Source organism: Zootermopsis nevadensis, unplaced genomic scaffold, assembly GCF_977971745.1.
Source record: "Zootermopsis nevadensis isolate Lab colony 2312 unplaced genomic scaffold, Znev_1.0 Znev_ptg000030l, whole genome shotgun sequence".
Classification (NCBI taxonomy): domain Eukaryota; kingdom Metazoa; phylum Arthropoda; class Insecta; order Blattodea; family Termopsidae; genus Zootermopsis; species Zootermopsis nevadensis.
Window position 1 is genome coordinate 15,263,781 of NW_028259162.1, and position 72,089 is coordinate 15,335,869.

General features: G+C 37.2%; 1 protein-coding gene across 3 annotated transcripts; it reads left to right on the top strand.

Annotated features, from left to right (window-relative positions):
• The first annotated feature begins 9,541 nt into the window (after positions 1–9,541).
• elB (zinc finger protein elbow B) lies at positions 9,542–41,937 on the top strand. 3 transcript variants are annotated; one of them, XR_015537767.1, is made up of 3 exons: positions 9,542–9,939; positions 36,938–40,795; positions 40,961–41,937. XR_015537767.1 is itself a non-coding variant. In XM_087358429.1 (2 exons), the coding sequence occupies exons 1-2, from the start codon at positions 9,877–9,879 to the stop codon at positions 38,396–38,398; spliced, it is 1,524 nt and encodes a 507-aa protein (XP_087214555.1). In that variant the 5' UTR covers positions 9,542–9,876; the 3' UTR covers positions 38,399–41,937. The 3 variants fall into 3 exon arrangements, 2 of the variants coding, with proteins under 2 accessions (XP_087214555.1, XP_087214556.1); XM_087358429.1 differs by having other exon boundaries at positions 36,938–41,937; XM_087358430.1 differs by lacking the exon at positions 9,542–9,939 and adding an exon at positions 11,771–11,884 and having other exon boundaries at positions 36,938–41,937.
• The last annotated feature ends 30,152 nt before the right edge of the window (positions 41,938–72,089 follow it).

The following is a 72,089-nucleotide window of genomic DNA, read 5'->3' on the forward strand; positions in this document are numbered from 1 at the left end:
CGAACTCTCGGGCTTAAATAGAACGGGATAAGTTTGGCGGGTCATGTGAAAAAAATGGGGGACACGAGGTGACATGAGGACATGAGAAATGGGCACGAAAGTTGGTTGAGAAACTAGGACAAAAGAGAGCCCAATTCAAAGACGCTGGTCTAGAAAGTATAATATTAAAATGCATTTTAAAATAGAAAGATTTGTGTGTATGATAGGATAAGGACCGAAGGCGGGGTCTTAAAAATACGATACTGAACTTTCGCGTTTCACATTTATAAATTTCTTGACCTGCTGAGAGACTAAAAACTTTTCCAGAAACGCCTACCGTCATGGAAGAAGTTATTATATTTAAAACAACATTTCTAGTTTACTGATCCAGAAGAATAAAAACACAATCATGAAAATAAATTTAAGTGAATGAATGTTATAAAGAAACAGAGTTGGTCCACTTAGTGCAAATGTTTGAATCCCAGTGAGGTGCCATTACAGAGTCCACGTTTCAGTATGATATTTTAAGTACCAACGTCCTCGTAAGTCACCATATTTTGAGTTGTAGTCTTCTTGGTCTGACATTCGTCGAATAGTACTCGTCTGGGTTGTTGTCTCATTACAGCACAATTCTATTAGTTGAGTCAAGGAATGGGCGATTGCCGAAGACAGATGGCGTGACAACAACGGAAGACTGGAAGAAACCGTTAGCAAGTCTGTTAATTTTACATGTAATATATTACATGTAATTAAAAGTGTGCGTAACGTAAGAATTAATTTTATTTCCCTTCATGAAACGAAGCCAAGATATTTTAAAAGGTTATAAAAGTAAATTCACTATTGGGTACTGAAAATAAAAGTTGAGGTACGGTATGCATTTGTAATGATCATCATTATAAGATTACATTCGTACCTTTGTCGTTCTTCTTGGAAGAAACATTTGGCAAGATGACTTTGTAACACAGGGGTGTCAAACTTATTATTCACTTTAAATTCCTAAAATAATCTTACATTTCTCAAAATTAATCAAACAAGATACAAGTGTTTGCAATTATGTCGCGATATATATAGATTCGTTGGATACTGGAAGCACATGCTACATGAAAGTAAGGTTATAAATTAATAGCAGTGAAATTAAATAGCTTTACTCTTATTAAAGGATGATGAGTCAAAGAAAGAGATGGATTTGGCATATAATGGAAATGAGAGACACGAGAAATCTATATGAAATTTTAGCAGGAAATCTGAAAGGAAGATACCATTTGTGAGACTTATTCATAAGTTGGAAGATAATATTAAAATGAAAGTGGATGGGAGTTATCTAGCTCAGGCTAGGAACCAGTAGAGAACGTGTGTGAAAATGATAATAAACCATTGTTTCTATAAAAGTTAAAGAGTTTCTAAACTAGCTGGTTGAAGTTTTTCTTGTAAAGATCTCTGATATGAAGAGTTAGTTGTTGGGTTGATTATTTAAACAAAAGGATATACTTTATGTGTTCCAAGACCTACTAAATTTGGCGGTACAGTCAATGAACCAAAAACTAACTAACTTTTAAAAAATCTCAAATGTTTTAATGGATCTCATTTTGGCATGGCCGAATTTGATAACTAGAAATACATGGAGTGGAGTGAGTCCTGATATTATGGACCTGAATTCAAATTACACTAAAGTTTATTATTGTTAAAACATTTATATGCTCACATATAAAACTAAAGCGAGAACAGTCTTCTTTGAAAAGCTGATAGTCACTTAGTTACACATTAAATATTCTGCCTTATATGACCCGAAGTTTCATTATCGTCTTCACAAGAAGCCGCCACTAGTTCCTACTCTGTACCATACGAATACATTTACACCTTCTCAGACCTTATTTCTTTGGATCCAATTTAATGTTAACATTTAATTTACGCCCGAGTACTCCAACTGGTCTTTTTCCTTCAGAATTACGAACAGAGTTTTGTATTTATCTTGCATCTCTCACATGGGCGCTAATGTTCTGCCCAGTGTATCCCCTTTTATTTGATCTTTACAGAAATTATCGATAAAGAATGAACATTATTCCTTTCTTACATGAAGTTGGAATATTGTAGAAGTTTGCAGTGTATATTTAAGGGATGAGTTAGATAGAAAAAAATGAAGCGTATGTGATGTGAAAAAGGACGCAATTGTACAATGACAGAATTGTTAGTCATGCATCTATTTGCCGATAGTTGATATTGAAAATGGTGACAAAAACGATATAGTACTGAATGAACAAATAATAAATAGCGTTGCAACGCTTTTAACTGCTATTACGCACTGCAATAAAAATAGATAGCCTTTATATTTGCTCCAGGTTTGCGATCACGCCTAAAAATAATAGGAATATTTTGTAGGTCATGATGTAACTTGTAAACTGTTTATTGGCCACCCCTAAAATGTTACAACCATTAGTCGTGTCACTTCAAAAGAATTTTTCTTCAACAAGGTAGCCACCATGGCCGACTTGAGCATGCGAGCCATGTTTTCTACTGGTTGTGAATGAGAGACGCGCGTTTGTCCATCTGTCTTTCTTTCCTCTTCTGCTCCACATTGCATTGCATGGCGGGCAGCAAAGGTTGAAATAAATCAGCCTTGATTGGCGTGGTTGACATGCCATGATGTATGACTGGAAGGTGTTCCCGCAACTGGCGTCCTGCCAGTGAAGAAGATGATTTTGGTTGCGTCCCGACGTCTAGACTTCTTCCCTCTACCAGCAAAAGATGCTTGAACGATTCTGAGCAGCTGCGTAAAAACCAAATCTTCTGTTCAGTCATATTTCTCTTTCATGGCATACCAGTTTCAAAAACTTTCCTTTATTTTATTTGTTTCTTTATGGTTTATTTAACGAGGGATGAGAAGGGAGGGACATATATTTCACATTGGAGAAATTAGAAATGCTTACAAAGTCTGGTTGGAAAACCTGAAGGGAAAAAGCCATTCAAAGACCTAGGCGTAGATGGGAGATAATATTAAAATGGATCCTGGGTTAACGGTTGTGAATCGGATTCATGTTACGCAGGAAAGAGACCGGTGGCGGGATGTTGTGAAAATAGTAATGAACCTTCCGGTTACATAAAAACTGGCGAATTTATTGAGTAGCTTCTCAAGAAGGACGTCGCTCTACGGAGTTACTTATTTAACATCGCTGTCAGTGGATCAGATTATTTTGTAACATAGAATGAGAGAATAGTCAATGCACAATGGAGTGGAAAGGACAAAGTGTGGTTTCGCAGCTTCTAATAGAGTCTAAGACTACAAACAAAAAGGATGTAATGTTAAGAAAGTGTTGTCTTTAAAACTGGGTTATTTAAAATTAAACGCACTACGTAAGTATTCAGCTGCTTGCACACAGGATTTTTTAAAATAATTACCGTGTTATTTATTATATGGCTCTCTGAAATCGGTTAAACTCACTAGAAGTTCTTGTTGAAACGCTTTGAGTGCTGGTACATTCTGAAACCACGTATTTTTCTTTTTCTAAAACCATTATTCCCACTTACAAATGTTTTCGGTGCTTTCGAAATGGATACATCCTGCTGAGACTTTCTCGCTTGTTTTGACAATAATTTTGGTGGCTAAAGAATTTATAAGAGGAACAGAAACACGCGTGAACATAATACTCCTGTGTTGCAGCCGTACAGAGAGAAAGAATAAGACGGAGAAAAGATGAATGTGTGAGAGCAAAGCAAGGAAGTGAGCTTATCCTCTGTGTTTAGAAGAGAAGGTGTAAGTGAACAAAGTTAACAGGAAAGCGAGCAAGAGAGAAGAAGACAGGAGAAAAAAGTAAAGACAAAAGTGCAAAAGTGTCTGTGTCTAAGTGAGGGCTAAAACAATAACTCAGCTCCCGGAACCTGGAAGCATTATTCGTCTTTCAGCACCGAAACACCGCACCGCCATTATGTAACATGAAGGGGAGGAGGAAAAACTTGAGTTTCTTGCTTCTTTTCGTGTTTTCATCTTAGTTTTTGCTTGTCTATCTCTCTTTTATCCACATTTCTTTGTGTTATCGTTTCCTTTTCCCGTTACCGCGAATGCTTGCTAACGTTTCCTGTCTTTCATGGTAGCTTTTCAGAAGGAACAAGACCAAGAAAACTGACTTTTCGCTAAGGAGGAGAAGAACTAACGCTTAACGAGTTTCGCCACCTCTGTGGTTTTCCAAAGTTATTTTCATCTCGGTAATTTAAACACATTCTTTTAAAACATATATATATGTATATTACAAGATTTCCGTCTTCTGGGTTGTTGCGCTGTGCAGTCTGGCCGATGTTTACCAACGTTTCGGAGGTCATACTGCCTCCATCATCAGGGCGATGCGTATGAAGATTTCCGTCTTCTGGGTTGTTGCGCTGTGAAGTCTGGCCGATGTTTACCAACGTTTCGGAGGTCATACTGCCTCCATCATCAGGGCGATGAGTATGAAGATTTCCGTCTTCTGGGTTGTTGCGCTGTGCAGTCTGGCCGATGTTTACCAACGTTTCGGAGGTCATACTGCCTCCATCATTAGGGCGATGAGTATGAAGATTTCCGTCTTCCGGGTTGTTGCGCTGTGCAGTCTGGCCGATGTTTACCAACGTTTCAGAGGTTATACTACCTCCGTCATCAGGGCGATGAGTATGAAGATTTCTGTCTTCTGGGTTGTTGCGCTGTGCAGACTGGCCGATGTTTACCAACGTTTCAGAGGTCATACTGCCTCCATCATTAGGGCGATGAGTATGAAGATTTCTGTCTTCTGGGTTGTTGCGCTGTGTAGTCTGGTCGATGTTACCAACGTTTCAGAGGTCATACTGCCTCCGTCATCAGGGCGATGAATATGCATGCAACAATGTAATAGGCCGATAAAAATTTAATAAAATTCGACAATCTCAGATACGTCAAGATGGGTGAAAATTTGCTTCTTAAAGGTGTTCAGAAACAGAGTTTATTACTGAGAAGGACGTTGAGGAATAATAGCATTAAATTATACATGTGTTACGTATGCGTCAGATTGTTTATACTTCATCACACGAACATATCTTCATAGTGGTTATAATTACCAAGGTCTCTTGAGTAACAACATTCAAAATCTTCTCTTTATTTCCAACATCCTGAAAATAATTACGATCAATGAAAGACTATAATGAGACATTTTACATCAGGAATGCATTATCCGTTTGTTAGAACCTTGTGCGTGTGTGTTTTCAAACACTTGTAATTAATGTTCTTTACTCAAAGTAAGAGACCATCTTTAACATATAAAGTAAGTAATTGTAAACATTGTTTTATATCCTCATCTTACGTGTTTTGAAAAATTAGACTATTTATATTTTATAAACTGAATAACAAACAATTTCACAATTTATTATTTCTTTAACTGTGTCAGGGATGTCAATAAATGAAGCTCTGTTTTCCAGATATTCCTACTTAAATTTTTAAACATTTACAAGTGACTTATTACATGTACATTATATTTTTGCTGTCGATTTTGTTTCCATGTAGTTGTGGTAATATATGTAGAAATCCACATCCATGTCTAGGTTTTTTTTTCAGTGGGCGAAAAACATTTTGGCCTTTGAAGAAGCTAGCGGATTTGGTGGACGAACATTCTCCTTGTCAAGTGAGGTGCAAGGAACTCTATTTGTATTGTTTCGTCCTTCAATCCGAGAAGGTTTTCTGTACAGAACATTTCCATAAGGGTACTGTCAGTGGATAATAACAAGTGGCCTATTGTCAAATGAGCGGTTTGAGTTTGAAGTCAAGTTATTTATGCCACAGATACATTCAAAATTGTATTCCTCGGAGTAAAGTGGGCAGACGCATTTAAGAGTTCTGAATGGACACAGTTTCTTGGAGAAGGAAGCGCTGGGGGCAAGTGCCCGAACATTAGCCTACAGAAGCCCCGTTGAAAGTGCTGAAGATGACGGAAGATCCTACTAAAGTTTCCAAACGACCGGCAATTAGGAGAACTTCGGAGAACAGAAAAAGCGTGAGAGCGTAGAACTTTATTCAGCTCGCCAGACAAGACGTACGAAGTGTGAAATGGACATACAGGTTGCTAATAAGTGTGTCATTCTACTCACAGTTCATGAATTTTGTGTGCTAGTAGAAAAAACATTCGTAACTATCTCAAAACTACTTCCGAAACTGAATGATAGGATTAATTTTAAACGCAGTGGCACATTGTGTACGAGCGTGGTTTTCGGCAGAAGATGATGAGAAACAACAGGATGGTCCTGATCGGAAAATTCGACGTAAGATGTTTGAAAGCCATCGTTCTCCATGCGAGAAGCAATCTTGGTTTCTTTCCCAACGCACTAGTTATCTTCAGTTGTGATTATTATAATCAAAAACTGACTATTTTTCTGTTTAAGAAATTGCTTGTGAAGATTATCAGCACCTACTACTGAAGTATGCATCACATCAAGTTTTCTTTGCACAAACTGTACTGCTGGCAGACGATGAAAAATTATTTTTTCTTTCTTACAAGTGATTCGCTCCAAGCCTTCCGTTTGAAAATTTCACCGGCCATTGTGTTGTCCTGTAGGAACATTTTTGCTTTATTCCTTTAGCAGAAATATTTATATTTTGTACCAAATTAACTTTACAGTATAAATAAATACCTGATTTAGGCCAGTCAGTTATAACCCTGAAGCATGTCGTTTCTATAGTTCACTGTGAAACGGAAAATCTTTTGCTAAATGTATAGGCCTGCTTGCATGAACCTTATAGACACTAATGATTTCACTCTTTCCAGTTGATTTGAGGGTTTTCGGAATTCCGTTAAAATCGTGTACAGTCCTTTACAAACTTTATCTTGGTTTGCAAGATTTGAGGATCACACAATGGTGAAGAGGTCGATGTTGTTACAACGCGTTTTAACGCTGTGTGGACTTAAAAATACAAACTTTTCTGGGAAACAAACTGTATTAATCTTCAGCACCGAAGATGGAAACGTTGGTATCTAGTTACAAGTCCACAAGGCTTTATAAACCACAAATCGATCATCGACACCTAATCGCAGATTTTCTTAAAATGAAATGATGTGCCGATCCATTACGTTTCGACATTTTATGACTTAATTCACGATAACGATCACCAATAATTTTGTGCAGAAATTGTCGTAACACCAAACGAATATAATATAAAATTTTGTTTAAAATTGATAAAAGGGAAATTACTGCTGTCATTTTTTTATCCTGATTCTCAAACATACAAATATATTTTTCTGAGTATTAATTTTTTTATTACGCAAACAGAGAATATTTCGGAAGCTGGCTCTGCTACTATTCTCAGATGGATGAAGCTAATTGTAATCATTTAAAAACAATTTTTTGTTAGAAGACACACTTGTTGACTTGCATGAGTTTAATGATGTGAAAAACTTGTGGAAATGTAACTAACAATTGTTGTTAGACTGTACACAAATCATGAATGCAGAGTTAACATTTTGGGATAAATTTCTTTATGTAATAATTTTGAACGGTTAACCGTACTCAAGTAGAATTCTTACATATTTTGTAAGTGCGTCCAGTGCGATTTTACATACTTAATTTAATTATACTTTAATGTTCATTTATTGAAATCAAATATGTTTAAAATCATAACGACAGTCAGCTCAGTGGAAAACATGTGATTTTGTCTTTGTTAATGCATAAAAAACGTGGTGGGCCTATGTAGAAGGCAAATAATGTTGTACCTGGTGCTTTAACCAAACACCACGTTGTGCACACGTGTGGCATGTAAGTGTAGCTTCGCTGACTCTTAACCTCGGCAATGGATGAGTGGTTAGCTTGACCCCGTCGCCTTTTCCCTCAACAAAAGAGCACCGGTGCTCTTTCGATAGGAGGCTGGGTTGGCCCCATGGACAGTCTGGACCATTAAGTGAAGAGAAACATGTTGCCCGGCTGATACTGTATAAAGTAAGAACTATGTTTTATGCAGTAGTCTACGCACATACAGTTTATTTGTGCAAAGAGCCTTTGTGTTTCAAATTAATAAATTGTGATTTACATTACAGAAAAATAAGTGTTATGTTGGAACGACAAGCACAGAAACATTTCAGGCCTACTTATGTTATTTTGCTTTACTTCAATACAACTGACACAATTACAGTTTAGCAATTACGGTTTTGTGGTACATATTTTTCTCTTGAACGTTATATTTTTTGTACACTCATTCACTGCATAAGCAAGTTGGATTACCTTAATATCTTTAAATTGTGAATAAGAAATTTACGAAAATATATAATACTTTTTATGCAAAAAGTAAAGGTTAAGAACAACTGATCTAGAACACTGAATTCTTCTGTCGGTTTATCGTTGATGAAAATTCTTCAGTGTTACTTTACGTACGCTACGTGATAACATCTATCACTAATTCCGGTACGCATATTTTTTCATACATTACTTAATTCAGAATTGTTTATACAAGACTGTGACATGATACTGGAAATAAAGAGCTATCGTTTTGTAAGGACAATGTATAGAAATCACTGTCTTTGAGAAAAGCACGAGGCACCTTTATTTCAAATGTGGACTTTACCATCTCTGTTTGGAATTAATATCATGTCTACAGATAGAGATCAAGCTGTGTGTTTCAACACATGTCGTATTCTTAACTGGTTCTGGTCTGCACCGTTAAAAAATAATCCTTTAAAGATAATGTATAATCCGTCTTCTTTAACGCTTGTAAACTAGAATGTAATATTTTTACAGACGGTAAGTATAATGTTGTTTATTAAACAGCATAAAATTTAGAATGCCGTGTGTTGGTTCCCATTTGTACGAAATTCAAACAATTTCAATAATTGCATAAACCAAGAATAAAATACAGTTATGGAAGTCATCATTCAAATTCAATAGTATTTCAATAATTTATTAAAAACGATTATAAAAATAAATTTATTTAGTGGTTCTGTTTTGTTGAGAGATGAAGACTGAACGTTTAACACAGACTCTCATAGATTTTTAACGAAAGAAAACGAAGAGCTTCTTTCAGAGTTAAAGTTGATTATTGTATAGGCTATAGACTACTTGTTAAGGGAGTCGAGTTCAGAAAACCAGGTTTTATTCCCTTCTGCAGTCCAAAGCATTTTACAATCCACACGTTTATAGATTTTATTCAAATGTTCGTCTCGGGTTGCTACTGGCGTTTGCAGAATTTATTATTGTCAGCTATAATACACTTTCCCGCAAATTAATCAGCCATATTCATCTTTTTGTTGGACTCATGACCTACGATTTTTAACCGTTTGTACTTCCCACCAAAGAAGTTATCTTAAGTTTGAAAATATTTGTGTTGTGTCTCTTAAAATTCTTAATTTTCACATAAATTTACCAGCATTAAATTCATTTTGTCGGCAAGCACTTATGGAAAACTGTCCAGTTACCCCACAGTCCCTTATGGAGTGTTTCCGAGATGTAGCGATGCAAGGGGGTTGAAAATGCAGTGTGGTATTATATGAATCGGCTACGGAGAGCGGGACGTTATGTGACGTCACGTTCCTACTACTAGGAGGAGTGCACTCCCTTCCTCCATCGTTGGAAGGGTGGGAGGGCGGCGGAACAGTGGTGACGGTATCCTTTGCGGTGTGTGGCAGTGAATCCGCGACCACGGCGGAAGGCGGTAGTCTTGTGTTTTTCGTGCTTCTGTAAGTCCCCGCACGTGCGCCACTAGTGTGTTTGTGTCTGTGTGTGTCGGTTGAAGCATAGGAACACACAATGATTGGAGTGGTTCAGAGTGGTATGCGATAAAATCTACACGAAGCAGATATTTTGTAAAGAGGACGTTTGAATTTTGTTAATTTTTTTGTTTTGTGAGGCGAGAGACGAAAGTTGAGTTTGGAAGAAGTTCTGAATGGCGTGTTAAAACAAGTGCCGAACGGTGGTTCCACTGTCATTATGCTTACTTCTAGTGCCAACCAATACCTGCGCCCGGAGTATCTGACGCCGTTGCCCACCACGGTGAGTATCTGAGCACAAAACCATATCTTCTTTACTCTTACGGCAACACAGTGTGCAGATTGATTAATGCAGTGCGTTCGGTGATACCAGAACGACATTGACACAAGGACAGTTTTCAGAGCGATACTTGACTGGTATCGCTAAAATCTTGTATAGCTTGGCGGTGAGTCATGCAGTTCCTGCCGCGAGCCGGGAAGTGACAATTGCGTATAGATTAATCAGTGAAATTCGTTTAATAACATCAGTCCGTTCCAGAAAATGCTAAGCATTCTGACTCAGTGGAAGTTAAAAATACATTATCACTTATTCTTTTATTTACAACTTTGCATCTGTTCGGAATATTTCGATTGAATCACGCAATCAAATTTTGCCGCACTTGAATTCGCCGACAGTGGTTAACTATATTTCTTCAGATGCTCTGTTTTGTCAGTAGACGATACTGTTGTGTTGAAATTCATGTTCTTTGAAAATAAATTGTTTTATAGTGCTTTTGCTTAAAAACAGCAGCATGGATGCCACACAAGACGAAACTGGTTTTATTAACATTTGTACTCCAAACACTTAGTCTTGTGAAACGCAGATGTTTAGGACGTACAATAAAATTTTCAGTTCACTGAACTTCTGAAATTATCCGGGAATATATTTATAGATAATGACATTATTAAGACAGTCATTGCTAGTAATATAACAATGCTTGTGCAAACAAATGTGACACTGGAAAAAAGCTAGAATTACAACGCGTGTGTTTCGCTTGAGCCGCAGTGAAGGCATACGTCCAAAATTGAGGAGAAACAGTTCCGAGTTTCATGTCGTGTACAGTATGAAGCATAATTATTTGAAATTGTTGAATGTTATTAGGCAGTTCAGGAGCATGGTTCTGTAATGGCCTCTGGCGGCAAATGAGTCGTACAAAAATATTGTCATCCATTGCCCGTTATCTGGGGTATATTTGCTATAAACGACGTTTCGGGAGTTGGCACTTCGCGCTTCTTGAGTTGATACTTATTATACTGACAGATTTTTATTCGTTTTCTCTTTTAATATAGATTATGATTAGGGCAAACCCGGAATATCGTATGTATTTTGAAATAAACCCCAGATTGTGGACTTCCAACAAAATATCGGCGTAAGATATCAGTCATTGGACACAGAAACGCTTTTAAACACTAGTCAAATCGGGAGCTACGTAGAACCAAAGACATCGACCTCAGATCGTAAGACTGTGTTGATTTACCGTGTCAGTGTCGGTTAGGATTAGAGCATGTTCGTCGAATTGTGCATGAATATGGTTTTATTTTATTGGGAGTCCAATAGGCTATATGCCCGCGTCAAGTTTTCGCCTTCTCCATTGTGCCTTTGTTAGTCACGTAACTTTTCACTGACCACAGTACTCGTCGTGAGCTCGTCGTGTTCACAGCTGTCGTCGCGAACAGTGCAGAAGAAAATCGGGGCCGGATGAAATCTGATAGGCCCAAAATCAAAATTTGAAAAATACAAGTTATTAGTAAATATTCACGATTTACACTTAATGGCATTGGCAGATTCTTTCATAACGGGGAATCAACTTAAATGAAACACGTACATTCAACCGTTGTTGCTGATGACGACGCACTGTTATTTTTATCCGAAGTTGTGTTTTAGGTTGAATGAAACATTTCGACTTATGGGGTTTCTCAAATATTTTACTGGTATTTCCAAAGTTCTTGTTGTTTCGACTTACGTCAGATGGTGAGACCGTAAACTGTGTCTTATTTGGCTTGTACGCAATCCGTCGTAGAAACGAACGTATCAAGGGATCTGATTATAAACAGGAACTTATAATTTGAAGCCTGAAATTAAAAACTTGCAATAAGTTTTCTGGACAGCGCGGCCGTGGATCGAACTAACGCGTTATGAGTCGGTGCTCTCGTACTCCGTTGCTGTAAATCCCGCTACTATGCCACGAGTAAGTAACAATGCGATGTAGCGTATTAAAGAGAAGAATCCGAATTAATTATGGTGCTTACAGTTCTAATTTATGTGCTAGCAAATGTTTTAGATCTGAGAAATCAGAAATTCAGATATTTGCCACACTAATCGAACGACTTCATGTATTCATGTCAGTACAGACATTAGGAAAAGAAATTGTGAGTTAATCGTTTGATTATATTATATTAAAATAAAAGTCGAAATAAAATCGTCATGAAGATTGAGTTATTTCAAGTTCTTGGCAAAAGGAGTGTTACTCTTTTGTTAGTTCTTTTGTTTTACTGAATTAATTTTAAATTAAAATATTTTATTAACCGTTACTTTTGACAAGTTACGAAATATGTTTACGTAATACTTCATATGTAATTATAATTTTAGTATCGCGACTGGTTCGAATTAAAACAACAAATAGTTTATTGCACAGACACCTCTGATTCTAACAAAAATGGATACTCACTTAAAAGTTTATAGTCTTTGACATCGGAGCAACCTTCAAGATTTCGTATTACGTATTCTTTAAAAAAAAATCTTCCTACAGAAAATGTAAGAGTTCGGTTCGTCTCTTCGGACCAAATTAGGTAAAATTTATTACCTGTGTTGTTAATGTAAATGAATTGCGCACATTGAGAAATTATTGGACGTTTTGTTGAAAGCAGAATTGTTTGCGTATGAATATTTATTTTTGAAGAGAAAATAGAAATAATTTTCAAATTCAGTCTGAACAAGTCTCATGTGGTGGTTATGAAGAAGGATGTGGCGAAACAGATGTCATGGTTAGTGGAATAAGAGTCCTCAGGCTGGGTGTTTAATTAATAAAAAGCATGTGTTTATTTTATATAAATTATGCCATCCACAACTCATTTAATTAATTTCTATAACTTCACCTCTGCTAATGCAACAACAGATCAGCCGCGATCGGAACTTTGGCACTTGCAATTTTATTCCATACAAGCTAGCAATAAATAAAATTATTCTGAAAAATACATAATTCAAGAAACTTCACAAATGAAATTTTCAGGCCCTGTTTGGCCTTGAGGCTTGAATTAATATTATTCAGTCGCTCGGTGTTGACTTAAAACCATTTAATAGATGTGACGTAATACTCATAAAAGCAATTTATCGCTACCTAACCAGCATCGCTAATCGTGTGGCTGCAACATACACGTGTACAATTTTACTATGTGCAGTCTTGCTTGAAAACTACCAGGGAGTAATAATAACAGATATAATCAAATTTAATGAAATTTATCATGAAATAAGTTTAATTATAAGTTCTGGAAATGATTGTCATATTTTTCAATTCGATTAGTATCATCCTGTGAAATTCGAAAAAGCTGGTCAGGATATAGAAAAAATAATTTTGATAGGTATTTTGTATGAGTATGAAACGTGGTCTCTTCCGCGAAGAAGACAAACTAAAAGGAACTGAATAAATGTGCTCGGATGAAGCAAATGGGCGTTGTACAATATTAAATAACAAGGAAATAGAAAGTAATTTAGACGTCGACAGGTCTTCTAATGCAGTTTCGTTAGGTCAGTGAATGCTAGAGGATTGCGTTGGGCCAGGCATTTGTCTGTTTTGGGGGAGACATTGAATGCATACAAAATTTTGGTGAGGGGAAACGTTTTGGAAAATGTTTACTTGAAAGACGAAGGATGAGATGTGTTAATGGCATGTATCTTAGGAATATTGGTTATGAGGTTGGGGGATATGTTTATTATTTATAGATAAATTGTCAAGTAACGTATTTACGGGCCGAGAGACAAGGACCTACCAGGTCAGAATACCATTCTAGAGTTATACTTCCAAATACTATTTGAATTTAAAGTAGGTACAGGTTTCTTGTTAAAAGTTGTTTGTTCATGGTCTACCAGTTTTCCAAGCATTTGACAATAGAGCTTGTAGATGAATGACCATGGGTTCTTTGCCAAACATGGCTGTCATGCATAAAAGTGGATGGAACTATAAATTAATATTATCTAGAATTCTGAAAAATATTCTTCTTCATACTGACGTAATTTGACTGCTTGATATACGAAAAATATTTGGATGCAGAAGTTATTACCCACATTTCTGTATACAGCAATATTTATTTGAGTTTTTTGCTTTATAGTCGTACTTTAGCTTATGACATACACTAATTACAGATATTCATAGCTTTTAGTGAAATAAAGTTGAATACAGAGTGTAATAAATGCGTTTGTCAAAAATGAATAAATTGAAGGCCTCCTAGTTTATTGTAAGGAAATAGTAAGTTGACGGCCAAATGATGATTACATTTTCGCTTGTATCATCAAGCCATGGTCAAATTAAAATTAAACCATAAGAGTTATTAACATTGCACCGATCCGGTTATGAGGTCCAACATTCAGAATCCCAATATTTTAAACCGTACTCCTGTAAAATGAATTTTCAGGAAATGTTTTTAACAAACTTAGTCCTCCATTAATTAAAATTATTGAACGAAATGAGGCCTATTCTTTCTCATAATCCATGGTTACTAAATATACTTTCGTAGTAGAAGCTCAAACCAGTTTTGTGATTGGATAAATGTGTGACATGAAGATGGCTGTCTTCTGGGTTGTCGCGCCGTGTAGAAGTTTACGTCTACCGTACTACACGGCGCAACAGCCCAGAAGACCCATCTTCAGACTCACCGCCCTGAAAACCTCAAATCCTGCAGTGTGACATGACTTTACCTTTTTCTGGTTATCGCGTAGTAGAAACTTCCTGGTATCCATAGCACAGCGCTGGCAAACCTTTTCTCTTCATTGTGTAATAGAGTATCGTAATTTTCAATGGGATAGGCCTATTGGTTACGAGGACAGGGCGCTGAGGAGGACTTTTGACCACGGATGAGAAAGGAAAAGAGAATTGTATAATGTATAAGGGTGATCTTCCCTCTGCTCTTTACGAAGTATTATGGCGACCAAATAAAGCTTAGTCATACGGGCGGGGAATGTAGCACGCATAAGAGAGATGAGAAATGGATACATGTTTTTGGAGCAGACAAATGGTTGCTATTTGTGAACACTCTCACCGTGGCCCAGTGTACCACTCCTTCCCACCCGGAAGGGGTGGAGGGGGGGGGGGTCCACTCAGACAAAAATAAGAATGAGTGTTACAGTAACAAGAAACAGTGGATACTATTGTTCTTTTAAGGAGGTGCGGATATCAAAGATGCCATGACATGAGTTTCAGTTGTCAATATACTGTAGCTGTTGGTGTGGTTCAAGGCAGAATTTTACTACATTTGGTATCAGAGTGCAAGGGCCAAAAGAAATAAATAGGTAATAAATAAACACGAATAAAATTGAAATAAAGCTACTCCGCAGGGGAGGAGAGGTAATAGATCTTGCTACTTTTCAACCTCGGCACTACATGGGGGTGAGTGGTTAGCTTCACGCCCCGGCCGCTCTTTACCCCTGAGGAAAAGATCACCGGTACCCATTGGACAGGAGACCAGAGCCGGTCTGGATGCAGAGGCTGAAAGAAAAATCCTCTGCCCATGTCGAGGATCGAACCCTGATCGTCCAGTCCGTAGGCAGTCAGCTACCCGGCTCGTAAATAAACACGATTTAATTTATAAATAGACGTATGATCGGAGGAACCGGCCAAACAAATACATAAACAGTGACTTTTCCCGGAGGTGGGCTAAACAGGCCGGAAGGGAATTGAAGCACAGCAAATAGAGTTTGTCTATGATAAAACCCACTTTTCGTGTAACACAGATCGAACACTGTTCGGTCTCGTTTCCTACACTGGTCCGATGCAACCGCTTTGGGGCGGCGTCGATGGGAGGATAATATTAAAGTGTGTCTTTTAGAAGTAGGATGGACTGGATTAATTTGGCTAAGGGCAGGGACCAGTTAAGGTGAACACAGTAATGAACCTTTGGGTTACATAAAGGGTTTAAAACATTTTGGCCATTTGAACGATTATTTGCTTCCGAAGGACTCTGCTATCTGTAGTTAGTGCACTAGCATGGTATTACCTGTCTGAACAGGGAGTGTGCTTTTCCTTAAGGGCGCTAGTGTTTCTTGTTTATCTTTAATTGGGCTCGTGAGTGGAGTTGGCAAGGAGAAGCCGTATGTGCTAGTTAGTATCTTACGTCTCCTGGCAACAAATAATTAGTTCGTGCATCCATGACATGCTTTACTTCGTTAGACTAGTTATGGTGTATGACAGTATTGCAAATATCAGAGATCATTCTATCTGTTAGTGTGTACGTATATTCTGTGGTGTACACATATCCACACTACCACTGGAAATTAAAGAAATGAATGAGATTGAAAAAATATGATACGATGAAATATTTTAATTCTAAATAAACATTTTTTGCACAGTGGAGTCTTACATTTTATTTCTATTATTTTAAATTTTATTTTCTACTTTTTTTAAATAAGCTTAGAATTCGATACATATTTGAACCCGCCATCTCGAGTCAATTACAAAAGTTTTCTAGGGTTGCAGGAGAAATTTGTGTAATTCTACAAAGCACGTGGCGTTAATATCGTAATTCATCAGCGTTAGGTAAAACCGTTCGTCCAACCTACCTCAACACTGACGATACTCGCTGCAGGCATTACGTCAGCTAGTCTTGTAGGAATGCAATGAGCACAGAAAGTTGCAACAGCATCAAATCAGACGTATAACGAATGATTATGCAAAATGATGCCAGAGATTTAATTTTCCTTGTGACGTAATGATGCGGAAATAACTTGATTTCAAACACATTTGTGTGAAGGTACTTGGTCAAACCCCGGGAAACCTCAATCAAGAATAGCCAATCGCCGAATTACAGTTGAGAGCGGAAATGTCCCAAATATGAAGCAGGAATGCTATTCACTCAGTGGCAACAGTAACTGAAAGATGCGGATTCGAAGATAAATAAGATTAATGTGGGGTAAAAATAAAAATATAACTAACAAATAGAAAAATAATTAAGAACTGTAGTACAAGAGTAGGATGCTCACAGGCCTGTTTTCCAGATGTGTTCTTAATAATCGCACTATCTTTCCAGGGCTCGGTTTGTTGCAAGCACAAATGTGCCGGCGAGAATCTAATCAACAGTAAAGACACAGTGTCATTAAATTGTTGTTGACAAAAGTAATGAACACGAGGCCTACCAGTTGTTTTAACGATGATCCCGTTTTGAGACTGTTGATAAAGAAATGACTGACCTTAATGAAGGATTTTTAGGTTTTCGCGGCAGTGAGTCTGAAGATGGCTGTCTTCTGGGTTATTGCGCCCTGATGATGGAGGCAGCAAGGACCTCTGAAACGTCGGTAAACCTTTACCAGGCTACACGGTGCAACAACCCAGAAAACAGCCATCTTAAACTGACTTTAATGTAAGACAGGAATTATGGTGAATCGATAACTACAAAAACAGAAAATTTTTTCTTCATGTTTTCTGACAGAAGTGTGCCATTAATCTGTTGCATATGCTTGGACTTTTTCCTTCGTCTGTTAATTTACAAAATTTAAAAGCTTTTAAGATCAATGATGTCTTGAAATTTTTCTCTGTGTCTGCCACCAAGTGAAACCATACAAGTTGATGAAAAGATCTAAACTCAATCTTCGGTGACTAAGACTAGTTTTTGCCAATGGACGAACTGATTAGGTTTTACCTGATGATGGGATTAGAACCGATTCCCAAAACGTCTTGTAATCTTACAATTTCTAAATTAAAACAGAAGTGAAATATCTAAGAATGTGCATCAGTTTAAAATACAGGAAGCCTAATAATTTCCAATAAAGATCCCTAATAGAGAATTTAATCGGAATTTGTTGAGTTGCTGCAGAGAAGAACCAAAGAATTGATAGACAAAACGCTCACGTAATATGGTCATTCTATGCATTTCATGCTCTAAATCGTGTTTTAAATATGAACATGCAAGTGACTTTCGGTGCCTACGAACAGAACAGCGTTTCTCTTCTCGCTTCCACAACTTGATTGACTTTCTTTATATACAGAACACATTTTTAAATTTCTGAATTAACATTGTCATAATGTTGACAGATTTAATAACTGCTTTTGTAGAAGAGTGTATACTTAATGAAATAACATATTCAAAGTATTTAGACCTGTATTTTGATGATTCTGAAGTCATGGATTATAATGGGGATAAAACTTCAGACACTTGAAAACACAATGCAATAAATTCCTTTGCATAACGACTGTCAAACACTGACCCAAGACCTTCAGTTTGCCCTCCAAACTACACAATGGTGTAATATTAATTTAATGTAATTTTAATGAGTCTCCAAGTAGTATAGCTGCATTGTTCAGCCTCTCCTGAGACAATGACAGCCCACAATGTTTTCACTTATATTAACGTAATGAAACACTTTGAAGCTACGTTCGTTTTTACACGCGTAGTACATGCACACAGACATAGCTGTGCCTGTGGATGACATCGCATGAATGAGGACATAAAATGAATGCGCAAGATGCTTGTACTTATTTCCTTGTGGTGAGTACCGTCCAAGAAACATTTGTCAGTGTTTCATGCACTCTTAATTTATGCTTTGAATGAAGCAGAAAAAATAAATAGTCGATAGTACTAGGACTGTACACATGTAAGTGCATTATTGGCTACGGGCTTTTTGTTTATAAACTTGAAACTATCGCGAGAGGCACAGCTAGGTTGGACGCAGTGTACGTAGGCTATACAGAAAATGTTAAGCCTCGTCGTCATATTCAAACACCACCTATTAATTTTAACAAAATTATTTTCCGTCGTTTTATTATTTTGCTGTAGTTGTATGGTTATGTCTTTGATGTGTGAGTTAGAACGTGTCAAAATTTTGAGAACTACAGGTGTATTGATGTTACATGTCAGGACATCTATCATACGATAAGATTGCGGGTCATTTTGAATATGTGTTACCAAATTAAACAATATGTAAGCTGCATTTACTTTGCGAATTCTGAATCTGTAGTATCCAATCAGTACTTGTTGTTTATACTTAAATCTTCCGCTAAGTGTTTGAAGGAAATAAATACATTACCATGAAAAGTCAGTTGTCTTTTAATTTATTCGTATTATTTTCTGTGGGTGCATTTCTTTCAGTCTTCCCCACATCTTCTGCGCGAAGAAAAGAAGTAGGCCTAAATAGGATTCATATCACTGCCTAATTTTAGGTGCCGCGAAAGAAATATGTCCGAGTAATGTAATACAACATCGCAGTTACGAAAACTCGGTTCGAAGAATCTGTACTGCCGCGTGGATATGAAAACTGTAATAAAGTGTTTTCTTCTCCATTGAAGTTTGTCATTTCTGTATGTTATAAGATCGTTTCGTCACCCGTGGAAGGTGAAAGTAGTAAGAACATAAGAAGACTGTAGTGTTTTATATTTTACTAGGTGCCCATTTCGAACCAGTTTATGGTAGAGGGCAAGAAAAACATTTATATGTACTTCAGTAGGAAGCATTAACATCTTATTTTATATGCTTCAGGTACGCGGGTAAATAATTCGCCGGTGAAATGGTAAAGGGGTATAAGTCCAGGAAAAGGAAAATTTCCAAGAAGTTTTTACAAAAATGTTTCAGTTAAGAAAGTTATAAATATGACTATATAATTTATAGATGCACTTAAGGCTTAAGTGATATTTAGTTAATATGGATTGTAGGATGTGAAGTTGCAATCATACGTCGGTTGTAAGTTTTTTTATTTTTTACGCTGGAACTGGAAAATTGATGTTTCTTTCACGATATGCCCCAATAACTTTGTAAATTGACTAAGAAAAGTGTATATTGTTAAATTACAAAGCAAACTCTACCAATTATATTGGAAACCTATGCTTTTAGCACACATTTCTTCCTGTTCCATGTGTTTAAAATATTTTACTTTTTTATCTACTGTCCATTATTTAAAGTTAATTTTCTGTCGCAAAGTATTTTGAAGTTTTCTGCTTTGTATTTACCTTTCAAGAGTCTTGAACTGATAATTATTTCTCGATTGCACCTGATAGTTTGCAGGTAAAAACGTAGAGTTCAAAGACATTATGTCTTATCTGTATATACGATAAACATCGAAACTGCTGTGTGTGTTTGTGCAAATTTCGAGTAAGTTTCATTTGCTCGGAGTGCCAGTGCACGCCAATATATTAAATTAAATATGATAAAGAAACTATAGAATTGAACGTAGAAAACCGAAAATAGTTCAGGTACAATTATGTCCGATGTGTATGTTACAAGATCAAAAGTTCTGTTGCACACTAACCACAATTGTGGCGTAAATCATAAAATAAAATCCTTTCCCGGTTATACCAGATATGGAGGTATTTCTTCTGCAGGGAATATCTCGAAGGAAAGAAACAGATTTGTTTGGTTTTGTAATTTTTATTCTAAGTGATCAAGGTTTAAATGCAAATGTTGCTGGAATTTTAATTCATCTTCAGTCAGTTGTCCCAGTGGTGAAATATTGGTTCTTGGCTACATGAATTACTTGAAGTAGAACATTTTGGTAGAGGGACTTACGAAACATAATTTGCAAACAAGTGTTTCTAGTCTGTTGTTCATATTTGAAATGTGCACACACTTAAACAATTCGCCGGTTTTGGTAGAGGTAGTGATTGTCAGTTCTACATTTTCAACCAGAAATTATACATCTTTTGATTTATCTGGTGTGTAGTATTTTGGTAGAACAGGGGACGGGTTTTCTTACAAGTAAAATTATATCAGAATATGCAGATTACATGGAAACACATTGTACATAGTTTGTAATTTACATTTCTGTATTCTCGTTCTGAAGGGGGGGAGAAATTCATACAATTTTTAAATAGGAAACCTGAAGACAAGAGATGGTTGGATGGCGATCAGATTGAAACTGATCTCGCGGGTACTTGTGAAAACGACAGGACCCGTGATGCCATCCAATTAGCTGTTTAGTTAGCTTCAGGGCGATCAGAAATATTAATGCTTGGACTTTTTTTTATCATTTCCCCATAACAAACAGTATTGATTAAAACCAGTAGCATATGTGTTATCGACTACATACCAGATAACTTGCCGTTACATTGCTTAAGGCCATCTGATTTTGTCTTCATTATTACATTTTGTGTACCCGTATTACTCCATGTTTACGCACACCGAATACTCCCACCATATTCGATTGGAATATCGATGTGGAGCACGTGTACGAGCCTACATATACAACGAGTCGTATTTATTTTGTTTACAGGCGAAAGGAACGCAGCAGCATTATGTTGTCATGTTTTCTTGAAGTAATCTATTCAGTTAATCGATTATGGACATGTATCACTGACATGCTGTATTTTACTTCCAATTAAATCCAGTGAATTTTAATTTATTGGCCTAGAATAACGCAATGTTGTCTCTTGCAGCAACTTTTACATTCTCAATATGTCAGCTGGCTATCAGATTTTGTTATTCTCGAATCAGTGGTTATGAAATTTTATGCCATTAGCCATACATTTTAATTTGTGGTTAATTGAGATTTATAATTCTTGAAGCTACGCTTTTCAAGGTAACATGTATTGTCTGTCTGAACGGAGAACTGATTCCACCTTCAGACGGAAGTGCTCATCTGCGCAGGCGCACAGCCATTCTAATACACCGAATAGAAACATCAACTCATTTTCAGTTCTCCATTAATTTTGTAGCTTTCTAGTGTTTTCTCTACATTTATGTTTTTTTTTTCAAAAATTATGTAGAATTAATATTTATCAGGTCACCGGTAAAGCCCATCTTATCAAATACCATGCAGATTGCTTCTACAGAGGGTACAGTGTTTTTATTAGAGTATTCAGAATGACGTCACCGCTTCAAGGCCAAGTCCCTGCTTAGACAGACAGTATGTTTATCAGGAGTGAACGAGAATTTCTCAGGAATAACGTTGATAAAATTAAACGATGACGTTAAAGTTATTCAAGGTGCCATGAGGGCAAATGGAAAATGTGGATGGAAGGTTCTTCGCTATAGTATTCATACAGTTAAAATTGTATGATTAGCCTCACGCTCCAGCCTCCTTTATCTGTGTGGAAGAAGCTACCACATTTACCCGGTGTGTAAAAGGCTGTTTGGGTCCAAAAACAAATGTCAGTTAATACGGAGAAATACGTCCGACTCCTATTCCGGGATTCGAACTCATGCGGTTCAGTAACCTATGAATATTGAATATCACCGTAACGTTAACATAATAATAATATAATTTTAATAATAATTAAATTAAATTCAATAATAATAATAAGAAGAATATATAATAAATAAAATGAACAGACAATTATAAAAATTGTTTGAAAACTGACAAAAATAAATAAACACAATCAACGTAAGAAAATTTCTCTTGCTGAGAAAGTTTCCTCAAAGTAAACGTTTTTGCCAAAATAGTTAAAAGTCTGCATATGTCATGTGCAGCAATGATGCATCTAACTGAAGGAATGTGTCCTAGACAGCAGTGACCTCTGAAACGTCGGTAAACTTCTACCAGACCACACGGCGCTATAACTCAGAAGACAGCCATGTTCTTAGTGCGTTGTTTACGCGGAAAGTAGAAAATTATCTTATTTGCCTTGTAGGCACACGAATGCCAGGGAGTATATTTTGCCCTTTGTAACATTTACAAGCAAAATAATAATAAAAAATGCTAAAAAAAAATAAACACAACGTATATTTCTGAAGTAACGCATAAATGACACCAGGGCAATTGAAATAAAGTGTCAAGAACCATTCACCACCGTCTGAGATTTATTTACTCATTGGCCAGCAAAATCATTGGGTTACGTAAGACTGTAGTTACCTGTATTGTCACTACAATTAGAAGATTTATTCATTAACAGGAAATATTTCTTACCAAAACATTTACTATAGGGTAACACTTGTTTCTTGCTACATACATACCTCATTCTACAATCCATAGCATGAATATAATTATTATTAAATAATAGTAATAGTATTATAAAATTTGAGTGGAATTATTTATATGCACGAAATTAAGCTTCAATAAGTAGGTTGTATCTGTAGGATTCTCAGAACTACTCAACTGACATCCATAAAATTTCATGGACGTTTAGGCATGTACCCTAACAATTCCCCTAAAGCCAGTTTGATTTATAATGCATACACCTTATATGAAACTCTTAACCAGCTTAACAGTTTTCTCAAAATAACGCATAACATAAAATATACATGTAACATTTATACAGTATCAGTATTTACATCATTAGTTCTGTGAAATGTAGCATTTATTGATTTGCAGTGTGAGCTCAACTGTTGATTGCTCCTATCAACAATAGATTTATATTTGCTATGAATACAAATGGCGAATGCATGATCACAAAAAAAAATCACTACTGTCAATATGTGTTCTGAAAATTGGAGAATAATTTTTTCAGTCTCACATACTGCAGCCCCGATATGAGTTTAAAAACTTACTTCGTAAACGCCGTTAAACTTTTCACAGAGTGAAAAAGCAGCAGTAGTGATGATAATGATGATGATGATGATGATGATGATGATAATGACAAGCAGAAGACTGGCAAGTTGTAGTCGTTGGAGAATACTGATGTTCCAAAGATGGTATCCACGCCAATTTGCGTATGTCATTGTTGTACTAATGACATCCTAGGTCACTGTTGCACAACAGCTTGTCCCATCAATGACATTAGGTTATTCTTGCACGAATATTGTAATCAAGATGGTGGAAGAATCCAGGCCTGGTGGCCAAGAGAGGAGAAGTGGCCCACAGGGCAAAGCCCCTGGAGCAAAAACCGCAGGGGGCCGCCAGGCCTAGACTGTAGGGGTCAAGTAATTGTGGTTTGGAGCAGGTGTTGAGGACATTACCTGGTGGGGCCCGAAGGGGGAAGTGTCCTAGCCCTGTGGATGGCAGAACCTTCGGGCTCACTCCCGTTTTCCTGAGGTGTGGATGATCAAATCTGCGATGGTAGAAGCAGAGGGGTGTCAACTCTTCAAGGGGAAGGGCGTGAAATAACAACAATATAAATAATAGTAGGAATGACAACAATAATTGTAATGACAATCGGAACAAGACGAAGCTCGAAACGTGCATTCCATACCAGAATAAACAGAATATCTTTATGCGTTCTTTGCATTTAAAGGTAAATTTGCCGCACATTTTAAAAGTCACAGCTTTTAAATTTTATTAACATAATTTAACCTAGACTAACCTAACCTAATCTCATCTAACCTAAGTTGGCCAGACAAAACCTGACCTAAATGAAACAAAATAATCTAAAATTTATTAACAGAAACTAAAAGAACCAAACGTAACTTAACGTAACAATTAAATGAACCTAACTTAACCTTAACTAACTTGACCTCGACTAACCTAACTTAGCTTTTGTTATCCTAAACTGAAGTGACTTAACCTACAGTAACCTAACCTATACTGAATTCAACTAATCTAACCTGCTCCCACAAAATTTACCACCCAACCACGTTTTCGGAAATATAGTTTAAACCTGAAGTCTATCAAAATTTCAAATTTGCATCAATTTCACACACACACATTTAAAAATTTAAAAATGTAGACCAAATTCCAAAAGTTAGGATCACAAATATCAGAATTTCCATATTCGAAACTCCAGCATTCAAATTTCATATTTAAAAGTCTATCTTAACCTAAACTTTCTTAAGTATAAGTAAAAAACCTACCCAACATAACACATTTACCTTAACCTAAACGTACCTGACTTAACCTAACCTATACGAACGTGTCGTAACCTGATCTAACCTAACCTTAACTAAGTAACTTATTGGTTGGCTTACAGAACCCGAAGGTTCATCACCGAATTCACCAAAGCCCTCCACTTAACCCTGTCCTGGGCCAACAAAATCCAGTCTTCTTCAACTCCTATCTCCCATAGATCCCGCCTGAGATCCTCCCATTTACGTCTAGGTCTCCCCAGCGGTCTCTTCCCCTCAGACAGTAACCCAAACATTCGAAGAACACATTACAGTCAACACCAATGTAACCATTGTGGACAAATAAAATCGATCATGTTCCGTAGTTCCCACTTTGACCACAAGATCACAGGATAATTTTTTCAGCCATCATTTTGTTTCATTCACTCGTAGGATATTCAGAAGTGCGATTCTGAGATCGTGCTGAATGTACACAACATCCATATCAGATTCTGTCCCAATCTGTCCTGTGGTTCTCAAATATAATCGAGTGAACGGACGGACAGACATGACAACCCATAACGCGTTCTCCCTCTGTATTTTGTGCAGAAAACGCATAACTATAGAGTTAACGTTAACAAGAGATTCTCAGTATTACGCGACAATTTCCCTCCGTTATGCACGTTGCGTGTCTCCTAAAGAAACTCGACAGACAGACAGATATGGTCAATCCCATAAGGTGTCCTTCCCCACAGCGTGAAAATGCCTAAAACCAACCCCCCATTGCGGAAGATATATAATGAGCCTTGATGATAATAGTAATAATAATAATTTAGTTATTTATTTTTAGTGTTCTGTATCAACAGCCAGAAGGCCAATTACACATATAGCACAAAAGAGGAACACAAGAACGCAATAATAAATACAGAATGGTAACAACAAAGATATTATCTAAAATTACTTGATTGTAGAGGACATTTATACACAAAGGCAACTTGCTACTAAGTACATATCAATGTAATAATAGTTCAAATAAATTATGTAATTTAGATTAACAAGAGAAGAAAATATGAAAAACATACAAAGTACTAGATCAGAAAATTTACATCATTAGAATGTCAACATCGAGTTGGCCAAAGGTGAGTAGCGGCGAAGAGAAAGGGACAAATTCTGTATTAATTTATTGAGAGTAATTAATATCTAATACACGGTAGCAGCACAATTATTGTAGTACGTGATTAAGGGAAACAATTATTCTTTCAAATATATCGATGTCCCTGCAGACATCAGCAGCTGGTTTTTTTATTATAAACAGCAATAATAACAATAACAACTACGGTCTTCAAAGTACTTGATACAGACAGAAGTGATAAAGTACAATTACAAGTACAACTGAAAGAATATCGGTAGTTCTTACTTGTATAACAATTGAATGTTATCCCAGGTTGCTAAACACTGTCTAAAGAGGTCTATCTACGCATGTGACACAATGTATGCCCCTGTATGATTTAACCAATCTATTAATGGAAAATAAAGACGGTGGCTATAATATACAATAAAACCCCGACACAAACTAGATATATTTGCTAGAAATATTTGATAGTGGTGCTTTATATTGTGCATGTAATTTGCTGTAATAACTTGGTGAACTAATTTCCTACGTAAGCTGTTTCTTTGAAACATGAAGTTCCAAAAATAATTTATGGTAATTGATTTGCTAAGGACGGGCGAAAGTGTATGCAGCAGTGAACGTAGTATCATGGAAACAAAATTGGCCTATCAGCAGATCATGCTCTGTTTGTCAGAGCTTGTTGGCTCGTCTCGCGTGTCGAGTACATACGATTAGGGACGCTCGAATTAAATCTCGTTAAGAATCCGGATCTCAACGCTGAAAGAGGTTACTGGTTTTCTCAGAAGAATGATGAAATATTGCCTGCCCACGGCAACAAGCACTTCCTACCACATCATAATCGCTCTGACACTAATCATCTCTACAATAAAGAAGGGCATGCTAACTAGTGTAAACATATGTAGGTTTTCTTCAACCATTATTTTCTTAGAGAGACTCAATTATGTCACAAGTGATTATAAAATACACTTCACTATCCATTTTTTAAGTCAATTGGCCATAGTTCTTTTCATCTTTAAACAACCAGTGCAACTTAAAATTCTTGCCCTCTGCAGGATTTCCGAGATTCTTTCTTTATTTATAGGTTCTTATTTCGATATAACCGTCTGTAGCTCGTCATACGCGCAATCTGTAATTCAGCAGTTTCCAAGAGCTTCGCAAGGTATCATGGGTAACTGTGTACAGAAGGCATAACGTTAAATCCGGCTTCAAATGTCCAAATTTTAATAAAATTTAATACTGCTTGTCTTCCCTATTTCTATTTGAATTAAAGTCGAAATGTGTGCCAGTGGAATTGAGATTTGTGTGTGCGTGTGGAAACCTTAAGCTTAGCTTGGAAATTGTAAATGTAGGCCTCATGATTTTCTCCACCCATATGATGGCTCTTTCACCCCCCCCCCCCCCCCCCCGGTCACCTATTTTTAAGTGGCTCATACCAGTCTATGAGTTTCATGTCTGGTGTAAATTGATTGTTACGAAAAAATTGTATATTTTGAAACTTGTTCTATCATCGTAAAGGAAGACACAGCAGAGACTGAGGAAAAATGGTACTTTAGCATCCTGTTGTGATATTTCAACAACGTAATTTACTAACAGGTTGGCCGCAGTGTTACTGCGGTGACATTTGAAAAATGCTTTCGTTTTATGCCAATCTATATTGTCCGAAAGCTTTATAAAAACCTGATGATTCGATACGTACCGCTGAATATATAGAGAAAATATTCATAACCAACATATTCACCGTTGCTCGAAACCCAGTACAGGATTCGTGTTTGTAGCCTTGTTAACTTTAATCTCATCGCTGTAATAAATTTTGCTTTAGCGCCGTTCTTCGAAACCTACTTAGTTTCCGAACTAATGAAAATATCCTTGTCTGTACTCAAACCCCGGGTAGTTTTTAGGAGTTGTGTTCTTTGTTTTTGTGATTTCCTCTTCGAAGCAGACGACTATGTTCTTTGCGCAATTCTTCTGACGTGCATCCGCCCTCACAGGAACTCGAACTTAGGATAATTTTTTCAGAGATTTAGAGTTCTTATGTTCTCTTCCTGGTGTCAATAAGGAAGAATGAGCATGCGAAGTTTGACCCAAATAGGTATGTACGTTCTCGAACTAGAAGAGAACATGCATGCATGCATACACACATATTCTTTAATTTATGCATACATAAATACATACAATTTCAAGCTTATGTATTTTAGTAACCGGCCCAGGACAGGGTCCGGTGGAGGGCTTTGGTTAATTCGGTGATGAACCTTCGGGTTCGGTAAGCCATCTAGTTAGTTAGTTAGTTAGTCAGTTCCACAACAAAATTTAATAATTTTTATGATTAACGTTGCGCGGTCAAGGTCATTAGCACATACACCACAGAAATATATTTCGGCTGTTAGCTGTTTATAGCTTAGACCTGTAACTTACTTCTGAAAAAGATGTTACATCGATGAAATGTTTGAATACAATTTTGTGTCATTAAATGTAGGTTGTTAAATGGAATTCTTTTGTCAAATGCCTAATACCAAGTATTCTATTGAATCATATTTGAATGTGAAATTAATAGTTTAATATTGATAAGTTAACGATTTAAAACCCAACGGTAACTAGATGCACCATCTTTTCTAGCTGTCGGTAAGTCTGTTAATATCACAGATCATATTTATGGGTTTCGTATTGTTCTCAAAGTAAACAGCGGCTATTTCGTTAAGTAGGATTAAACAGTTGTGTTTTCTTTGATGTAATAACTAAAGTTGTAAGTGGGCCATTGTTTGCCTCCAAGGGGTTAAAATTGACATTCAGATTGCAATCAGAATCATGTAAATTTTTTACATATGACAACGAAAGTTTTCATTTTGTTGCAATGATGTTATTCAGCATTGCTGAACATTTCCGTTTTTCTATTTGCCTGTTCAGAATAGATTAATTGTGGTCAAAGACGTATACACCAACCCCCAGCAAGCCCATGCTACAGGTGTTCTCTGTTATGGTATGTAACAGTACAGAAGCGGCAGGCTTTTGGGTATGGACACGGTAATGAATTTCGTTTTCCATTAAAGACGGAAGATTTTTTTGTTACCAACCGAGCAACTGTTAGCTTCTCGAGAAGGACTTTGATCTACGTACGAGGGTCACGCGTTTTGCCCCAATTTTTTTTAAATCGCCCAAAAATGATCGGAAAAAAATATTTTTTTTGTAAAAATAGTCACATTCTTTACTCACAAGCACTATTTCTGTGCGGTCTCCATCTTTTTAAACAGATTTCCGCTACCTGGTATCTAGGATCCGTAGTTCTTGTTGATAAAAGTCCTCTGGGGTCTGTCGGAGTCACATCTTCACCTCCTCGATAACCTCTTCATCATCCCAGAACTTTCGTCCACGAATGGCATTCTTCATTGGACGAAACAGATGGAAGTATGATGAGGCAAAATCCGGACTGTGTGGTGGATAGAGCAGCACAGTCCAAAGCAGTTTTCTGATGGCTTCTTTTGTTCGTAGTCTTGCGTTATCGTGCAAGAAAAGAACATCTTGCATTTTCGCTCTGGTCAGATTTGCTTCATGCACATCTTTTAACCATTTGACACGGCTGGTAGCCCGATAGGATTTTATTAGTGTGAATATGGGAAAATTCTGGCGCGATCGTGCAGAGACGCTTTTAGGTTTTCGTGTAACATTCTCTTTGTTTTTGTCGTATTGGAACAAAAATTTGAACGTGGCGATATGTTTTAGTAGAACACACTAATGTTAAATGTAATAAAAATTCGTTTATCTGTTTTCGTGTTGCTAAATACGTGTAGACAGACATGCCGAAGCTGAGAAGCAATTTTTTTTTAAACTTTTGTTGTGAACTCTCCTGAAATCGGTCTACTCAACGGCACTCATCAGTTTGAACAATTGCCTTACGAACAATACTTGGCCCTAAAAATGCAATAGTTGCTTTGTCTGTGAGTAGGACACGTCGGCGGTAGTTTGTACATCTGGCAGCTTGAGGTCAGATAAGTAACCATTCCAGCAACGTTGTGTCGTTCTTTGTGAGAGGCGAGATGATTAGCTATCATCGTCATGCCATGTAGGGGCTCAGCATCGTTGCAGAATATATGCCACCATTATCAACACCTGCATACAAGCGATTGTTCCCCATTTATAAAGCTGAGGAAGAGAGTCTAGATTGCCAAACATAGACATGGAGTTATTCAGACATAGAAACAAAGAATCGTGATTGAATATTATTTCTTCACCCCATGAAAAAAGTGTTATGGAACCTCATCCACTTCAAGTGATGGAAAATTACACAGTTAATTAGTTAAATTGGACATGCCATGTGAGAGAAATCGCCCACTGCTCAGTGGTTCATACAGCAGTGCAATGGATACCTCAGATGTGATGAAGCCAACAGAACAGTCTCTAGTCTCCATGACGGCGGTACGGGATACCAGTAGAATCTCATAAATTAACGGCTATTGGAAGCTTCTATTTTCATAAAATGGAGACCGTGAGTTATAACACTTTTGTAGCAAACCTATTTCAGAAATGTCAATGCGACACGATCTTATAACTACAGTATACAGCCATGTATGTGTCATGTCTTCAAATGAGCTACATTTGAACGGTCTCTTCATCTTCAGTTGTTTTAATAACACTCCATGGGCACAGTTCCTCATGATATAGTACTCTCAGCTAGTGAAGAAATTATTATACTTTATGGAATCGAAAGTTTCATTACTGTGTTCACAAGAGCCCTCTACCGGTCCCTATTCTGAGCAGTTATTTTTATAATCCTTTGTTAAATGAACAGGCCTTTAGCCAGTTTTGTGTTTTACCATCACAGATAAAGGACAAGATGATGAGTCCTTAATTCGTCTCGTCTAATTCCATCAATTAAAACTGCAAGTTTCTTAACTGAATTCAGCGTGGCACATAATCTGTCATGTAGGTATAATACAATGCTTATGACGGATGACATTACACGTCTTATTCATCAGGGCACTTACAGCTGCTAAGAAACATTGCTGGATAATTTATAGCTTTCAAACCTTCTGTTAGATTCATGTTAGAACTGCCTGGACGGGGTTCAGCATGTTATAAGCCCTCTTCCTACTCAAGACAGCACACCACATAAAGTCGTGGACATACATCCATGCCTCGAGTGGGATTCAAACCCACGCTCCCAGAGTTTGAGTGTCAATGCCCACGCTGTAGGCCTCGAAGCTGGTTTGATTTGATGACTTGCTGTTGCATTAAAATAACAAGACTAATAGTACAGATGTCCAATTGAAGACGCAACCCTAACTACTAAACATAAATCTCTTCACGTACAAAATGACGAAAGCCAATGACGATGTTGAATTAATGCAGTCGTATTGTTGCGGTTGATGGTCTAATTTAAATCGGTACGGTCATTGTTTCAGCTGTTTTGTCGTTCTGTGAGCTTTGTCACAGACAAACACTTCTCTGTCCCGAAATTTTGTTATCAGGCGTATTGTCTCTCTCTTTTTTCTTAGTCAGGATACATAATGCTTAATGCTTCATGAACAGTAAGAAACGATTTAGGTGCTAAGTAATGTTCTGCTTGTGAACACAATATTTTTGAGGCTGCGTAGCTTTTGCGCAGCGGCCTAGTAACAAGGGTGACCTTGACACGAATATAACGGGGAAGTTTTGGAGAGCCTGTTACAAGGGGTGGACTTTTGTACCGTGTTGTTGATTGGCGTATTAATTGTACTTCTTGTACTAGAATGTATCATGAACGGTGAGTCAATAGAGAAATAGTTATTTCTACTACAACAAATAACAATATATATATATATATATATATATATATATATATATATTTACTGTACTTCAGTGACATGAAATGCACCCGTCAGTTGAAAATGTAAGGAATCGAACAGAAAATCAATCAAAGCAGCATTCACAATACAACAAACATAACTTTGACAATTGTAAATAACTAGTTCATTACGTATTTAAGAGGGATACAAATCTGTTTGCTATTTTCACGCCAAATTTAGATCTAATTTCAGATAACAACACATAGAGAATTATTGATTGACTATACGATAAATAATAATGCGAACGGCATGCTAAACTGTTATAAATATTCTAAATATATGTGGCCGCGCGGTCTGAGGCGTAGGCCTTGTGCCGTTTGGTCGCTGGGACCGTGGGTTCGAATCCCACTCAAGCCATGGATGTTTGTCCGCGTTTCTCTGTGTTGTGCTGTCCTGTGTACAGTTAGAGGCCTTGCGACGGGCCGATCCCTCGTCGAAGGAGTCCTATCGAATGTCTATAGATCAAGCCAACGAAAAGTTGGGACCCGCAGTGTTCAGGCACTTGAAGAACGGGTCGATCCCAGTATCCCCAGTATATAATACGTGTAAAAATTGTTGAACAATTATTAGGGCCTATGTATACATCTGTTTTTCCGAGTGATATCAGATCGCATGTTGGATTTAATTAGGCATATGAACTCGAATTTTAATTGCAGTCAGCCACTGTTACGGATGGGATATTGCTTCTGCTACTGAATGAAATTTGTGTTTACACATAGCTATTGCAAAGTCATGAAAATATTAAGAATATTACTGGCCAGATATTTTCGTGAAATGTATTGAGTAAAGGTCCTGATTAATTCCATCATTTAAGTGGAGTTGTATCAAGGCGAACAACGTTGATGCCAAGGTCTCCGTATTTAGGACCGCTCGTTGACTATAGTTTTAATCTTCACCATCAGCTTATCGCGGTCGCCATGGAAATTCCACGTTTATCCGTGCTCAGTCCTGAAAGCATAAACCACAATGTAACGCCATTGTATCGTTTCCCGCGACACGTTCAAACTATAATCATACCTGCTGTTTTATATACGTGGTTGTATGTTATGAACTTAGAGCAGTAGTAAACATTAAAGATACGAATGTTTAGAAATATCAAATAAGTAACTTTATGTAGGTATTATATATATATATATGAATGTTTACTCAGATACTTCGAGTTAATAATTATCATAACATTCGAGTCATTTCGTCTAAATTTCTTAAGACAAGACGTAAACGAAACTCTGCAGTAGTCTTAAACCATAGTTATGATTCTGTTATCGAACGCGTATTGGGATATAAAGTATATTTTTGAATGTCCCTAATTTTCTTTCACGAGGAAGTAACAAGTGAAATATTTGAACTAGCTCAGTGGCAGCCTCATACCATTACTGTCAAACCATTCGCCGAACAGTTGGACATCTTTGTCAGCAAGATGAAACTGTAGCTTTTGACAACTTACAAATAGGTACGATATGTCTGTGTCCCTCTAAATGTTCCTTCCTAATAAAGTTCGAACGTACTAACGGATCTATATGAAAGTTAAGGTGAAAATTATTTCATTAGGGACCATCCTAACGCCACTAAAACACGGCAGTGCGAACTTTTGAGGTGGGGGCGACATATATTGTGTGGTTTTGAATGTATAAGTAGAAGTTAATCTTCGAGAAGCATAAAGCCTTAGTCATAATTTAGTTTTATGCAAAACAAAAGCTTAAAATCTAATTAGCTCTCAGTTTGATTTGCAATAGATAATAATCCATTGGAGAGAGGTGTGTGGAATTTTGTATGGAGACAGGATCTAGGACAGAGACAAACTACAAATTTGTACGAAACATTTTAATGTATTAAGAAAAACATTTTTAACTATTATTCTGTCATTTGTGGTATTCGTACTACATACGCTAAAGCATTTGAAGGAACGCAGTCATCGCAAGTTCTTTTCACAACTTCTGCTCTACCTGATTATTTGCATTGTGTGAATTTTCACATATATTTTCACTTCCTGCTTAAGCTAAACATTATAAACAGATCGGTGGAATTTACATGAGTATGTATTGCATATCGCCGAATTAATTTTCTTTCCATATATATTGTATCTTACGTGGTTCACTTGTCACTCGTATGAAATTCCACATAGACCAAGAAATGTGAGGAAGATGATATTCAAAATTTGTGATACTAAGGAAATGCCAAAAGCGAGGAGCGACAGAATCAAAATATTTTAACACGTACATGACTTCTTTCTGTTCGTCCTCTACATCAGGTTGAATGCATGGCACAAATATTTTAATTCTTTCCAACGTGTTTTCTGCCTAGTAAAGATTCTTATGAAGTCGATTAATGGCCGACATTCAGACAGCTGCAAACCAGAAATGCGTATTAAAAGTGTAACAGTCAGATAAAATACAGTCAGACACAAGGGCGTGAGAACCTGTTTCGTTTATCGATATTCAGGACCTTGGGGAATTCAGTGGGGCATTAGCATCTTCTGGGTGTAGCCTTGTAAATAATCAGCATGGCAGAGGTCAGAACAAATTGTTCTGGCGAAGTGCTTCGACAGTCCTGATTAATATTCATCAAGTCCGTGGCGTAAATCGAACAAGTCATTCTGATCGAATTTTTCGTGACTTTCCTTAGTATACCTAGGAGGTAATACGAGGAGGATAGTGCTGTCAGTATAATCACCACTTAGGGGCCATTCTTAAGAAGCTGATATTCGCTAAGCTGATCAAAATTCCCTGCCCGTGTTCATAAGAGCCCGTGATCGGATTGTATTTCCCTAAGATCTAAGATCAACGTCTAGGTCTCCGGCTGGTCTCAACTTCATAAAGAATTCAATTCTAAAGGGTTTTGACGACGGTAGTTTACATTTAAAATTATTCTTTGTCAGGACTTTTTCCATCGTCTGTTCTTTAAAATCACGATGTTTCGGAAGCTGGTTCTGTCTCCGTCTTCAGGTGACAGGTACCTACTCTGTTGGGTCCCTTAAATAGAGCTCAGCCTCCGTGATTTTAAAGAACAGACGATGGAAAAATTCCTGACATAGAATAATTTTAAATGTTCATGAAGAATGTCAAATCAAGAACTAGAAGGTTGTTTTGAAATTATTAACACCCGGAGAGATGCACGCGAATCGGATCATCCGGAATTTACCGTTATATCGACAGATTACTCAAGCAAAATCAATTACATATACTTCACTAATGTATAATTTTGTTATAGAAAATTATTGAATAATATTTGAACCTTTTTTCAATATTAGGTTAGCGGCATTTTTTATAACTTAGAATGAAGTCTATAAGAAAGTGTAAATTTTGCTTTAGGCCCGGAAGATTTTAAGAACCCCCGTCTTAGAAAATGACGGTTAGTGATGAACAGTTTGATGAGTACTATTTGTGTGACCCTGTCTGTAAACCCGCTTTTAGAAAACAATACAACGTTTGTACTAATATAATTACGTTGCAGATAATTTACACGTGGATTTGATTAATGTGAGTGGAGTTCTACAGCTGTATCTGAGTTTTCATTACAATTGTATATTCGAAATGTTTGAAAGTTTCAGGATGATCTAACAAATAACATCAGTTTCCTAATAAATGCAGACTGCCTCAAACCCCTTCTTATTTGAGGTGCGGGCGACTGGATGAAGTGCCGGTGTGTTTGTGTGTGTGTGTGTGTGTGTGTGTTGATCCACTCGAAAAAGAGACCGTCAACCTCAGAATTATTTATTGTGAAACAGATAGTAGCGAACCGAAAGGATTTGCTGCATGCATTTTCTGCCGGAACAAAGACAAGATAATTTATAGTCCAATTATATTAATTTCCTTACCCGAGCACCATTTCTTGCAGGCAAACATTTTGGAATCCTAGGAATCTAGCTACTGAATGATTCAAAATCTTTTGTGACATAGATTTAGGAGAGTCCTATTGGCTTTTAACTGGCGTAATTTATCTTCTGGTTCTTTTTTATTAAAAGTATTCAAATAAAATGCGTTTTGGAATGTTACTTTTTAAGGGTTTGCAGAGAGATTACTCTAGGACCGCTGTAGTTTCAAAAAGTTAAGACTTCGGAACTTGGTTGTTTTCGTGGTCATTAGGTATTGCTAGTGACACGCATATGGCAAGAAGGGCCCCTAAAATTTTCTGTTAGGCTTAACGGTGACTGAAACAAGTCTCCCAACATTCTGATTTTAATGGATAACGTTTGGAATTTATACTTTTCTGGCATCTTAATCAAAATAATGAATGTGGTTACAATCAACTATTGGGACTTGTCTTTGTTGGGTTATGCTTCTAACGTCGTCGTCGAAGGCACGAGATGCCAAGTTTGGGTTAGTGACGACGATAACGGAGTTTGATCGTGCGGCCTGTGATACAAATTTTAATTGTCCCCAGACTTTTCACAAAGCTGCGTGAATTACAATAAAACAGACCGAATGAAAAGAGGGAACTAGTATACAGCTAATAATTAGTTTGAACTGATTTAATTAAAACACACTGTAAACAATTTGTCATGCTTCACTTCTGTATGTCATTAACTGAGCATAAGATGAAAATGTTTTGCTTGTCTTCATTAAATATAAGAAGTAAATATGTAAAGCATAAATATATTAATCTTGCTACTCTAACATATGTACATTCATGGACGTAATGTACTGTGTATGTGCGCATGTATATAATACAATGCTCAAAGCTAAGCAAGATTAACAAATTTAAATTCTTTTTATTTTCAGCCTCTGACATGATCAAGCTAGATCCGCTGTAACCATTTTTTTTTGAATAATTATTGTAGACCCGAAGTTTGAAAATTTCAAGTTACCGGATATTGGGTTCTTCATTTTATTTATTTTAATTTTATGAAACTTGTTTTTATGTTGGCCTATGTTGATATTATTTCTTGCCCTTAGATACTGCAGTATTTTCATAAATCCAGATTTATCAGATGATTTCAGTAAATGTGAGCAGAACTTGTGATGTCAACCACCAAGATGTCACGAAAGTTTGTGGAACCGACAAAAGGCAATTTGGTTTCTAAATTTGAAAGGCTTTATCCATAATATTTTTATATGCTCTTTGCGTTCCTGGGTACAACAGGTGAAGGGAAGAAATGACGCAGAAAACCCGGGGCTGAGTAGCGGAGTTTTTGTAATCTTCTTTCTCTCTCTTGATGTGAAGGAAAGTATAAGGTTGTCAAGTTGTGACACGGCCAGAAGAGAAGTAAATTAATGAAAATGTCCGCGGCAAACCTGCACACGTTTTGTGAATCGTGGAACCTGTTTCTGAATATCCACCGGATAACAGCTCTTCGTTTCAGACATGGAGCTATAAAACATACAAAGGTATCAGACATGTCTGTAAATTAAATTCCGCTAGTGCAGTTCGTTCCAGGTAGCTACCAGCCTCCAGATACGCCTGCTCCGCATTTTAAACCAGATTTCATTGAATTTCGTAGTACTTATGAGGGCTGTTATTGTGTGTTCTAGCTCGATGCTAAGAAGAGCCCATTGGCCCTCCTGGCTCAAACATGCAGTCAGATCGGAGCCGATTCTCCCAGTTCGAAGCCACTGATCCCGCCGCTGGAGAAGACTACGAAGAGCAGCAAGGCAGACACCCCGCGAGAGAAGGCCTCACCGGCTTCATCAATCGGCAGCAATTCTATATGCGACGTTGCTGTCAAGTCCAGTTTCAAGCCCTATGAGTCGTGTACAAGGGACAAGGCAGGTTCGCCTGAGGAGAGGGGAGGGTCGTCGTCTTCAGGAAGCCGGGTTCGTACCCCGGTGTCGTCCAACAAAAGTACTAACAATACGCCAGGCTCCAATAGCGGCAGGTGTAGCAGCAATCATAGCGCGTCTTCACCTAGGTCATCACCTGCTGGTGTGGGTCGCAAGACGCCCGCCACTTCTTCGGCGACTTCATCGTCTAGCGCCGGACAAATGGATTCAGCCGCTGTGACAACGAAGTCGGGCTCAGGCGATGGCACTGCGGTCACTCGTACCGTTCCTAGCCCGCTAACGAGCGCCAAGGTAGGGTTTACGCCAAGTCTCCTGCCTCCTTCCGCAGATCCTGCACTGAAAGACATCCCTCTAGGGACATTCAAGACAAACACGGGGCTGCCAGTATCGACGGCGGGCTATCTTGGCGGGTACCCCGGAACACACTTCCCCATGGATGTGATGGCGAATAGCCTCATGTCACCGCACCATCAGCACCTGAAGCCCGGCCTCAACCCGTACATCGGCTACGCGCGAATGAAAACCCCATCTGGGACAGACACGCTTGTTCCAGTTTGCCGCGATCCTTTTTGCAACAGTTGTCAGCTGAGCTCGCACCTCCTGGCTGCGTCTGGTGCCGCAGCCGCCGCTGCTGCTTCGGGTGGCAAGACGCAGGGCTCAGGAGCGTCCACGGGTGCCTGTCCTGGAGGGTGCGCCCAGTGCGACCACGCCAGCGCTGCGGCAGCGGGCAAGCCCGGCGCCTTCCTGGCAGGTCACCACAACCCGGCTGCGGCCGCAGCTTATGCTCATGCTCAGCTGGCTGCCCTCGCAGCCGCCTCCCACCTCCCGTACGTGTGCAGCTGGATCGCGGGAGACGCGGCCTATTGCGGAAAACGCTTCTCGAACTCGGAGGAACTGTTGCAGCACCTGCGGACCCACACCAACCTCACCTCCTCGGCCTCTGACGCCAGTGCTGCGGCACTGTCACTCCTGAGCCCTCCAGGGCTTACGCCATCTCACCCGCTTTTTCACCGAACTTACCCCACTCCGCCGCTCAGTCCACTAGCCACGGCCAGGTATCACCCTTACAGCAAGCCTCCACTGCTACCACCGTCGCTTTCGGCCTCGTCCTTAGGATTTCCTCTTCACCCGCATCCTGGAATACCCCCCTACTTCTCACCATACTCTCTGTACGGGCAGCGGTTAGGCGCCACGTCTGGCATGCATCCATGAGCATTGGCGTCCGTGCTCGAACTCCTTCGGGCAGAGAAAAACTTCACCGCATGATAAGCTAGTGCTCACTTGAGTGTAGAGAAAACACGTCTTGTTTGATTTCTAAGGAAGAGACAGTCAAATATACATGCAAGGTAAATTATTCATCTCGTCTCACTCTAATATATGGCTGGAGATGCCTGTGACTTGTCAGAGACGGGTTAGAAACGGAAAACATTTTTTTAATGCTAATGTACATAAATTAGTAATGTTGCATGAATGGTGGCAAAGTATGTGTACTGTACATTATTTATGTTTGATAAAGAGAGAAAGTTGGGATGTACAGGAAACAAAAAAATGTGCGCAAAATAGTGATATTCAGATTTTCTTTTGTACAGGTGGCATATGTTACATAATTACGTACTCTTAAGATTATAAAAACATACCAACAGCTGGCTACAACAGTGAGATGCATAAAGTAGGGACCAGATTGCTTGTTAGCCGAGTTCCCTAGTACTTTGGATAGTTGCACTAGGCACGGCCTGGTCGGTGCACGGAACGGCCTGGTAGAACGGACAAAAAAATCGTGAAGGTGCGCGCGCAGTGCTTATCACCTAGCTCTTCACCCCCGCATCAAGAACTCGCAAGTAATCTGGTCCCTACTATACATATGCAAGGAGGGTGGGTGCATTGCACCACAGTCTCTGAAAAAATAATATTAACACTATTTATTTGGCATAATGCACATCTTTCATGTAAGTAATGTATATTTGTTTTGTATAGTTTATGTGTAGCCAAAATTCAAAATATCATTTAAATTTTTACTGTCTATTTACTTATACTACTATGTGGTCATTATCCATGCAGTGCATCTTAATAAAAATATATAAAAAAATATAAATTAGACCTCAGTCTGTTTTTGTTATAAAACTTAGATGTTTCTTGAAAATAAACATTTCACTTAATGTTCGGTTTGTACATCTGTAATTGAATATCTCGAAAGCTTCAGTCTTGTTGGAAATAATTTATTCATTTGTCTGTGCACCTACACCTTGGCTGTAAGAAGGGGAAGGACTCTTTTATAGACTGCCTCCTTCTTTCTGGTTTTTAACCACTCACATTCCACAAAACCTCTTTTGTTGCACCACTCCTGCATATAACTGTTCACCTCTGCGACTGTTAGTCAGCTTTCAGAGTTGTTCTAATTTCTGTTCATTTGATGTTGCAAACTCAAAGACGAAAGCAAATTTATGTGCTCTACCAAGTGACATATTTATTAGCTACCAGTACACAGAAGAATAAAAAAACTGCAAAGTGCAAAAAGTTGCACGTACTTGCCTACATATTTTTCTTTTAATATCTCTTTTGATGGATTTATAAGTATGAGTTCTACTTACTTAGAATTGTTAATATAAAATGGTTATCTCACTCTTTTATGCTTGTTTTGATTTTCCCTCAGTGTGATTTCAGGTGAAATGTGTTTTATAAATGCTCCGAAAATGAATGGATGCAAGCAATTTAGACGAAAGAATATTCAAAACACTTAAAATGTGTCTACCTCTTATAATACATAAATCTAAACCAATAATTTTACTTTTGTCCCAGACTGTACTGTATTTACTCCAGAGTCAATAAATGCACAAAAAATTCGATCAAGATCAACGCTTAACATTTCAAGGTTTTTCTTGATGTCAGTATTATCCTTTGGGACACTTGTAACAAACGTTAATGAAGTGGTCTCAAGACTGTATGTAGATTATATGTACTTTAAATTATATAACATGAACTGTTAATGGTTGTAGTTTCTGATATGTTTTCATTTTATTACTTTTTACAGAAATTTTAAATTGCGTGTCATTCAAATTCTGCGTTCCTTAAAACACTGAAATCTAAAAGTACCTTAATTTTTTCACCCGAAGAAATACGAAATAAAAATTAAAACTTTTTATGTAGTCTAATCATAGACGCATTTCATTAAAGGTGATCAATTCCTGTTTGTCATGTTACATAAATTATGGCTGGTAATACCACTTAGATAAAAGCATTACATAATGGATAAGACATATTAAGACAATTTACGTCATGTGACAGGTTTATGTTGCAATTTAAAAGAGCAAGTTTATTATGTGGGTAATTTACATTTCCTCAGATTGCATCACAGATTGCGGTTCTGTCTTATGAAAATACTGACTGACAAAATTAGCAAGTCCAGTTTTATATATGACATGAAATTTGTCACTGAATGATTATGTATGTACAATAACAAATAGTTCTTACGAAGGAAAGATATGTATGGCTGAGTACTGGAGATCAAAAATGCACGACTAGAATCAGTGAGTTACAAAAGGCTAGGCATTGTCTCTGAATCATAATTTAGTTATTCGTTGTAACTGTCTTGAAAAGATGAGAATAACACAGGCGAAGATGGCTGTCTTCTGGGTCGTTGCGCCATGTAGTCTCGCAGAAGTTTGTCGACGTTTGAGAGGTCCTTGCTGCCTCCATCATCAGGGCGATGGAGGCAGCAAGGACATCTGAAACGTCGGCAAACTTCTACCGGACTACATGGCGCGACCCAGAAGACAGCCATCGCCAGACTTACCATAGTGAAAACCTTAATTCCTACAATAACACTGGTGTTACAAAAATCTTTTTGTGGTTCTAATTTTGAGTATCCTTGTAATTTTAATTTCAAAAATGTCTGAATTTGGTGTCGCTTTCAAGTCTGTTCATGTCTGGCTTTATATTTACAAACTCGCTGCTGCTGCTACATAAAACGTACTCCATCTGAAGAAATTCTTGTTTGAAATTTGTACTTGATGTATTAAAATTCTTGTATCAGTTTTTGGTCCATAGAAAGTCAGATTTCGCTCTGCAGCTTATACTAAAGCGGCCCATCCACGTACGAGTCTGACTTGTGATTCTGGCTCGGTGAGCTTGACTTGTGAGCCGGGCTCGGATATATTTCACCACACATGCACAGCAGACTCGGCTCGTGACACCCCACCCACAAACGAGTTTGGCTCAATGGAACCCGAGCCGAGCCAGACTCGTACCCCAAATTAATATGATTTTATGAGAATTCAAATCTTTCACTATACTACCATTTGAAAAGTAGAAAGTGTATCTTCCACAGAGCCACATATGAATTCATTTACTCAAGCAATTAATGCCAATATTATAATACTTATTTGCTTCATTACTACATTTTAACCATTTCAGATCTGAGTGTTGTACAGTGTATTGTTAAAGATTGTCTTTCTTTAAGTATGGTGAAAGCCAGCCTTTAAATTGGTTATTGTAAATCTGTTTTGCTACATTTCCGTACAGTTCACTACTTATCTTGGTGCATACAACTCTTATTGATGAAATATGTTTATTGTATGCATCCTAACTAGTCCAATTTTATTTTATTCCACTTATAGTAATAACAGACTGTTTGTAATTCACTTCAAAGCATCATACTGAGTAGTGAATTTTAATTGTTATCTCTAGTTTATTTTTGAAGAAGTCAATGGTGATAAAATTATAAAAAATAATAAATTATAATGCATTAATGAAAATAGTTTATTTAATTACACCCCAATGAACCCAGTTTCCATACTCATAACACTGGTAGAATTTGTAAAGTTCTGGTTCATATTCTGTACAAAGTGTTTCGTTATACACGAAAAACATGAATCTGACAATCGTGTTTATCCTGTGCTCATAGAAAAAATTCATGAGCCATGGGGCAGAGTTTGTATTTTGTACAAATAAAGTTCTTTTATCTCTTTTGTTGACAGTCATATCCAATGGGCATATTATGGACATATATAAGTTACAAAGTAGTAAATTGTTTTTTCTGTGGTCTCTAGGTCAATGTCGTTTCCAGTGAGCTTATTTTAAACAGATGTAAGTGTAAACACGATAATTATTTTTTATGGCCCCTTTCGTCTATGGCAAATATGTTTGTTAGTGTAAGGTACTGAAGTACAGGAGGATTGTTCTGAAATAGGTTATTATGTATAAATTTGTCGTCTCTTGGACTCTTGTTTATACGTTTGGATATCCTGTGAGAAACGTCATGGCCTGTCGTGTCTCATAATGTGTGAAGATTATTCCAAACAGCAAAGTCCTTCTTGAGAAACTGATAGTTGTTCAGCTAGTCAATTCCTCTTTCTCCAGTTCAATGTCATGTGGAAACTGAACGCTTATTAGTGTATTTACAAGAACCCACCACTGATTCCGCTCCCGAATCACATTAATCAATTAATTCCCCTACATTATTTTGAACATCCTTCCGCACCTTCTATGACTAGGTCTTCCAAGTGGTGTCTTAGGTTTTCCGACTAGGAAGTTGCATCTCGTTTCTTCACGCGTGCTACATGCCCCGCTCATTTTATTCTGCGTGATTTAATCCCCTTTGTATTAAGTCAAGAGCCGTCCTACTGATTACGAAGGGCCCCGCTCAAGTCACTGCCTTCTTCTTAGGCATAAATATTCCTCTCGATGCTCTGTTTCAGACATCCTCAGTTCACGTTCTCTGTGCGAGAGAAGCATTTTGCGCTCACTCAAAATGATGGGTAAAATGATTGTATTTTAATCTAAGTTTTTAGGTAGGTTTTGGGAAGACGAAAGTGACATGATGTAAACGAGAATGTGAAGCAATGGCTCAAAGGCCCACTAAATTGATGTAGTTATTTGTAGTATTTCAATATCAAAATTCAAGACCCACCAAGAATCCATGGACAGTGAACAAAAATAGTTTGTTGTGAGACGTGTTTTAGATTTATATATACTGAATTTGTTTCTTTATTACACATCTACGATAATAAATATTAGAACTTTTTTATAAAAATATTCCCCGGTGCTAAATTACTATCGAGAACCGTGTATGGTTTTCAATGATCAAAATAAAAGCTTGAGTCGGAACACGTTGTACTGACAAAATGGTTGTGAATGCCTTATATAAGCGTTCAAATTGCAACCCAAATTTTATATAACTTCAGTTATCGATACCACAATAATTTTCGTATTGTGTTAATTTTCATGTGGTTCAAGGAAGGGAACAATTGATCTTGTGTAATAACACGATTTTAACGTTATAGGATAAATCTACACATTTCATTTAATTAAAAATAATCTTTGTACCATTGTTTGCCCTTACGCTCAGCCAGTGTATATATTCGTATTGTTCCTCAGTTATTTATTATTTATTTAGTGTTCTGTCTGACGACAGGTCCATATGAACAGGATCCTTCCATCCTTTTATCGAACTGGGACCTGTTCATATACGTTCTTGGCAGATAATCCAGAAGTGGTTTGCCATTGCCTTCTTCTGTGTGTGAATGGAGTAATTGTTGGGATGCCACGGAGGAAAACTCCGTGTTGCCTAGACCACGGCCTTGCCCAACACAAGTTATAAATTCGAGCACCGCCGGGAATCGAACCCAAGACCCCAGGATTACAAGGCCAGCGTTCTAACCGCTAGACCACCGTGGCATCAAAATTAACTTCTTATTTGTAAGCAGTCGGAGGGATACATGAAAATGTTTCCTCAGTAGCAGAAAATTTTTAGACGGCCACGTGCTGTAAACGATTGTACTGAACAATGCTGACCAGTCTCAGATTAACACTAATTGCCCTGCATACTTTTACACTGGGTACCCATAGCCTTTCCATTAACGTTAAGACTCTTCGTCCTTTCAAAACTGTAATTCAGTTAATAGACGCGTGATCGAGCGACAGGCTAAGTTTTGAGACGATACAGGTAAATCCGTATGTTCGGATGGCCATAAGGCTCGTAGCGATATTTCATTGCAACACGTTACCGCATGAAAGGAGAGTCGGATCAAACAGCTTGCAAGATTTACGATGGTAGGTGACGTGTGGTGAAAGGGTGTAACTCCGTTACGTGTAGACAGGAAGTCCCTGTCCAGCACCTGCAGTGCGTTAATGACACGGAATATCCAAACGTGACACCAAGATTGTTTCCTAGTCAATTTTGTATCATACATTATGTTGAAATATTTTCTCTTCAACAAACCGTGGGCGATTAATCTCTCTTTGTAATGAATCTACTTAAATGTTATCTACATCCTGTTTATCAAATGCATGTATCCGCGAAGAGTCACGCTGTTAATGACAGGTAACCTCTATAGTGTTTGTTGTCTAACCTTTTATTTATTTATTGTTTTTTAGTGCAATTTTGTCTAATGAGTTTCCATATATTCTGTAAATTCATCCTTGCTAAGACACGACGTTTGAAAGTATAGACTAATTTCTTAGATTCGTTCTAAGTACAGCGTCGTTTGAAGCAAATTAGACGTCATTAGTAACTGAGTACGTTTTATTTTTAAATATTAACGGACCTTTTCTATTGTTTTTATCTCAGACTTTTTCAGTTCGCTCTTTAATGAAGGGCTGTTTTAAATATGTATGTGAATTGATATAAATTGGGAGCGAAACAATTAACGTTTTTTAATTTTTTTTGCCAGAAATGAAACCATTTACTGTATTAAGCACAACGCCTTAAAGGGATAAGGGGTAATGGAGGTACATATCCATGCATTCTTAACTTGTAACAATAGGAAGAAAGCAGACAGTTTTATGCTTCAGCCATTTTAAATTCGTATAAAATGTCCATGGTAAGCTTACCTATTGTATAGAAGGTCCAGACATCGAGACTAATAGAACAATTCATGTCCCAGCCGTAAACTGGCGCCCTTTCGTTCAGATTCCGCGGCTAGTCACGTCACAGAAGTATTTAAACGGTTTCTCCTGAAGATATGTGCCAGTATCATTACTTTAAGGCTTACTCCATGGAACAGAGTACTTCTTCTGGAGCTGATAATTACTCATTCAATAAATTAGTCGCGTTTTATGGAGTCCGAATATTCATTATCGTGTTTACTATATCTCAATACTGCGCCTTCCTCTGAGCGAGATTAATTCAGTCCACACATTCACAATCTGCTTCTTTAAGATTCAGTTCTCCTGACAATGCATAGATTCCCCAAAATTGTATCTTCCCTTCGCGGTTTCCTTCTAAAACTTCGTGTGCATTTCTCATCTCCATCCTGCGTGCTGCATACTGTGCCCCTGCAAAACCCCTTCGTTTGACCACGTTAAAGATTCAGTGGCTTTCGGAAATGCGCTTCCTTCCATTTCAGTCCGGTTAAGATGGCAGACACTGAAACACGTGTCTTCTGGTTCGACGACAGAATATTTGGAACCCACCGCAAGCACACGTTCTTGAAAAATAAGTGTTTACGAATAATTGTCTCTACACTCCCAACACTATGGATGGACTTTAATTCCTCTGTTTTCGAAAACCACCTTCTCAACCCGACGAATGACCACTTTTGTGACAGCTGTCTACTGCACGTGACCATGAGGTCGGTTAGCGACCTGTTCACGGCCTTCAGAAAATTTGTTACGCCAATCATACACACTTGCAACTAACTTGCGGAGAATTTCAGCCGGTTTCACTTTCTACTTCACCAGAAACTTTATGATACAGAGCTCTTCTACACTTGGCGTGACTAAGTCCGACTCCATTTGTATTGATTCTGATGGGAAGACGCTAAGGGAATAACCGTGTGTGTGACAGAGAGCAGTGTTGCCACCATCTACCACGAAGGGTATTTCGTCATCCTGGTGCAGACATTAACAAAAAATGTCAGCACCGGGTTAACCTTTAACCGCCCTCTTATACGAAGCTTGTTTAAACTTCTAACAGACGACAGGCATTACAGCCCGGAAGACAGATACCGTCACTGCACTGTGTATGTGAATTTCACTTTCATTGTGTTTTCTTTTAGAGTTCTATTCTATTTCACATTTTCTCTCCCCACTTTTAAGTCTCTATACTTAATGGCGTTCTAATCAGTGTCAGTTTTCTTCAATAAATTGTCTTCATTACATTTATTTCTGTATTTATATTTTTTATTACTAATACTGTTTCTGATATTCTTCTTTTTCAAGTTGTAGAATGCCATCAGCCATGTCCCTAATTCGCTTTACCTCTATTTCCGTCGTATGCCATGTCTCATTCTTGCTGGACAGTGTTACTTAATTTCAAAGAACTTTTTCTGCAAGTAAAGCAGAACTACGTAAAGAGGACCACTAGAGGCTAGTAGACCGGTGGGGATAGAAGTAAATTCAGAGAAAAACTGAGTACATGTTAGTATCTCGTCATCAGAAGACAGGCGGGCAGAATTATCTTAGTGTAGCTAATAAGTCCTTTGAAAGGGTTACAAAGTTCAAATATTTGGGAACAACAATAACAAATCAAAATGATATTCATGAGGAAGTTAGGAGAAGATTAAATTCTGGAAATGCTTGCTACTTCTCAGTTCAAAATATTTTGTCTTCACGCCTGATGTCTAAGAACCTGAAAATTAGAGCACACAAAACAATAATTTTTCGTGTTTTTGTATGGGTGCGAAACATGGTCTCTCACTCAGAGGGAGGAACAGAGATTGCAGGTGTTTGAGAACAGGGTGTTGAGGATATTTGGGCCTAGGAGAGAAGAGGAGATAGCGTTTGGATAAAACTGCATAATGACGAACTTAAAAATTTGTACTCCTCCCCCAAAGTTGTCAGAGTGTTTAAGTCGAGAAGAATGAGATGGGCTGGGCATGTAGCGCGCATGGATGGGACAAGAGGTGTGCACCGGGTACTGGTTGGGAAGCCTGAGGGGAAGAGATCGCTGGGAAGACCTAGACGTAGATGGGAGGATAATATAAAGTGGGATCTATGGGAGGTATGAGTTAAAGGAGACTGGATTTTGTTGGCCCAGGACAGGGTCCGGTGGAGGGCTTTGGTTAATTCGGTGATGAACCTTCGAGTTCGGTAAGCCATTTAGTTAGTTAAAGCAGAACTACGTATGACCATGTTCGAAAATATATTTTCTAAATGCTTGAAATTTGCCTAGTGCACTTTATAGACTAATGTACAATATTACAACCATTGAACATGAAACTTACGAGTACCTACCAAGTACAAGTCAAAAGTGTTATCTCTTGAGCCAACTTGTTTGGAAGTTGGCTACATGGAAATGCGTTCTGCTAAAGCAAGGATTCTTAACCCACGGCATGTCTTTTGTGTATCACTCTGCTTTATAAGAAATACTTACAGCCTAAAATAATTAGTCCTATTTAGGTTTAAAATGAATAATTTATGGGAATAACATGAAAAGATTATTAAAGGCGCTAGCCGACCGCTCTGCTTTTTCAAGTCCCTAATATCGAAGGCAGTAAGCATCTCTGATACGTCGGCCAATTTCTACCAGAGTACTCGGCGCAACATCTCTGAAGACAGTTATCTTATGCAGTTACCTACTTATCTTATAATTCACAAATGAAAGTTGGGCGAATTGTGATTCAGTGTAAATACTCCTGACTGTTACAGTTCTTCTCCATCTCTTCATTTGCATAACGGCAACTGATTCTTATGAAGATTGTGCCAGTCCAGGTTCGTGGTTCGATTCCCGAACGGGCTTAACCTTGAGATGAGGGGTTAACCAGGCTTTGGCATATTAATCTGGTTTATATAAACGAAGGAGGTGTGATTAGAGGATGTTTGGTACTCCTGACTTCATCCAAATTTAAGTGATTTTATTAATTTTGGCATTGTTTAATGTGTTAAATTGGAAGAGAGTGACGACACTCAGTCGCTTGAACGTCTCTCCTCCCGACATTCCGTCTAGCGGGAGCGAGACTTTAACAAAGCTTTCGCACTCGTAAAGGTTGTTTACGAGGCGAAAACTTAAGCCCTTCCAGATGTGGAATAACCCGACAACCGTCGCCTCACTGCGACTGGAACCAATGAAATTCGAACGTGGGTTTTCGGCCCGTTTCCGACGTCATGGGGTGACTTTTTGGGGACGAATCGGATCGTCGTATTAAATTCAGAATTGAAGAACAGTTACGTTGCGGGGGTATTTATAGCGGGATTGCGTTGGTGCGGGCTCTCGCTCAAACATTTTGGTTCTTCAAGTCGAGCAGACAGGTTCTGCTTGTGCCTTAAATTTTCAAGTACAAAGACAATAGCCGAATCATCGCGCTGCCTTCCGATCAGAGTAATTGATTGTACAACAGTGTGTCTCGAGGCGCAATAAAGGTGGGCATCTCCAAGATAACTTCGGTGTGGGCTTCAGTTGCTCAACCCCAGAGATTTTACTTCCTTCGTGCAATTGCCGCTCCAACCATCACATTCCCCGTATATTCCCTGAGATTCGGAGACTCTTGATCTCCGACAAAACATGCACCAAATATTCCTTTATGTCCTTCCGCATATCCGAATTTACATCTCGAGCTGTAACCGCACGCAAACCTGGCACGCTACTGGGTTTGATCCTGTGGCAACCAAAGTAAGAAGACGAGTCGTGTGCGGAACGGCGGTTAGAAGATGAGAGATTTAAATAAAATGCCTTGATATTTATCTCTAGAAGAGTACGTATTTCTAATTAGTAGGACTAAATGCAATATATGACCTACGATATATGACGAAATTTGTCCCTAACCTGTTACTTTAAATGCAAAATAAAAGTTTCCGAACACATGTCTTAACTTACTTCAACAAGTAGACTATTAAAAAGCAGGGCACAGAGCGAAGATCTCTCCTTTTCTTGGTTTATTTAATAAAATTTATCAGGAAAAGACTAACTGCGGGATGGGAGGCAGGGACGTCCCCCCCCCCCCCGCCATATCCAGATCGGTTCTCGGACCCACTCAGCTTCCTATTCAATTATTAATATTATTATAAGCAAATGCTGAAATGTAATCACTTAAGTACATCTATTGGAAGAGTGAAAATTATAATTACAGAAATCTTGATCATGTTGTATAAGTCAACAAGTCTCTAGACCTTAAGAGATTTCTCGTTTGTTTTCCCCTGTCGACATTCTCAAGCGATCAATAAACGATAATCTGAAAAAAACTATTAATATATAAGCCTTCAATAAGTAAAATATTATAATTATGAAGGTACAATACAAATATTTTGATAATCACTTTATTGATTACTTCAATAAATGCCACGTGTAGATTGTGACTTTCACTCATGATGTACGATATTGCAATGTAATATTGCAAGTAAGTCTAACTAATGTATTTTACATAAAGATACTTTATTTGGCCATGTTTGTTTGCGAATAAGCATGGTTTCCTCTTTCATTACCCATAATACAAAGAGTTTCGTGGAGTGGCGGAGACACACAGCTTCGGTCAGTCCGTAAGCACAGAATCTAACTTGTAACAGAGTAAAACACAGTAAAATCAGTGAGCGGGTAATAGAATGAAGCAACATGCATTACTCATGGACACTCTCAAAAAATGAAATAAAAATTGTTGACTGTATTCTGTTCAGGAGCTGGTTGACTTACCTTGCTCGGACTACATCCTGTTATAAGAACACATAATAATGTTTCTGTCGGAACTGTCTGTCTTACATTAGCCAGAGTGACGATGATCGAAGCGATACTAATACAACCGAATGACAAGTGATGAATGTTCTACTTGTGAAGCGGTTCTTCATACCGAGACGTCGTCTTTAGAATTAGGTCGATACGGATTGATCGCTATCTGCATATAAATTGCGACAAGAACAGAGGACTGACTGTTTTTCTGTGTACGACGAATGACTAATAGCTATCTATATAACAGGTGTGTTATTTCAACTTTGAGGTTACATTGAACGGTAGAATGTCTTTCTAAAGCTTATTATTAATCATACAACTTACTGCTGGGGCACCTATTGTTTGTTCGTCATCCAATATTTAAATCAAAGCCACAATGCAAACAGTATTCACCTACTGGGTCCACTTCTGCGCAACTGTTTGTCCGCTACAGAGCGATTAATCGAATGTGCTGAAAACTGTCATAGACGGTGTAGAAAAGTGATTAATTTGACACTGAAAGAATATTTTAACATATCATTACTGTGGTTGATTCGCAAAATACCAATCTGCGTGGTTACAAGCTGTAATATCAACTTGTAATGCCTGAAGTAGACACATTATTATTTAATTGCTTATGATTTATTTTCGGCCAAAATAAGAGAAGGTGAGATTTCAGGGTTCTCACGGCAGCGAGTATGAAGACGACTGTCTTCCGGTATATTATGCCGTATAGTCTCCTAGACTTTTACCACCCACCCTGATGATCGAGGCAGTAAACACCTCTGAAATGTCAATGAACTTCTGTTAGACTACACGGCGCAAAATCCCAGAAGACAGACGTCTTAGAAATATAAAACTTTTGGCCTGGTTAATCAGCCTGTTCTAGCTTACTTGTGGAATTCTCTCCACAGCAACACCACTTTTCAGTACCTGGATTGCCTCAGTTTTGTAAAGAGATTGACCTTATCCTAAACGACAGCTATTTTCCTATGAATGGAGTTATTTTGCCTGGTTGCTTTTTATCGTAGGGATAGAAGCTAGAGAAACTGGAAGATTTTTAAAAATTTATTGTAGCAGAATTTTAGGCCGAGATGTGAACACAATGGGCATTTTGATAGCATAAGAGACGCAAATTTTTTCACCAGATGAGAGACTACCAGTTTCTCAAGGAGGAGTCTGCTCCATGGAGTGAGTACGTATTCTACGACGGCTTTTGGGTGTGTGTGGCATCACACCCAAGGGCTACCAAAGGCCATCCACAGCCGTGACCCCGCGCTGCAGTTAGTCTGGGTGAAGAATGCGTAGTGTCCTCTTTGTCGCTATTTCTTGTGTTAATGCATGATTTATCCCGTGTTCGTCGGTTATGTCTTTCGTATATTTGCAGCGTGCCGAGATGGTTAACCAAAGAACGCTGCAACTTGGGGATGGGGTGTAGGAGAGGGTCTAGTGCAGTCTCCAAATATGATCTTATTGTAAGCCCAAAAGCTACCCAGGCGACGAGGAAATTCGCCGCCCCCTTAGTTAATGGCAATTCGAGTTTCTGAAAACTTCGTTCACAATTACTTGATATTTAAGAAACTGCAAATGCTGCACTACCCGATCACTGAAATCACAAACTCGTAAATGGAATTACATGTATAGGCCTACATGCTGCATGAAGTTTGTTAATCTTTTGCTGTGAAGTATTTTGAAGTCTTGTAGGCAAACACTGTTGTTAGGATTAAGGCTCTTAAGACTACTGATTTTTTTAAAGAAATAATTGATTTTCGGAAAATAGATATTTTTAAATCGAATTCAATAATCTTGTGCAAATAAATATGTAATATATAATCTACTACGTACATAAAACAATATTTTATATTTCGGTTATCCAATACCATTGGAACAATTTTATTAATACTGTGAGCCATATGCCAACAAAAAATGCAAAGACGTATATTTTATTGATTTATGTAGCGAATATAGTTAAATGTAACCAGTCCTCGGCAAAGCTTCAGTTGTTTTAGAAAATTATGAAACATGAAAAAATAGGCATAAATCTTTTTCAATTTAGTTTATGTGTGCGTACTGGGGTTATAAGCCTTGGAAGAAAACATCAACTGAATATACAAATTATTAATAAGACTTTCTGCACTGTAGTTAGTCATTAAGCAATACAAATTAGATTACTAAACACATTCTCCTTCCATTTTGAGCCCACAGACTTTTTATAGACGGCACAGACAATGTAAGCTTGAAAATTACTCCAGCCATTAAACTACGTATTTAAAATATGTTGGCTACTTAGTTGAGCTAAAGCTAGAATTATTGTTATGGGTTTGGCTTTTAGTGTCTAGAGCCACGAGGAACTGGTTTAAAATTTAACGTCGTAAATCATCTTCTTGGTAATGGCGGCAAGTGCTTGGGTTGTTATTGTCGGCGGTTTATATGTGATAAGTAATGAAGATCTCGTAGCTACTAAATAAACATGACGTTTTGATGTATTCCAGGGTTCCTAGGCCTTAATTCCATCACAAATTACAGGGTAGAAGGAGGTCATCTAATGTTAAGCCACATGGAAACAGCTGCATGAGACATGAAATTAGGCAGTTCTAATAACGACCGCAGGCGATTAAATATCATCCTAGCACTTTTTTCATATTTAGTACCGTAAGATTACGTATGCATGTTCTGAAATGGGAATGTCTGTGGTACACTGTGTACTCCCCCATTTAAGTTTCAACTTCATTTCTGACTTATGGCCCATAGGCCTATATTGTAGGCTGTTTGCAGCAACTGCCCTTAGTATAAATAAGGCTTTCATTATTAACAGAAAATAAAGTGTTCAATTTAAAACGCAATCCAACCACTGTGCACAAAAAGATAATATCAAAGGCGGTATTAAATTTTTGCAGCCGTATCCCGTTGCTGCATCTGACATACTACTTGAATTCGGTGCGGCCATAATTTACGTTACTTCGTCGCTTGTTAGAGACTAATCCTTCCAAGCATCCCGAAATTTTGTAACAAGTCAGTTGTCTTATTCGGTACTTCGCAATAACGACATGCATTACTAATTGGTTCGCGAACAGCAGAACTCGATTTTGATAAGTAATGTTCGAAAAGGACACAAGTTCTGCTCCTGAATACTCCATGTATCAGTTGCACAGCTTTTGCGCAACTGGCATGAGCAGCGACCTAGCAACTAGGATGACCTTGCATCTAATGTCACGGGGGAAATTGGAAGAGTCTGTTACAGGGCCTGATTCTAATTTCTTTTTCATGTCATAGTACGTGATTAATGTTGGGTTGTGTTTTGAGTGGTACACCTTGTAAAAGTCATCTTAGATGGAAGACACTCACAGAACAGCACACGAAGTGTTTGTGACTCCAGTGTTCGAAAATTTACCTATATATTACTTACTATTTATTTTCCTTACAATTAGCCCATTTCCTGTTTGTAGCATCGTCATTCACTTATTTCTCCTGTTACTATTGTTATTGTTTTATAATACAGTATAAAGTTTACATCCAATTAGGACAGGTAAGACAATTTTCGGTCTGCCAATAATGCAGCACTTGACATCCCAGGCCGCTTATTTCACTGGGGTTTACTTAACTGTCGCTGACAGTATATCTCTGTCACTAATGTCATTCTGATAAACGTCATTTTATAAACTGTCATTAAATAACAAGTAACAAGCATTCCATAAAACGTGGTTAGAAAAATCCACCACTCAAACAAAATTAATGGATTTATTTTGGAATTAAATTTATAAAATGCGAACTTAAGACAGTTCATATGTGTTCTAACGACTATCACACGCATAAAAAGGTTTACAGAACTAGCAAGAGATCTATAATTCATGTCAGGTGAATAGAAAGTAATATACCGGTATTTTTGTCATAATTAACACGGAACTGAACTGATGGGGAGAAAGCATTATGGGCAGGTCGTATCTGCCTGTCCGTCCGTCCGTGCGTCCGTGTGTTCAGTTGATTTAACTTGAGAACGACTGATGGATTGAGATGAAATTTGGTATGGAGGTTGTGCCATTCGGCACGACCTCAAGAGCGTTGTTTTACTCTAAGTTAAGTTAGGTTCGGTAGGTTAGATTTTATCAAGTTAGGACAGGCTATTTTACTTTAAGTTATGCTACGTTGTGTTGGGCTCGGTTAGGTTTTGTTATTTTGGTTTTGAATAAGAAATGTTAGGTTATTATTTTGTGTCAGGTTCTGTTTAATCAGGTTAGGTTATATCAGAAAATGTTAGGTTTGTCTTTGTTATGTTAGGTTCGGTTAAGTTATGACAGGTTAATTTATTTTAAGCTATGTTTTCTAAGGTTATCTTAGGTTAGGTTCGGTTGTTTAGTTTTGATTAGGGAGTGCTGGGTTGTAATAAATTATGAAATTTGAAGATTGAATATTTGAATTTTGAGTGTGAGATTGTGAATTTTTGATTTTGGGTTCTTTAAGTTTGAAAATGAGCGACAAATATATTTCGCGGTAAAAGATGGATTTAATACGCTTTGTAAGTGCGCGTTGCAAAGAATGGGTGTGGATACTGTGTATTCAGGCAAATATTAAGATTTTCGGGCATGTTATACAGGTAACCAACTTGATATTCATTCACGTTAATTTTTTTGCAGAACATGTAATTTACTATTCAATTTTTCAAAAAATGCTGATTCCTCATATTATCATATCCGTGTGTGTGTGTGTGTTTATATCTTCCCGCCTAACTGTAGAACCAATTTAACCTTTTCAATTAAAGTCGGTCAAAACATGGACACAATTTTACTCTTACAACTCTTTGTAATGTGCCAGTCTTACAGTAATTCTGAGATATCAGCTGAGCAAATCACTCATATCGGATAGAAAAGGGAGAGCTGTCATTTGACATAGGCCCAAGGTCTTGAAAGTAGGTGTTGTTTTATATAATAGAAACACAAGAAACTTCTGTTAATATGCCTTACGTGCTGTAACACATTTGAAACAGAATATGAACAGCACGGAATTTTACATCATTTCTTCATTTGAGGTTGATAATGAACTGTGTAGCAAGAACAGGAAGTAAGTAGGATTTAAAGTTTTCACGGCAGTGAGTCCGAATATGGCTGCCTTCTGTGTTGTTGCGCCATGTTGTCTGGTACAGACTACACGGCGCAACAATCCAGAAGACAGCCATCATAAGACCAGGAAATTATATTTTAGTAGATCAAAACATAACGGTGAATATTAATTTGCATGGTAGGATTCTGTGCATTGAATATTACAAATAATAGGGTGGCGGGAATCAAGTTACCTTACGTTTGAAAGCTGATAGTACACAAATGTAAGCAATAGAAGATCCGCCAATTACAAATTAGCGTCTACAAGCATGCAAACTTTTTAATGCATACTTTTGTCTCTCTTTCTATAAAGATGAAGCCTTTAGATGAGAGGAAACATTGAAAGCTCTTCAAGAAATTTAATTGCATTTAGATTAAACTTGTTAATTTACACATCTTTGAAACCATTACACAAAACTCCAGAATTTATTTAGACCTATTCTATGTATTGATAATACATTAGTATTTTTGATCCTTTAGTGAAATGAAATAAATCTACTTTTCATTTGTTAGTGTGTATATACGTACGATAAACGAAAATAGGAAATATAACATTCGGTTAAAAGCAAAAGCTGTATTGTGCAATTTTCTTACGAAGAGGTGTGTTAAGGAGACACAGAGCTATGCCACTTTATATAATTTCTGCACAACCAGTGTTCAATCCCCTCCAGGGTAAGAGGATTCTTCCTCTAGTCTCTGCATCCAGACCGTTCTGGTGTCCACCCAGTCTCCTGTCCAATGGTTACCGGGGTCCTTTCCCGGGGGTTAAGCACGATAGGGCATATGGTTGTTTCATAAATGGTTGTTGGGCTAAGTTCTTCCATAGGCTTGTGTAGCATGAATTAATATACGTTCCAAAACTTGTAGAAAAAGAGATTCAGATTGCTATAAATGCTATGTGATGTTAAACGTGAGTAAACAACTATTAAATTGTAAGAATGTTTTAATTTATTAAAGACAGTAATTAATCAATAAATGCATCAAATATGTAAAATCAAATAAATCACACAAAAATATAAATAAAATTTCGCTATTGTGATTGTTTCTTAACTTTAAAGAGAAATTTATCCAACTTCAGTTGTACAGCAGCCTTCTCTGCTCTCTGATAAGGACGAGGTTTCATCGTAAGTTGATTAAATTAATTCATCAACTTATTTCTAAATTAAGTTGCCTCCCTAGGTCAACAATTGTTTTTGTGATCTGTTCATTAGCCTCATCAACGTTTGAAAGTGTCCTACAAATTGTGGACAAAGATTCTTCCTTGATTGTGGATGGCTTAATTTCATGCCATGAATCTCATATGTTATTGACTAAATTCCATCCAGATTCCTTGAAGGTTTTTACCGGCTTTATTGCCCGTTGCAGGAATTACCTGGGCGAATGTGCGACGCGCGTATTACAAACGGCGCAACGAAACAAATTGGCGAGCTCGCTTCTTCGCCCGGGCCGTATTAGTAGGGTACTCTTGTATTGCCTGTGCGCGGACTTCTCGGTTGTGGAATTCTTTTTTATGGCGGCTTATAGACTTGTATGTAGTTATCAACATTTCGGATCAACTTTAGAATCGATACGTTCATTTGATAGTTGGTAACCATCTACACGGCTCCATAACCCAAAATACCAAAATTCGTAGTTTGATCTCTGTTAATGGCAGCAATTACGGTCATATTAGGAGCAATATCACACGTTTATAGTTTTATATCATGTGGGAAAGAAATGTCTTTCGATTTAGACAAGGCGTTCCTCGGATTCTTCATTATAACGCTGATCCAACTACATTTCAATGTAGCATAAGGTAAACAGTTGTAGATGTCTATGGAAGTAAATTCTTTCAATAATTCAGAGGCTTCATATACAGCGTTGGGGTTAAAATACGTATTCTGTCTGATCTACAAGGATTTTGTTTTTAAATTCCTTTATTATGCTACGTTGTAAAAGTCACCCAGAAGATTCCCTTCTGCCCTGTTTGCAACAGATTTAAATTAACGACCAAATGCAGCAGCACGCGACACGTGTAAGATTCTGTATTTCTCACATAATAGCACCAGTGTCGTAATTAATGACACCAGAAATATACGTCCTCGACATTGCTGACGCTTTAAGCGATATTACACAATATTTCTGAAAATTCAAGAGTTTATAATTTCGGGACATTAGAGCTAATTAACAAATTAGAGCTTATTTGGGATGTAACATTCTTTGAATTTTTGGTGTATTGAAATCAAGAGTAACATTTAAACTATTTACACCCAAAATTGAAATTCGTAGCGACAGAGAAATTTGAATTGTGAGTATCAAGGCCTGTGGTTTTCAATTAATAAGGTGTGGTTTTGAATTAACAAGGTAATTTGAAAATATACGGTTGTGTTTTTATTTAAGAAACTTTATTGACACGCATGGTAAACGTCCATTAAATTTATATTATAACCTATGACAAGGAGTAATTTTAGATGCCTAATGTCATACTTGTAAGAAGATAATAAATACTGAGTAAATTTGAGAGTTTAATTCAAGATTTTTGTTTCTGGAAACGTCAAACTATTAAACACAAAAAGTACTGGCGTGTCTTATGAATACTACATAAAACCAAGATGTAAGATTTCATGCGTAGGTACGATTTGTTTAATTTGGAACTAGCCTTGTGGAGAAAATTCGAGAAACGTAACAGGGATATTCAGATGATGTCTGTCCGTGGCGTAAAAGCCCTCTGAGAGCCAAAGCCGACTAGCTTGACTGCTGATCTCACGTTCACATGCCTAAGCAGAGGTGAACGATAATCCAACCAGATATGGGTGACGTGTGGTCAGCACGACGAACCCCCAGCCATGACCGGATTACGCTACTCATTGTAGCTCCCCAATTTCCTCACGATGCTGAGTTGACACCGGTCCATACACTGGTCGAAAGCTCATGAGAAAATTTCTTCTCCCCCGAGACTCGAACCAGCGCGCATTCCGTATCGCCGGTCCGAAGCATGATGCCTCAGATCCCGCGGAAAGTCGCATTAAATTTCAAATTAGGTTCACGTATAGCACATAATAAGTTATATTGCCGAAATGACCTGAGTTTATTAACCGGTTCCTTCATTTAAGGTTTTCTGTAATGAAATCTGAGGTAACAAACACAATACACCGTCATGCAGTCATACATGCAAGTTTGTATGTTTCTAAAAACACTATTTTTGTTCCGTATTTGGAATTATTATAATGCTTTACATTCTAACCTCAAAAACCCTACATCATGAGCTTTATCCATAAAAGTACAGAAACAGATTCTGGTACAAAATGTAATAAATAGCAATTATGAAAGTGCGGCCTTATTTACTTTACGACAGTCAAGTTTTACCGGTAGATATTATGGATGTGTCTCGAAGGTGAAATGTTAATTTGCCTTCGTACGTCAGAACAGAAATTACGTCCATCGCGTGTGCATTAGATACTTATTTCTTTAATTATTTAATTTACTTTCTTTAATTTAGTGACACATTTCTGTGCATGATTATTTTCTCGAGTACAGATTCTGACGATGTATATAATCTAAAAGATCTCACAGAATAGTTGCTCTGTTCACTACACCTGAAGACGAGAGAAGTTCCAATTCTCGAAACGTTATATGTTTTATAACATCAGACGATAGACAAGTTCCAAAAACCCAACAAACCAGATTGTAGGCTACTACACCATCATCAGAACCCATTAGAACCACCATATTACTGATTTACATTCTAAAAATGAATGCTTAAAGTGACGCTAGTGGCTCTCATGTCAGAATTCGGCGCGATCTCTACGTTGGTGTTAAACTGAGTGACAGGTGCATTTTATATCTATTGTACATACATTTGTGAATACGATAATGGAGCTTTCGGTTTATGCCACAGGAATCTTTCACTAGGCGAGCGATTACTAGTTTCTCAGCAAGGAGTGTGCGTTATGGAGTGAATTGTTTACTTCAGATATCTCAAACAACCGATTTTTAGGTACATCAAACGTATTCTGCAACCAATGTTACACTTGATGCTGGAATTTCCGTACTTGAACAGCCCCTCTTCGAAGATCTTGCTTTTATACCAGGCAGAGGAAGACTAATGGCGTGGCACGGTCAACTGAGGAAACAGGTCATCTGTTTCTCCTCAGAGAGAAGAGATGTTGGCATGTCGTGACCTCCGTGCCCCTTCACCTCGGCTTCATTACACACATGTGAGAACGTCTTACCTGGACACCGACCATAAATACACCGCCAGGAGAAACAGACTCTTCATTTCTAAAAATGTTTATAAATGTTTTGTCTGTCATGATGTTCATTTAAAAACATTTGTTTAGTGCGTCGTCTTGTATAATAGTTCTATGTATTCACGAAAGTATGCGCACTATAATGTTAGATTTACCCAGCCATAATATAAACGGAAACAACTGACAAGTCTGTACACCATTATGTTTACTCCAGGCATAATAACTTGTTTTACAAATTATATACAAAAAATTCGGAATAAAAAAGTCTTGTCTGTTTTCCCGCCTGCTTATTTTGTCTAAAACAGAGATCAGTAACGCGCGGCCCGCGAAGTATTTGGGTGATAAGCTAAAATTCGGTCCGTGTGCCTAACATTTGAAGTTTGTTTTGTTTTTTCTTTCATAAAAATGTGATTATTAACAGTTTATACCAAAATGAAACTGAAATTATTTTAAATGAATTTGTAAATTTTATGTATTTTTGATAAATGTACCTATACACAAATGATGTAGTTTTCTTATCTTATAGTCAGTGGCCCGAGTTATAAAGTCAGAAGTCGAATGCTGCCCGCCAGTGCCAAAAATCTACTGACCCCTAGTCTAAGAAATTAAGGAACAGATTTTATGTATTGTTAGTGTTTGAGCCTACACAAAAATGTGTTAAGCGAGTTTATTTTGTGTTCTGATCGAACAAATATTATAATAAGATATAAACATAAAAGGAGATTTTTTAGATATACATAGTAGAAGAGATCTACAACGAATGGTGTTTATTTCTTGTTTGTGCTGCTGAAGAAATTATGTAACCACGTGTTTAGTTAAGTTTAGTAATTTAAGCAAATTTTATAGAAAAGTTCGTGAAAGTCATTGTGATTTAATACATAAAGAGTACAACAGATTAAAATATTACGTCCTAGCCTCTGAATGACGATTACACGTTGCAATAAAAAAAGATTGTTAATATGAATTGAGCCTAGTTTATAGAGACAAATATTGTATACAGCATGAAATCAGAGAGATATAAGAATATAATACACTGATAAGGAATAAATTAACATAAAGTAAATGAAGATTTTAAGGCCATCTCGAAAGCAACTGGAAAACGTGTGCACTTCAGTTTGGATTACAATTTTTTCTCTTTCTTTTAAATGCAGATCAGTCTTTTTTCTTACCAATTGCATAAATTAACATCTTGCAGTTAAAAAAGAACATTGCAGGCTTAAAATTTCTTACTTTAAATTAGTACAAAATTAAATATTTTGCAGTTTCTTTCATTTGTTATAAAACTTCTGAAAGTTGTCACTATATCACGAGGTTAAATGAAATTCAGCTGACGGTGCTGGAACACGTATGTATTTTGAAAACTCTATGTATTGTGATTTTGAAAATAACATAACGAGATAAATTTCATACAAAAGCCTATAATAATTTGAACAGTTTATGCATAATCTTTATAGACTAAATCCCATTGCATTTCAAATTCAACTTACCATTCTCTGTGCTGCCATTGTTTTTATGCAACTGCCAAACAGATCTAGCAATTGACCTGGTCCTGCCTCTCTCTCTCTCTCTCTCTCTCTCTCTACATTTAAGCATCAAATTCTTTGATATGACAGTGATGAAGACGACGTTCACTACGTATTTAATTGAATTCCGATGATGTTATTTGAATTCCATTGGTGCTGTTTTACTGGATTTTCCATGGTATTCCTTTGTTTCGTGTTACAGAACCGCTCGTGCTTCTAAGCCACGAGTATGTCACAATTAAATGTTAAAATTCCTAACTAGCAGTAAGAATTAATTTTATTCGACTGTAGTCTACTGATGGCATTCAAAAACAAGACTTACAGATACTCTAAGCCGTTCCACTTACTTATTGCTGAAAATGAATGTTATACAGGGGTAAACAAAAAGCACCTGTCCTTCACTGAATTTAATTCCCTATTAAGGAAGGCTTTACTAATCACTTCACGCAATAGACGGTGATATAAATTGAAGAGGATGATGGGAGATAAGTTATAGAAAATTCTCAAAATATGCCTACACTACTAATTCTGAATAAAGTAACAACTGGAAGATGGCTGTCTTCTAGGATGTTGGACCGTGAAGTCTGGTCGATACAGATCGACCTCTCAGAAGGTATTACTGTTTGCATACACCCATTGCCATGGGAAACTTAAATTTCAGCAAATAACTACTCCCTTACACCAGACAAACCAGCTACGTTGAGGTATTTGGTATTTGTGCAGATTTCCATGATATATTCAATACAGTCAGTCAAATGTTACTATAATCGATAGCACCATTTCGTTTGTAACTTTGGATTAGTTTATCTGTACAAGTTACAGGCGAGGAAAAGGTAGGCTAAGCACAGCGTAATAATTATGGAGTGTTTGCTGTTATCGCCTCTAGATTTCCATTCGCTCGAATAATCCTGTTATATAACAAAACATCGTAAATATTGTGAAACGTTTGTTCCGTCAAGACATGGCGTATAACCTTGCAGAATGTTATCAATGAATGTCCGAGTTGTTTGGTCAGTGACTTGCATCGGCGGTGTGTTTAGGCGACTGTCATGAGAGAGGATTCCCCTACGTCAGGCCCGCCCAAACCTGTAGCTCGTGGGTAACATGTTGCCCGAGGAGACGTTTGAAATAAAAAAGTATTTTGTTATCTCCTTCCCTGGCAACGGCGTGGTAAACCGCCAAGCAATTCCACCCGTTTCCTGGCAAACTATGAAAGAAAATTTACCACCAATTCCATATTCCTTGTTGTTAGCGATTGCTCTTTGCCGGGATTGAAATAACTTTGTCGATGATTGCCGACGTGTATTGTCACGGGCATGTTTTCTAGTTAACGACTTGCAGATGTGAAGGCACCAGCAGCGGCTTCTTGCTGATATTTTCATAAGTTAGAATCAATGAAATAATATTTTAAAAATGTTATGAGCTTTTTATTTTTGGAGACATACATTACATTACTTAGTCATTTTGTAAAAATGTGCTACAAATAAACACAACCTGGCCTAGGTTGTGAATTTCATTTTTTACAAATTCTTCATATTTTGTGTACTGAACTTCATGCTGCCCGCATACAGACCAAATTTTGCTGAAGTTGCCCGCACAACAAAAAAGGTTGTGCAGGCCTGCCCTACGTTGTTACACGGTCGGAGATTCCAGGTCACTCTCACCTGCGGAAACTAATATAGGTTTTCATGCAAAGTGTCCGCTGTTATTGTCAGATTTGAAAGAAAATTGTAGTGTCCCGGAAAATTCGAGTAAATCTCTCCAGTATACAATCCAATAAAAATCGTCGGTTTTATGGTTGTTGCAGGGGACAGCAGGAAAGAAATGGCGAAGCTAACAGACGCATTTCGAAATTACGAACTCATCTTAGTGTCAGATTTGTACCCGGAATAGCTCAGGCGATAAGGCATTTCTTTCTATACCGATTTCCTACTCATATTTATTATCACGCAGTTGTTCTGCTTGCTCAGAAACGCGTGTCTCATACCGAATAGAAACTTAAATTATGACGAAAAGAGACCCAGAGTCTCCACTCACTGCGAATCTCCGAATACTTTGGTCACACATGTTCTGTGACTACACTAAACTGGTTAAATTTCTCATTGTATTTATTTGTTACATAATTAATGTCTGATGGTAACAAAGTGTTCACTGAAGACAAAGACATTTTCGCCTTTATGGAGTGAGACAGGTGTGATGAAGCAGCTTTAATCACGTTATATCAGCTCTTTAAAGTTGAAAGTCAACATTCTTGAGGCAGAAAAAAGAATTAGCTTTCATCCTCTTATCAGCTTCTCTTTGAACATTTTTCCGCTTGATAAATATTGCTTATTACGTAAGTAGTATATATATATATATATATATATATATATATATATATATATATATATATATAAACATGTTGCGAGGGTATTGTTGATACGTTAACCTGTTAATCTACAAGAATTATTAGCTTTGGAGTGATAAGGTTTAAACGATCATGTATGTTTTTATAATAACTGTGTTGGCTGTAAACAAATGGAGGTATTGAAATTACGGGTTATCGTCAAGGTCGAAATGCGGCAAAGAGACTTATGACTTCCGCGTTTCCTAAACCACGAGGAGTAGTAGGTCTCCCTCCACCATTTTCGCTGCTTCACACTATGATTACATATTATTATTATTATTATTATTATTCATTTGCGTATATAATGTGGAATGTGTACACATCTAGCAACTCTGCAGTTGCATATTAGTGTAAAACGTTGTCTATAGCACAAAGAGACGAACACAGATTGTGGATATTTGAGAATAGTTTGCTAAGGAGAAAATATGGGCCTGAAAACAGGATGAAGCGAAAGGAGGCTGGACATAGTTGTTCCTATAAAAGTTTAATAATTTGTATTACCAAATATTGCTAGAATCATCAACTCAAGGAAGATGATTTTGGCGAGCCATTAAGACGAATTGGGGGGGGGGGGGGGCTATCGCCCTGATGATGGAGGTAGCAAGAATCTGAAACGTCGGTGAACTTTTACTGGACCACACGGCGCAACATCTCAGAAGACAATACATCTTTTAAATTCTTATATTCCAATTTTTACGTTTTAGGACGGAAAAACGAGGTTCTAAACTTAATTATCTATTTCGTGATGTTAATTTAAATATGTTGGTATATTTCTCGAATGCTTTGTCACGGTTTCGAAGGATTTATCATCCATATTTTGTGTTATGATTTTTCTGCATTCTGATGACACGGCAAGAAAATGTATTCTCATCTCCTACTAAAATTCTGCATGCGTTTTTCATCTCTCCCATGCATGCTGTGTGATCCTCTCATCTGATTCTCCTTGTTTAGATAGATTGCTGTAATAATAGTTGTCGAAGACTTAGCGTAATCATCATTTAAAACGATATGTATGACTAGAACATCCAATCCAAAGATTCCTTTCCTTAAATAAATTTAGCTTCATAAGGTAATATTGCGTTTCATGCGGTAAAATATTGTGATATCAATTAAAAACCAACATCTACTAAAATATCATAATTAAGCTGTTAAGAAATCGGTATTTTTGTAGGTGTTCACACTGAAGTGGTATTCATATTTGAGATACTATGAATGTGGGCCTAGCGGAAGCTTCAATGACACATACTTGTCAGCTGGAGGACTGGTAGCTGTAATGCTGACATACAAGACAGGATACGGGATTTGATTAACAGTTTGCACACAAATCACGTATCCAAAGACGACCACATACACGGGTCTCTTTCACTCGCCCCGATGTAGATGTGTTTGTATGTTTATGACAAGGCTGGTTATAAATTTTGGAGGCTGGATCCTTTGAGCTCGAACATAGAACGACGTCAGTCGACAATCAACATTCAGGCTAGCTAACGAATGGTGACAACTAGGAGACAAAGGCTGCCGCTAGTTCAGCCGATAATAAACGCAGCCTCCCAGTTTTTACGAGTCGTTTCCTTTCCTTTAAATATTACCGAAATCTGGGATGGTAAAGCCAGCTTCGTGGAATTTATTAATAGTCTGTTCCTCAACGCTTTCTCTTGTTGTGACGTTGTGAAATCTGCTGGTTTTCGTGATGAACATGGTGCAGTACAAGGTCCAATAAATCAGGTTTGTGACAAGCCTAAAAGGTTACTAATGATTTTCATTGGAGTTCCACTTGGGCAGCTTAACTGCAGATATGACCACAGTCGCAATTCGAATGTCATAAACTTTACAGTAACTAGAAAATTAGTTTGAGGCAAAAGAAGTGACGGACTGAGAGAAGAGAAGAACAAATAAGGAAAGATATGAACCGTAAGTACATTGATACACAGGTTATTGAAAGATTATGATTCAATTACAGGTGGTATTCATAGCGAAGGTTATTTGGAAAAATGAGTAGATAAGGATTTCGAAATAGGCGGTGCTTGTTTGATGATATTATGCATTCGCCAGAAATAACAGAGGAAAACCACGAAGATAAAGGATAACAACGCTGAAATACAAACCAGGTACCTCTCGTATAAAAATGTGAACTCTTACTGGAATATAATCTGCTGGGTAGGAATGAAAGACAATAAAAGCTAATTCCACAATTATGAACATAATTTTCAGGAACATCTGCTTGTCTAATTGTTTTAGTTTCATACTAGCCGCCGTGATAATCTGAAATATCACCTTCAAATTTCATATTGCTGATCTGTATGTAGTAATTAGTTTAACATTGTATTAGCGATTGGTGGAGTGAAATTACAGAGCGTAGCCTTGCACATTTATAGCAAAGGATATCATAAATCCAATTTAGGTTATGTTTAAACAATTATTTTGTAAAGTGGACTGAAGTGTTCAAATGACTAGAGTTGGATTTTGTACATTGATTTACACCCGATTAATATTATCTTGCATTATCTACATTCCTTGGACTTCCGTTCAAATTCCGCCACCTGCCTGCCGATACCCGTGACATGGCATGACTGTTCCAATCATCCACGAGACGAACAGTATAATCATTGTGCCATGAGCCCTTGCAGATTCTGTTTTCTTCAGTCCCTCCTGTTGAATTGCATGGACAGAATATTAAAATAGGCTTCAACTATGCTATTCCGAATTCCTAAACATTCATCGGCCATGACCATCTGTCATTTGAAGTTATATAACGTCGATAAGTAACTTAAATCAATAAAAGTATGTTTAAACTACTGATTAGTTTTCGGGGTGTTAATGGATTAAATTGAGAGGCCATTTAACTGAGATTTCTGTACTTTTATCCCGTATGCTGAGTTCCTATCTCCTATTCGCTGACCATTCATAATCCTTCTGATGTGTTTCGTCTTTCATCTTTTTTAGACTCATAGGACGTTAAAATACAGAAACAAACAGTTTAAATCTATGATATCGTTTTAAATTCGCATGTGTTTATAATGATGTTATGTGCTTACCCAAACGCGTTTCATATCGTAATATCTGAAACAATTAAATCTGATGCTTGCTCAATGTTTGCTTGTTCGTAGTTTTACACTTCTGACCTATTTATTAATTCTAGTTTTATGCATATGGAGGTAGTTTTAATTTTCACAAAATATTGAAGTTGCTGAAAAGATGACAGATAATGTTTACTTACAGAGACGTTTCAAAGGCTCCTTTCATAATTTATTTTCAAATATAAGCTATTCGTTTGTATCCGTTTATCCCAGCATCCGTGTCTCTGTTTTGCTGTCTGCCTGTCCTCTATCCTAGTACTGAGTAGTGAATCTGACGGCGAAATTGTTATGTGTAAGTTAAATACTACGTTTCAGTGCTAAACAGTGTAGACGTTAGAAGGGATACGTTCGCTTTCCACACGCACACGAGGAAATACAGACTACAAAAGATCATTTATTTTGTTCTCACATCGCTTTCCTGTTTGCTTCTCGCGAAATGATTTTGTTAAATTGTACTCCGTGCTTATGGTCATGTGTTGTAGTATTTAACTGTATTGTCCATGCAGTGTACTAAAATATATAAATATAAAACTCACCTATGAAGTGAAAGTAATAATTTGATTCAGGTTAATGTTAGAATATTTGCCAACAGGAAAGGTCTATAACAGGCAAGCACTGATAAATATATAGACCCACAATAAACAGCACTATTAATAAATAGAAAACAAAAGATAGTATAAAGAGTTCTGATAATTCAATTCAATTCAATTCATTTATTAAAGTGCTTAACAACAGCCAAGCACTAACAATACAAACATTACAATACAAAAACAAACAAACAATAAACTAAATCTATAAATGTACAGTGTTAATTTATTACAAAATATTAATAATTAAATGAACTAAATATACCTAAGTAATATAATTCAATTCAATGACACGAACATTTAATCTGAGTGGATCAACTGCTGCACGTACATGGTCAGAAGGTAAGAAAAATAAACTTAAGGCAAAGAAAGAATGTCGAGAAACTAAAATAAAACTTCATATTTAATATCAGTGATTAATTGTTAGCTTATTTAACGATGTTTTTTCAACTGCAGATGTTATAAGTACAGGGTCTAATAAGATAAGATAACCATGAGATTTGAGTAGGCCTAAAGGGGCAAGGAATTTTAAGGGATAATGTCGTGGCTTATTTGAAGCTATTATACCTATAGAGGTTGAAGAGAACCACGACAACATGTCTATCAGGATAGCCGGTGTTTCGACTGAGATTAGAACCAGATATTTCTGTCGAAACTTTAAAGTAATTTTACACAAATGTTCACGGTCGGAGACGTCTAATATCACTTAACGAACCGCATATGAACAGAAATTATTTATAGCGAGAGCCAAAGTTTCACATCTGTAAAAAAACAAATTAAGTTAACCTGTTGGAGGGAATGTACACCACCAGTAATTACAGTAATCTGAAACCAGATCAGGAAGATTTCCTGACGTGAATTGAAGATTACGGCTATTCTTTAGAACAATGCCAAGTTAGCGTTTGATCCGTTCCTAAACGTCGCATGGTAATAACTTACGAAATTTGTATAAATTGCATGTGCCCTCGTATGACAGTTTCCCACGTCTAAATACTCTGGCTTCCTGTGAATAGCAGATAAGGTTATTGCGGAAGTAGGCCCACATTAGTCTTTATGTGCGGGTTATTAACTCAAGGAAATTATTTAATAAATTTCAACGGGTAAATTTTAATTATGTAAAATGATGTAGATATCATAAGTATTTTCTCAGAGTAGTATCTGTTTGCCTGATAATTGTATATAATTGTAATGCCAGTCCTTTGTTTTATTGCTGTTATTAAATAGAAACTGCTGTTGGAATGGGTTGGTTACCGCGGATTGTGTTTTAAATTTGTGATTACTGACTAATGCTTTCCTTAAATAAAACTACTATTGAGGTAAAGTTATGCCACTTTCTTTGTTAAGTACACAACATAAAGTCATTTAGGGCAGTGGTATTTAACCTTTTTTGTGGGCAAGGCCGTGGTCTAGGCAACACGGAGTTTTCCTCCGGGGGCTTCCCCGGTTTCCAAGTGGCATCCCAACAATTACTCCATTCACACACAGAAGAAGGCAATGGCAAACCACTTCTGGATCATCTGCCAAGAACGTATATGAACAGGTCCCAGTCCGAGAAATGGATGGAAGGATCCCGTTCATATGGACCTGTCGTCAGACAGAACACTAAATAAAAAAAACTCAGATGTAATTTTTCTTCAACTTTGTCCCCCCAAAGTTGTTGGTGTATAATTCAAGTTATACATAGTATATAATCTACATCTAAAATAAATTACATTACTGATTATTCAGTGTTTTTCATAAAATAATATATATATGTATATTTTAAATTTCACGTATCCCCTAAGAAGTCTTCGCGTACCCCCGGGGATACGCGTACCCCAGGTTGAATACCATTGATTTAGGGGACTGGAGGTATAGCTTCGCTCTTTCTTGATTTCTGCACTAGATGTAGGTGGCAACCTTCACGCCCCGTCCACTTTACCCTGAGGAAAGAGGCTAGATCTGTCCATTTATTCGTAAATAGGCTATCCAGTGTAAATTGACCAGTGCATGAAACGACCTTATTCGATTCGGTAATTTTGTGAGGTATTTGTGGCAATATTATTGGTAGAACGTATTTCCTTGAGTCTTTCTTTTCTACATCGGTTTGCCCGCAATTAACATTAGCTATTCAATCATTATTCCGAAATATTATCGGTGATTAATGTGTTTGTTATCGTCTGTCAATCCATACAACTACAGACCTCAACAAACTTTTTATCTGTGAGTAAAGTCTGACACTAATATTAGAGTCGTGTTTCCTAAGTTGAAAGCCAGCTATAATCAGTTACAGGTTAATTATTTTAATTTTTTTCGTTCTTAGAACACGTTGTGCGAAGGACGATGTTTTTGGAGTGGCTGGTAAGTACTGTAAACGTGTATCATTTCTTGACGTCATATTCTGGAAACAGGGTCACTACTCAGCGCTTTTGACACCTGCATGGTGCCACGTCGCCTCCTTGTAAAAACATTAACATTTTTATCAGCATGTAGGACTCCGCGTTGTAGAAAGAGAGCGCAAAGGAGCGAGCGAGCCTCTAGAAACTTGATTCTAGCTGCTGCTGTCGTGATGGCATGTTTTATTCATGAGAGAACAGGTCGAAAATGAAACGACTTGAAGAAACGTATAAATATGTGATAGCTCTTTTGCTTTGAATAACTAAACCTATTGTCAATTCAGGTCGAAATGTTGTTAGTGATCCACCATTAAAAAAAAGGTAATTGAAAACTTGGATAATCTATAATACTCCAGAGACCAGTTCTTAACTTTCAAACGGATAATTTATTTTTCTGCTTTTATATGACTGGTTTCAACTGCTTCCTCTTAAACCTGTTTTATTCTTTCCTGGTTACGAAACATGTCTTGTGTGCTGGGTATTTAATCTTGCTCAAGCAGTCCGCTATGACGGAATCATAATAAATAATGAGACTTATCAGTGCAACTAATTCAGTTTATTAAATGACATATTCAAATTATGATTGCAGTGGGTTATATGGTACTTCTGTTTCCGTAGTTGGATCGTAACTGTGAAGTTTGAACTTGTAAGAACGAAACCAAGACCACATTTTGAACTGCGAACTTGCACGCTTTTGGTACTACATCTATGAATATGATTCCACCGGTTTGCCACATTATTTTATGTTCTAGGTGAGAATGACATTTTGATTCTATGTCTGGTCTCTTCTACCATAAGATAAATTGCAGATTCTGACCGAAATATTTAAAATTAAGTACCGCATTCAGTTCTGTACCACATTATTTTTATTTTTATTTTTTCTTTCAGATTTTATGAACATAAATATTGTGTTTGGAGGAGGTAGTTCCAGACAAAACGCAGTTTTCTTTATTGTAGTCAATTGTAATAAAATATATGTTATCGTCTGAATAAATATTTCATTTTAATAATGTTCAGTTAGGACTTGTATTAAAGATGTTCATGCTGCATATCGTAATTTGTAAGTATTTGATACGCTCTGGAAAGAGTTATCCATGATATAAGAGGTCAATGAACGAAGTTCCTTGCTGGAATTGTTACACGATATCTGCAGACTATGTTTCTTTTATCAGCCTCATATACTTAAGGTAGGGATTGAGAAGAATTCTCCAAATTTAGTGATTACATTTTGCGTAAACTTTTCAGTTTACTTTCTAATGCAATTTATAGAAACCAAGAATTAACAAAAACGGAAGAAAAATATTCGGGGAATGCAATAAAATTAATCTCAAATGAACTATGTAGTCACAACGTTTTGATATGTGAAACCTACAAAATTAATATGTGATATCTGAATTTATATTTGCATGTCCACATACATAAAACAGAATTAAAGTTAATTTATTCTTATGTTTCATAAAGCAGAAAATACACGTGTGTGCTTTTCATTACATTGTTTATGTACAAGTGTTTAATTTCTAGTTAATAGCCTAAACTCGAGGTTAATGTGTGAATTGTTTCTGTTCATGACATATGAAATCATAATATGTACATGTTATTTTAGTCAAAACCTAATAGTCCTTACAAAATACATAAACTTGCTTCCACGTGTGTTTTAACTAAATTAAAAGTTGCGTATTTTTATACTGCATATTTGTATTTAAGTTGTATTAAAGTGTGAATAAAGAGAGGTTTTGATACATTTCATGCCATATGATCGTAGACGTGGCGGTGCCAATTTTAAATTTATTTTTACCACGTTAAAATCAAAGACATGCGTGTATTTGCGTATGTGTTGATTACAAAACCAGTTGGTGTTAGATTCCGCTTTCCTTTTAAAATAGTGGATCGACGTTAGTTTGAATAATTTTGACACGCCTTTCTTGTAACAGTTGATTTTCAATTACTGGCTACAGTTTACAAACCGTTTTAAAAGGAGAGTTGCAATTTTTCGTGATGAGAAACTACAATTATTCTAAGATATTCTGGTATAAAAATAATTTTCAAAACATAAGTGTGACGACTATAGAAATTTCAGGGTTTTAATACGTTAAGGTCTTGAAAATCGAAATAAATATAGAGGACATAACAGATCAGAACTCCTAATCAACAACATAACAACAAAACAAATACCAGCGGAAACAAGACAAGATAGGTACATTACGACAAAGTGATGGGTGAATTGGGAATGCAGATGAATATTTTGTATGATATAAATTTTTAATATAGTATAGGGTATTTTATTACTTATTTTAATACCACATAACACGTATACTATAATATGGAGCTTCTGAAGATTGCGTGAACAAGCCAATAGACCTATAAGACGGATTGAATATGGTCAACATTTTCGAACGTGACATAAGTATTTTAAGTGTGACTATAAGGTAGTACAGTTGTAATAAACACAGAAAGACAGCAGGATGCTACAGACTATGAACGAACAAACATAAAATCAATTTCTCTCAAAGCTGCTAGTTATAAAATTATTTCAGTATTGCTAAGAGAAAATTTTTAATGTCTGAACAATTCAAAAACCCAGTTAAATCAATGTAAAAGATTTTGCTGTTGCATTTGGTATATTTAAATAAACAAAAACAAAAAAATTGCCAGAAACTCGATGAACAAAGAGCGATATCTAGCAATGTGTAACTATGAATTTGGACGACTGTGTACTGGCAGTGGACATACGTATGTTTGTTTAGCCATATGTTAATTACAGCTCATAATTAACTCTGCTAACTTGCAAATTATATACTAGCGAAAGTTTCAAATTGTACTTCGGTTAACAATAGAAATAAATTAAAGAGACGTAAGCCCTAGAGTAGTAGTAATATATTTATATAAACATAATAACGCGATAATAACGTTCAAACTCAACGTAATGTGTTCTCATTGGAGACAGGCAGGCTTGTTTCATTGTGACATGGTTAGTGATGTACGTATAACCACTTCAAATTACGTAATAACTAGTTGGCCAACTGTTTAATTACGTACGTAGCTGTTTGGTATCAGAACTATAC

Excerpts from the sequence above, each read along its gene's own strand:
- elB (XM_087358429.1), top strand. The coding sequence starts at position 9,877 with ATGCTTACTTCTAGTGCCAACCAATACCTGCGCCCGGAGTATCTGACG. Across the intron at positions 9,940-36,937 it reads TGACGCCGTTGCCCACCACG|CTCGATGCTAAGAAGAGCCC; the intron begins GTGAGTATCTGA and ends TGTGTGTTCTAG.